This window comes from Spinacia oleracea, chromosome 6 (assembly GCF_020520425.1).
Source record: "Spinacia oleracea cultivar Varoflay chromosome 6, BTI_SOV_V1, whole genome shotgun sequence".
NCBI lineage: Eukaryota > Viridiplantae > Streptophyta > Magnoliopsida > Caryophyllales > Amaranthaceae > Spinacia > Spinacia oleracea.
The window spans coordinates 75,035,387-75,107,475 of record NC_079492.1 but is presented as its reverse complement, the minus strand read 5'-3'; the positions used below and the strand labels follow the sequence as shown (position 1 = coordinate 75,107,475).

At 36.7% G+C, this 72,089-nt stretch overlaps 2 protein-coding genes and 1 pseudogene across 2 annotated transcripts; 1 reads left to right on the top strand and 2 right to left on the bottom strand.

The window, feature by feature from the left end:
- Nucleotides 1-14,394: 14,394 nt before the first annotated feature.
- LOC110781099 (sugar transporter ERD6-like 7) lies at nucleotides 14,395-19,959 on the bottom strand (annotated as a pseudogene).
- Nucleotides 19,960-30,674: 10,715 nt separating this feature from the next.
- On the top strand, nucleotides 30,675-34,292 carry LOC110776670 (uncharacterized). The gene is made up of 8 exons (XM_021981214.2): nucleotides 30,675-30,830; nucleotides 31,078-31,190; nucleotides 31,279-31,353; nucleotides 31,633-31,668; nucleotides 32,217-32,262; nucleotides 33,039-33,129; nucleotides 33,567-33,624; nucleotides 33,988-34,292. The coding sequence occupies exons 1-8, from the start codon at nucleotides 30,758-30,760 to the stop codon at nucleotides 34,033-34,035; spliced, it is 540 nt and encodes a 179-aa protein (XP_021836906.1). The 5' UTR covers nucleotides 30,675-30,757; the 3' UTR covers nucleotides 34,036-34,292.
- A 4,177-nt stretch (nucleotides 34,293-38,469) lies between these two features.
- On the bottom strand, nucleotides 38,470-52,221 carry LOC110776669 (DEAD-box ATP-dependent RNA helicase 28). Its single transcript, XM_021981213.2, has 11 exons — nucleotides 51,871-52,221; nucleotides 51,548-51,730; nucleotides 51,373-51,441; nucleotides 50,683-50,789; nucleotides 47,676-47,754; nucleotides 45,522-46,427; nucleotides 44,735-44,836; nucleotides 41,595-41,693; nucleotides 41,415-41,501; nucleotides 40,835-41,097; nucleotides 38,470-38,992 (listed from the first exon to the last, which is right to left on the bottom strand). The coding sequence occupies exons 1-11, from the start codon at nucleotides 52,102-52,104 to the stop codon at nucleotides 38,977-38,979; spliced, it is 2,145 nt and encodes a 714-aa protein (XP_021836905.1). The 5' UTR covers nucleotides 52,105-52,221; the 3' UTR covers nucleotides 38,470-38,976.
- Nucleotides 52,222-72,089: the final 19,868 nt, after the last annotated feature.

Here is a 72,089-nt window from a genome sequence, read left to right as displayed (position 1 = left end):
CGTCATGTGCCACGCCCATAGCATACATCACACACGCCCAGGCTGCCTTGCCTCGTGCGCGCGCCATATGCTTGGTTGCTCGCTGCATTCGTACCGCACGGGCGACGAGCTCCCTTGCTCGTAGTCGCGTGCCCGCACTATACAACACCCCTTAAGGGTAACGCGTAGCGTCCTTTGCTTTGTGCGTGCAACGTTTATGAGCGAATTTTATAAAAAATTAAAATTTTTAATGTAAAATTAACGACAAATTAATAAATCATATTAATTTCATAATTTTAGGGCGAAAAATCGAAAATTTATTAATCAATTAATTTCCGATTAACATGGATTCAAATCTAGGTCATAAAAATTTAAAATTTAACATAAATTAACAATTTTTATGGTGGATTTTAATCATGGATACCTAATTAAATTATTAATTAATTATGAAAAACAAATCAATTCTAAATTATTCGAATTTTAACAAATTAATCATAATTACAAATTAGGTTGTATAATTAACAAGTCTAGGCATTCAAATTTGTTAAACATATACTGTAGGTCAATCAAAAACTCAAGATTTATCAACAAGAATCGTAAATATTCAATTTAACATCTTAAATTTACAAACTTTTGCGTTCGAAAAACAAAAACCTCCGAAAAGTCATAGTTAGGCTTCGAATTTTGGGAATTCTGGGTTCGGCCAAAAAATTGATTTTTGGTCAAAATTTGAGAATGCCTTTTACATGCGGAATTGACACAAAAATCACTCGATTTGGATGAGTAACGAAGAAACTGCCGAAAAACTGCGTACATATGATTAAATAAACGCAATTTGCAATTAATTAACAATTACGAAAATTAATCACCCCTTTTAATTCTTTGCAAATTTGTAAAATTTAACCATGTCATGCAATTTAGATTATGTAAATAATAAGAGGCTCGTGATACCCCTGTTAGGTTATGATACATATGACAAAACATAAATCATGCGGAAAACCTTAATGCCAGGAAACATATTATTTACACATAATCATTTAGCATAATTCAGATGCATACACTTTGTAGCGTGCCCTCCCTAGCTGCGCCCGAACCGAACAAGAACAAGTCTTTAGGACTCCAAGTGTCGTCCCTCCGTAGATAGTCCACAGCACGTCCGGATCCGCCTTAAGCTTGACCAACTAGAATCGCCCTTAAGGTTCTAAGAATTTCGGCTAAATAGGTTGCAAGTGTTTGGCTGATTTTTGCTTCAAAATCTTACCTTTGAATACTTCAATGTTGTTTATAAATTTGTGACCCTAGGCCCCTATTTATAAAGTTATGGAAAAAAACTTATAATCCTATTAGAATACTAATTTAGTTTAATTAGAATCCTGCTAGGACTCTATTAAATAAACTTTATCTATTAGGATTAGAATTTAATCATATGTCGAATCCCGATAGCTTTAGGATTCGTATAGCACGTACACGAGCGTTGTACACCCGCGCGCAGGCCTTGCGGCCCACGCTGAGCGCACAGCGGCTCGGCCCAGCTCGCTGCCTGTGATCCGCCCGCGCGCCCAAGGCCTTGGCTGGGCCTGGCCTTGCACTGGGCCTGGTCGAGGCTTGGCGTGTGGTTTGTTGTGTGTGGCTTGCTGGGCGACGGCCTGGCTTCGTGTTGGGCCTTCGTCTAGCGAGCCTCGTCCGATGCTAATTCGTACGATACGCTTCCGATTAAATTCCCGATTCCGGAATTCATTTCCGATACGAACAATATTTAATATTTCCGATTCCAGAATTAATTTCCGTTTCGAACAAATATTTAATATTTCCGTTTCCGGAATTATTTTCCGATTTCGATAATATTTCCGATTCTGACAATATTTCCGTTTCCGGCAATATTTCCATTTCCAATAATATTTTCCGATACGTACCATGTTTCCGTTTCCGGCAACATCTACGACTTGGATAATATTTATATTTCCGATACGATCCATATTTCCGTTTCCGGCAACATCATCGTTTCCGGAGTATTCATTTTTTGCTTTTGACGATCTCAGCTCCCACTGAAACCAAGATCCGTCGATTCCGAATATCCGTATATGGAGTATTTAATGCCATTAAATACTTGATCCGTTTACGTACTATTTGTGTGACCCTACGGGTTCAGTCAAGAGTAAGTTGTGGATTAATATCATTAATTCCACTTGAACTGAAGCGGCCTCTAGCTAGGCATTCAGCTCACTTGATCTCACTGAATTATTAACTTGTTTAATTAATACTGAACCGCATTTATTAGACTTACCATTAAATGCATACTTGGACCAAGGGCATTATTTCCTTCAATGATAATCCACATGAAAAAGCCATTCAAGTAAACAATTAATCATGGAGACAGACTCGAGACTTGATACGACTCTTAACTCACAGATTAATAAGAATTAGCTTCGAATGGGTAAAATAATAACAAAACCACTGAGGGAAACTAAGGGTGTTTGGAGCCCACCAAGCACCAAATAATTAAGTTCGGGCTTTCTACCGACAGTCGGACCATACCGACGGAATCCTTGCGCATTTATAAGCGATACCCAAAAGAATGAAACAACGTCTTGTAACATTCAAGGAGTTTGATTTTCTCCGACGCGACTCCCCCCATTGTTCATACTCAAGGTATATACGTTCCAAGAGTTTTGAAGCTCATTCGGGTTACACTTACGTTAATTAGTATGTTATGTTCAAGGCGACTCAAGACTCAACACAACACATAACATGCAAAAAATTAAACCATTAAACAATTAAACAATGACAATTCATTTTAATCCTTTAGGACTTGTGATCAAACATAGGACGCAAGTGAAATTACTCCCATTGTTCCTTCCCAAAAACACTGTTTGAGATAACCCGACATTGCCTGTTAACAAGCGGGGTGTGCCCTTAGCACGAATAGTCCTTAGTCCAATTCACATAAACTTCTTAAATGTATTCTACACAGCGATAGAATAAACGATGCACTGAGGCAATATCAAATAGGCTCAAAGTATGCTAGACATTCGGTACAATAGCATAATCATAATAACTTGCATGCGAAACACTCATACATGCATATCAATCCGAACAAAATGCTTGACATAATTCAACGATTATAAAAAGTCCATAACATGATTGTTCAATAGAATCCATAAAGCATTAACAATCCATAACATGCTCATTCACGTAGAATACATAGATTCAATAATAATTCCCAACATGCTTGTTCACACATCAAACATGAATTCTCAACACTTTAAGTTCACATGATTCACAATCAATACACGTCAAAAAGTTCTCACAGGATAGGTGGTCACCCTAGACATGTACGTACCTGGAATACCTAAGTACGGAGGCCATTGTGCGAATCACAACTCAAAGCTAGAAATCAACTCCTATAAACACAAAGGAAAAACTTAATTTTTACCCATGTTCACTAAATTCCCAGCAACTATTTAAGATTCTAAAACCTTTGGTTTAATTAGAAATTAATCGTTATTCGTTAAATTAATAGTCTCAAATAGTCAACTCAAGTCCTAGCATAAAAATATTGACTTTTTGGCTTTAAAATCATTAAAATCAGTACTTTAAAGCTTTATAATAAATCTAAAAATTTAAGTTGATTACCATAATTTAAATCGTCATTAAATCATGTGAATCAATTGCTTGAACAATTGGAATTAAAATCCTATCAATAGGTCATCAATAAAACTATGTTTTGACCATAAAAATTGACACTTTAATTAATCATTAAATCTGAAAATAGTAGTTCTCATAATTAAAATCAATATCACTAATATTAAACACGACAATATCAAAACACGGTGTTCATAACCATTCCCAACAATTTAAATAATCCAAACAATAATAATAATTAAATAATTTTAAAACGGAATTTGGAAAAGTTTAAAAGTCGAGTGCGGAAATTGATCAACGACAACACACACACACACACACAAAACGATTGTGTTGCGTGTGGGCAGCGGCACAAAACAACAGCATCAGCAGCACGAGCACTTGGTGTGCAAGGCACGCGGGTGCACTGCGAGCAGGGGCGAGTGGGGTGCGAGCTGCTTGGCACGACGCAGCAACGACGCACAGCAGTGTGCACGTGCTGGTAGCAAGGGTGAGCGAGAGAGATGCGAGGGAGTGTGAGGGAGTGTGAGGGTGTGCGTGAGGCACAGAGACACGGCAGGCAGCAGCACGGGCACGGGTTTGCGTTGGGCGCTGCGCGGAAATGCACGAAGCAGGGGTGCGGGATGCGCGGGCTGGGCAGCGAGCCAAGCTCGTTGCTTGCTTGCGGCCGAAGGCAAGGGACAAGAGGAGAGAGAGAGTGCCGAAAGAGAGAGGAGAGAGAGAGGTTCTGAAATTTAATGTGGGGATTTAATGAGGGAAAGTGTTGTATTTATAGATTTTCCTTCCCTCATGGGCTAGGTTTTAGGGTTTTGAGTTGGGCTTGCTTACGGGTTTAATTAAAATTATTTTCTTGCAAGCCTTGTTGGGTTTGTCAACGAAATTGGATCAGGCTTAGATTAAAATTAAATTCGTTTTCAAAATACGACCCCACAATTCCCGAATAAATAAATTCGTTTAATTTATTTAATAAAAATATGGTTTTCGTAAATAATTACTAATTAAATTATTAAAAAATAAATTACATTTACATCACATTAAATGCAATTAAATCCGTAAAAATCATTATAAATACAATAAAATATATTTATAAATTACAAAAAATACTAGGTATTACAATAGACCATGTATTTAAAAGAAAATAGAAAACCCTAGGTGACCAAACCCAATTAGGATTAGGAAGGTTTTGGGAGAATCCCAAAAACCTAGGGTTAGGAAACCAGCCAGGAAGCTTTACTTGTGGCCCAAGTTTCTTGTTGAGTAAACAACCTTGGTGCCCAAGGTAGATGTCGAGCCACAGTGATGTGCTTCCATTGTTGGCACTAGTCTGGGCGCTGGCCTTGTGGTGGCGCGGGCTGGCGATGTTGTTGGCCTTATCCCGGCGCGCGTTGCTCAACCCGTTGGCACTCCCATGATCTTGCCTTGCGGCGAGCTCGTGGGATTTCCTCGTTCATGGGCTGCGATGCATGCGGCTATTAGCCCGTTCTTCCAGCTCATGGATCGAGCTTCGTGTTTCCGATTTTTTTTCCCGATTCCGGTAATATATTCGATTCTGACAATATTTTCTATTCCTGTAATCTTTCCGTTTCCGACAATATTTCCGTTTCCGACAATATTTATATTTTCGATAATATTTCCGATATGAACCATATTTTCATTTCCGGAAATATCTTCATTTCCGGCAAATATTCTTTCTTTGCCTTAGGGTGGTTTGTTTAGGTGCCACTGAAACCAACATCCATCATTTCCGAATATCCATAATTAGAGTATTTACTGAATATAATATTCGCCTTAATACTTGATCCATTCACGTACTATTTGTGTGACCCCACGGGTTCACTCAAGAGTATTAATATTGAACCGCATTTATTAAGGTCTAAGTCATCTTAACAGCTTGAATGTCAATTACCAATTTAGTCTCGGGTGTAGGTGCAACAATTGGATTAGGTGAACTAACAGTAGAAGTCTTATAACTGTGTTTGCAGATGCTTGAGTCTTCTTTGACCACAAATGCTTCTTGCTCTTCTCACGATGATGACCTTTAACCAGATCTGCTACAACCTTCTTAGGCGCAGCTACCTCACGCTCAACATGCACCCTGCGGGACCTAGAATCAGTGTGTTGATGACCAATCTCACACTTACGGTCTGGCTGCCTCCTTTGAGGTTTAGAACTAGCATCTTAGAGCCTTGAAGCATCAACCTGGTCATATATGGAAGCTTTACCCCTTGCACGAATTAGTTCAGCAGGTTCAACATTACGAGCCTTAGTCCTCTCTGCAACATTATCAGAACTCATCCAGATCATGTAGTTCTCAGAAAGAGAATGATTTATTATGAATCGTGATGATGCTTGTGTGTACTAAAAAATGTTTGGTTCTGATTGTGTTATTGTCTGCTTATATGTAGATGATGTTGATTTTTGGTACACATATTGATGTTATTAATGAAACTGAAATGTTTCTATCCTCTCAATTTGAAATGAAATACATGGGTGAAACTGATGTGATTTTGGGTGTTAAAGTCACCAAAACTAGTAATTGTTTCTCTTTGTCTCAATCTCACTATGTAGAAAAAGTGTTAAAGAAATTTAACAGTGTTGATGTTGTGCCAGTTAAAACTCCTTATGATGCTAGCATACACCTGAAAAAGAACAAGCATTAGTGTGTCACACTCTGAATATGCTAAAATAATTGGGAGTTTAATGTTTCTTATGAATTACACTCGGCCTGACATAGCCTATGCAGTAAGTAGGCTTAGCCGGTATACCCATAACCCTAGTAGAGATCATTGGAATTCTCTTAGCCGTTTGTTAAAGTACCTTAGGGGTACTATGGACTAGGGTTTGCTTTATGTTGGATTTCCTGCTATTTTAGAAGGTTATTGTGATGCAAACAGGGTATGTAATGATGAGGTATGTTCCACTAGTGGATATGTATTTACTCTATGTGGAGCAACTATATCTTGGAAGTCTTCTAAGATTTTCCGGTCAACTATGGAGTAATAATTCATTGCATTGGACTTGGCCGGGAAGAGGCGCAGTGGTTGAGAAACTTATTGGCTGCTATTCCATTGTGGGGGCGTCCTGCTCCACCTGTATCTCTACATTGTGATTCTCAAGAAGCTATTTGTGTTGCTAAAAGAAGTCCTTATAATGGAAAAAAGAGACATATTCATGGGAGACATGAATTTGTGAAAACACTATTAGAGAATGGTGTAATCACTACGGAGTTTGTAAGATCTGAGCGGAATATAGCAGATCCTTTAACTAAGAGACTAAACAGAAGATTAGTCCTTGATACGTCGAGGGGATTGGGCTTAAGTCCGTTAGTTGAGGAACTCATGGTGGACACCCGACCTTGTTTAAACAAGGTTTCTTGTGGTCTAACGAAGCCATGGAAAGAGTCATTCTTGTACACTTCCCATTCCTATGTCTTGTACATTTTTTTATGAGGTTAATATTTTTAGCTTTTAATGAAATTCATATCGCAGGGTTTGGGTGATCCTAATGAGAATGACTTGATGAATTCACCGCATGTGTATTGAGTGGTTGAGAAAAAGCTCATAATGATTTCATATCCCAGGATATGGGTGGTCTATGAGATAGACTTGATAAAATCACCTACTTGAGTGTGAAGGTTTGGCCACCTAGCTTCTATGGAAAACTTGGGCAAGCTTTTCTAGAGCACTTATAAGCATCCAAGTATAACAGTCGTTGTTGATTGGCTATCGCGAAACTCATAATGATATAAGGTATGGTATGTGTTGTTGGGTGTTTGGTTGGGATAGTTTCAGATTTGTTCACTCTCTCAATAAAGAATTTTCCTAATCTTCACTATGTGTTGGTTCAATTGAAAGACACCAAAATTTAAGTATCAAACCTTCTACTCCCTCCGTCCCATATTTATAGTCTCGTTTGACAAAAAGCACGGGTTTTAAGAAAAATGGAATATAGTACATGAAAAAGTGGAATAAAGTATAAATAATGATTGAGTTGCATGGAAAAGTGGAATAAAGAACATGGAAAAGATTATACAGTACATAGGAAAGTGGACTATAGTACATGAGTGGGGTTTTCAATGCATTTTTAATTAATATAGTACATGAGAAAGTGGAGACCTCAATAGTCAAAATTAGAAACATGACTATAATTTTGGGAGGCCCGATTTGGAAAATATGACTATAATTTTGAGACGGAGGGGGTATAAAAATGCTCGGAATTCTTTTTCTTATTCAAATGGGTCTTTGCATTTGTGGGGGATTGTTGGATACAATTCAAAGAGTGAGTTTTAATTCTACCATTTTGTGAAAATGAGCTTTGTCCCACATTGATAGAAAAATAAAGTGGGGGGGTTTCAAGTGTGGTATTTAATGAATAGTGTTTTATCCCACATTGAAAGAACAAAGGATGTTTCCCTTGTTGAAATATAGGGAATTGATGTTTATACTTTGAAGTACTTCCCCAAGTGGTTTGGCTAGAAGGGGCATCCCCATGTGCGCGTCGCCGCCACTGTCCGTCCGGTTCGTGTCCGTGAAACTTGCATGGTGTGGCCTCCTTTTTAGGCCCAGGCGTAACGGACGATCCAATTATGTTATGAGAATGTTGATAATCGTGTTTTTTCGTCGTTGAATAGAAATACACCTCACCAAACAAAATTTATAAAACACCTAAACTACCGGCTATATTGACTATAGCGGCAAGCATAGGGATCGTCCCATAGGAATGGATATGCTTGACTTATCAATCTATGCGTTCACAAGCTATTTCGAATAGAATTTGAGTTTTTGAATTAATATAATGAAATCTAGAAATGCAAACAAATAAAGAAACTCTAGAGGATTCGGGAATCAGCTATGGAAATCGAATCAAAGGAAGCACAAGGTCCAAACAATCATGAATATGCAAAGACATAGCAAGTAGGGGAATGAAAACTAATGACGAACCCGCCACCTCTCGGATAGGGAACTCTAAGCGTCTAATCCATGGAAGAGCTTTCTCCTAATCCTAGATTAAACTAACTAGCATATAATAGGAACTATCATTCACTTGCACAATTAGGCTCACAATGTCTTGACAAACCTAATCATACATTCCAATCTAATCCAATCGAATAGCATTCGCGACTACTACTCAACTAGTCATGGAAATCCTATCACTAATCACATTTAATCACAACATCAATCATGAATTTCCCCAAAACTTCTCCAAATTCAATCCCAAAGCTTCATCCCTAACCTCTAGACTAAACTACTCAATTAGCATGATTAACATCAACATTAAACTAATATCAATCCTAATCATGAATCTAATTGCAACAATGAAGCTAATTGAAACAGTAAAATTCAGAGAATTCAAACCACAAAAATTGGGGAAAAATCAAGAACATTTAAAATATCAAACTAATTCTAGAATTCAAGCATGAAATCAAAGCATAACGAAATTAACAAAGAAATTAAAGAATTAAAGAACAAAACAAAAGAAGAATTAGAATTATACCTTGAAATGAAGAAATTGCATCAAACTTGAAGCACAAAAATGAAGAACAAAACTCAAAGCAGAAGGAAGGAAATCTGGAAATTAGATGATTGAATTGAATTTAGAATCAAGAATTTGAGGCTAAGAATCCTTAATCCTAATCTCTAATCTAAGCCCTAAACTAATTCTAGAGAGAGAATTCTAAGAATTACGTAATGAAAATCTAATTAAGTCTAACTAAGCCTCAATGAAACAATGCTACGAAATTCTATTTATACAATCCCCCAAAAAATGAGAAGTTTAAACTCGAAGTCGAATCCCGCACAGCTGTGCGAACGAGCTTACCCAGCTGCGATCGCATCGGTGCGATCAAGCTGTGCAATTGTGCGAACGGGCTCTGCGACGATTCACTTTCTTCGCACTGTGCGAACGGGCCCTGCACCCGTGCGATCGAACAGACTAAACTTAGCCAAATCTCCAATGAAGCTTGTGTGCTCGCACAGGAATTCCGTGCGAGCCCACCAGAATTCTGTGCGAGCGGGCTGCTTGTGGTGTGGTCGCACTAAATCCTTAAGAGTTCCTGCATCGATTTTCTATTTTTGTGCGAACGGGTTCCTCTGCTTGTGCGATCTCACAAGCCTGCTTGGCTTGAAGTCAATTTTCCTGACCTGTGCGAACACACAAAAATTCCGTGCGATCGCACTGGCCCTGGTTGAGCAAATCTCAGGTTGTTTCCATCTTTTTGCAACATTTATCCTGAAAAGTTCATAAATGGAATAAGGGGATAATATTGCAACAAAACTATACAAAACTATCGAAAATTATAATAAAATGAACTAAAATCCTAGGCTTAGAGCGACATAAATGCCGCTCATCAAACTCCCCCAAGCTAACCCTTTGCTTGTCCTCAAGCAAAGCTAGAATGAGAAACGGGGAGGAGAATGAGCTTATTTATTAAAAATCAAAATTACGAAAATAAGAACTACAAGAATGCACACTAACTCACTTTCGTAGGAATCACGGTTGCATTTAAGCGCATGCTACAAGCTCTTTAAACCCCACAATTGCTCATGAGGGCGAGTGGGATCTCGCAAGGGTTTCCAAAAAGAAACACCCATAACTCTTCCTAAAATTTGAATCAAGGCAAGGCCTAAAAATTGAAAAACAAACCAAGAAAAGGAGAGAAAAGAAAAAGAAAGAAAAGAAAATGAAAGAAAAAGAAAATGAAAAAAACGAAACTACAAAACTCAAGATAAGGGCCTTTATTACGGAACGAGCACAAAAGAATGCTAATATTACTAACAAAATAGACGAATGCACGCAAACCAATGTCCTAAGTCGAGTGAAAGATTCAAGTGCCAAGCAAAGTGAACTAAGGGTAAGCACTTATCAATTCCCCTACAACCGAGCATACCACGTCAAATCTCTAGATCCTATCCACCCTTGAGAATAGCGTCTCGAGACACCGCGAAGGCGCCGAAAAACAAGATTAGGCTACCCGACATCTTAGCATGACAATCCCATTCCATAAACTTGACCAAATCCTCCCTCCACCGACAATGACTCAACTCAAAAGGGTCAAGAGGACTTTTTAGGGTGAAACGTAGGCTAGGGGTAAGGTGTGGAACAAATTTGGGATGTGGTGCTCGTACCTAAAGTGAAGCGCAATGAATGAACTCAACTCAAGAATCGAACCATAACAAACTCATACCACTTATTTGGGGTACCCCCAAGCTTATTCAACAACTATTCTAAACTACAACTCTTTTTGCACTTTTCTTGATTTGATTTTCTCTTTTTTTGTGTTTCAATTGAAACTTTTCTCATGCCTTGTTTTTCTCTATTTTTGGCTTTTTCAAAACTTTTATTTCTCATTTTTGCTTTTGCATCATTTATTCACTATATACAACATACTTCCCAAACTTTGCCATTCATGCCAATAACAATCATTCCCCAACTTTGCATATTCATTCAAAACCTCAAGCATCATAACACAAAGCTTCACTATCACTTCTAAGGGTGAAAATAAAACAAAGGTTAATAGGCTTGTAATGTGCTCATAAGAAATGAAGGGACAAGGCTCAAATGGCTAGCAAGGGGGAAAATGCAAACAAAAACATATGAGAAAAATAGAAAATAAAGTCCTAAACTAAAAAGAAAAATAGTCACCGAAAGAAATGCCTCTATCGTCCCCTAAAGTAGTTCGGTCGCGGTCTCGGGAAGGAAATAGTCAAACTCGGGGAATAAGAAAGTCAATGCTAAGGATCCATGCCACTCAAAAATATATGAATATGTGTTTGGGCTAATTTGAACATGAACCTCACAAGGGAGCAAATACCACTCTCTCCGGTTTCAAATCACTAGAGAGATCAACACCATCTTACCACAAGCCAAGGGTTCAAGACGCATGCTACCCAAAGTTCAACCAACTTTCTTAACACCTAAATCCTAGATTCGACCCAAGACATTGAAGACCATGCAAACATCTACCAATTAGGAATAAATGCATTCTAGCCTACAAGTTCCAATTTTATTTGCCCAAATCAAGAATAAATCCTAAAAAGCTAGAAAAGCTTGCCTTGACAAAGATCGAAAAGATAAAAGAAAGAAAGAGAAAAGAGAAAGAAAATAAGGAAAAGAAAATGAAGTAAAAAGAAAAGGAAAATAAAGAAAATATTCACAAAATCAATGAAACTAATCAAGAAATATGCACAAAATCCAAATTATTCACAAAATCAAGCAATCCATCACACGGAGATCAAAGTAGCAAACAATAGAATCTCCCCCAAAGCTCGAATTAGGCCATGTCCTCAAGGCCTAAAACGAAACTAGAAGGGGCACAGCTACCCATCCAACCAATGCCTCGCAATAAAGATGCCCAACCCAAATAATGCATGTGAGTTAGAAGGATATTACCGGTGATGACGTGGGAGCAAGTCCCGCAAAGAACCGTAATAACGAACGAACTCACCAAGGAGAATAGTCGGACATGGCAAAGGTGGATGCAAATATTTCCACATCAAGAAAGCTTGAGCCACAAAAAAACTTCAAAAATCAAGAAAAATTATTATACATGGGCCAAATGGCCAACACCCAAGGGTTGCCTCCCGAGAAGCGCTCTTTTTACGTCATTAGCTTGACGCTTCTTACCTCTAGTAAATACCCCGACAACGATCGCAATAGTTTGTCATATGCAATGGCAAACATATCCAATAGTAACAAGTGGGCAAGAGTCAAATGAGATGCAAGCACAAAGTAAAGCGCAACTCTATGCCTACAAGGGGTAGGGAACCAAAAATAAGAAAAATCAAAATGAAAAACAAAAGAAATACTCCCTTCTTTTTGCTCCCTTGGTAAAGGAGAATCATTAGGATCAATAGAGGAAAAAGAATCCTCAAGCGGCGGGAGTTTGGACAAAAAGGGAAAAGAAATAGGAAATGAAGGATAAATGTTGAGTTTTCTCTTTCGGAATGGGGAATGAGGGAAGGGAGTGGGAACAAGAGATTCACAAACAACTTCACTCACATCACATAAAGCACAAGAAATCTCAACATAAGATCCTTCATTCACTTTAAAATCTTTTTGGTTGGCACATTCACTCTTTTCCTCAATTTGAATCGACTTAAGCACTTCAAGGAAAAATGGAGCAAATAGATTTATATCACCATCATCGATGCACTCACTCAAAGAGGAACGAGTAGGAACAAACTCTCCAATACTCAACTCCTCAATGTCATGCATCATAGGTGGCAATGTAGCCTCAAACTCTTCTCTTCTCCATGATACTTCCTTAATAGACTCTTGCAATAGGTTAGAAATTCCCATAAAGCCTTTTACAACTTGTTGGGACATGACTTCAAATGAATGCAAACGAGAATCTATTCTTTGCTCTTCTTGAATTTCAAGATACTTCATGGAGAGAAGCCTCTCAAACAATGATATTGAATATTCAAATTCCAAAGCGCTTAGGAAATTATCATGGAGAGCGAGAAGATCATAAAGCGGAATCGACTCATCATTTTGAGAAACAAGAGAATTTGCCATTTTTTTGGTTTTCAAAGAAAAAGAAAATGAAAAATGAACTAGACTAGTGAACTAGAATGAAAAATCAAACAATGATGCCATTCCCCGGCAACGGCGCCATTTTGATAAGCGTGTTTTTCCGTCGTTGAATAGAAATACACCTCACCAAATAAAATTTATAAAACACCTAAACTACCGGCTATATTGACTATAGCGGCAAGCATAGGGATCGTCCTGTTTGACTTATCAATCTATGCGTTCACAAGCTAGTTCGAATAGAATTTGAGTTTTTGAATTAATCTAATGAAAGCTAGAAATGCAAACAAATAAAGAAACTCTAGAGGATTCGGGAATCGGCTATGGAAATCGAATCAAAGGAAGCACAAGGTCCAAAAAATCATGAATATGCAAAGACATAGCAAGTAGGGGAATGAAAACTAATGACGAACCCGCCACCTCTCGGATAGGGAACGCTAAGCGTCTAATCCATGGAAGAGCTTTCGCCTAATCCTAGATTAAACTAACTAGCATATAATAGGAACTATCATTCACTTGCACAATTAGGCTCACAATGTCTTGCCAAACCTAATTATACATTCCAATCTAATCCAATCGAATAGCATTCGCGACTACTACTCAACTAGTCATGGAAATCCTATCACTAATCACATTTAATCACAACATCAATCATGAATTTCCCCAAAACTTCTCCAAATTCAATCCCAAAGCTTCATCCCTAACCTCTAGACTAAACTACTCAATTAGCATGATTAACATCAACATTAAACTAATATCAATCCTAATCATGAATCTAATTCACTAGTAGAAAAAACCCTTATTGCAGCGGGCTTTTAGACCCCTGTTGCAGCGTACATCGTATACTGCAACTGAGGGGCCTGCAACAAGTCTAAACTTGTTGCAGCGTACAATGTTCGCTGCGAAAAAGTGGTTTTTTGCAGCGTACATATGCTTGTACGCTGCAACAAGTGTCTAAATTTTGGCCAAAATCTTGACTTGTTGCAGCGTACAAATAGGTGTACGCTGCAAAAAACCCAACCTGTTGCAGCGAACATCTATTTGTACGCTGCAACAAGTCAAGATTTTGGCCAAAATTTACACCCTTGTCGCAGCGTACAGATATATGTACGCTACAACAAGGGTGTAAAATTTTAGTTTTAGGGATACCTAGAGTGCCCAAATATAGAAACCTGTCACAACAATAATAGAATATCGCAACCTGTATAACAAATATAAAAAAAATAAATGGAGTTTTGAAGATATCCCAAAACAAAAGTGCACGTACCATATACATTTAAATATATGTATGTTCCAATTTCAACGTACGCATACATTTTAACATAGAATATTGTTCTATAACATCTAAACTAACTCGATCAAGCGCCCTTAGGCCAATAATAAATACTTGCAACCCATTGCTCACGAACCACATCAATTTCCTCACTAGCATAAGACGTATTCCTTGGAGTATAGACCTTTACAAAAACAAAAATTTGATGGGAGCATTAGATTAAAGAGCAGATTAAATGCAAATTAAATATCACATTTTAACATTCAAGCAACTAATGGCAATGTCCTAATAGTCTAAAATACGAATCAAGAGTAAGGAAAATTAATTAATTACCTCATCTAGCCTTAGGTTATGCATATTAAACATGTAATAAGTTTAAAATGAGTATTAGGTTCTATAGTTCAAAGTTGGGAGCGAAAATGCCTCATTTTAGCCTAAATATGACCTACAACGACCAAACAAGCCTTAAATGTACATAAGTAGATTAGAATAATTCTTAGAAACTTAAAAATAAGCATATTAATCATATAATAAGTTTAAAATGAGTCCTTAGGTTATTTAGTTCAAAGTTGGGAGCGAAAATGTCTAAATATGACCTATAACGACCCAATGAGTCTTAAATGTGCATATATAGATTGGAATGAGTATTATAAAGTTAAAACTAAGCATATTAATCATGTAAAAGGTTTAAAATGAGTCTTTATGTTATTTAGTTCATAGTTGGGAACGAAAATGTCATTTTAGCCTAAATATGTCCTATAATGACCAAACACGCCTTAAATGTGCATAAATAGATTGGAATAAGTCTTAGAAAGTTAAAACTAAGCACATTAATCATGTAAAAGGTTTAAAATGACTCTTTAGGTTCTTTAGTTCAAAGTTGGGAACGAAAATGTTATTTTAGCCTAAATATGACCTATAACGACCCAATGAGCCTTAAACTTGCATAAATAGATTGGAACGAGTCTTAGAAAGTTAAAATTATGCATATTAAACATGTAATAAGTTTAAAATGAGTCCTTAGGTTCTTTATTTCAAAGTTGGGAGCGAAAATGCCTTATTTTAGCCTAAATATGACCTATAACGACCAAACAAGCCTTAAATGTACATAAGTAGATTAGAATAAGTCTTAGAAACTTAAAAATAAGCATATTAGTCATATAATAAGTTTAAAATGAGTCCTTAGGTTATTTAGTTCAAAGTTGGGAGCGAAAATGTCTTTATAGGCTAAATATGACCTATAACGACTCAATGAGGTTCAAATGTGCATAAATAGATTGGAATGAGTCTTAGAAAGTCAAAACTAAGCATATAAAACATTTAGTTAGTTTAAAATGAGTCCTTAGGTTCTTGATTTTAAATTTGGGAGCGAAAATGCTCATTTTAGCCTAAATATGATCTATAACGACCAAACAAGCCTTAAATGTGCATAAGTAGATTGGAATGAGTCTTGGAAACTTCAATCTAAACATATTAATCATGTAAAGGTTTAAAATAAGTCCTTAGGTTCTTTATTTAAAATTTGGGAGCGAAAATGCTCATTTTACCCTAAATATGACCTATAACGACCAAACAAGCCTTAAATGTGCATAAGTAGATTGGAATGAGTCTTGGAAACTTCAAGCTAAGCATATTAATCATGTAAAAGGTTTAAAATAAGTTCTTAGGTTCGTTAGTTCAAAGTTGGGAGCGAAAATGACATTTTAGCCTAACAATGACCTATAACGGCCAAAGAAGTCTCGAATGCGCATAAATAGATTGTATTAAGTCTTGGAAAGTTAAAAATTATCATATTAATCATGTAAAATGTTTAAAATGAGTCCTTAGGTTCTTTAGTTCAAAGTTGGGAGCGAAAATGCCTTATTTTAGCCTAAATATGACCTATAACGACCAAACAAGTCTCAAATGTGCATAAATAGATTGGATTGAGTCTTGGAAACTTAAAACTAATCATATGAATCATGTTATAAGTTTGAAATTACTTCTTAAGTTCGTTAGTTCAAAGTTGTGAGCGAAAATGTCATTTTAGCCTAAATATGACCTATAACGACCAAACAAGTCTCAAATGTGCATAAATAGATTGGATTGAGTCTTAGAAATAAAATCAGTTTTATACTTGTGTTTGTGAGGGGGTATTTCACAAGCAGAAGATGACTAGTTTGAATGATGTATAAGGCTAATTATAATTATGGTAAATAAACACCAAATTCCGCTATGGAGATATGTTCTTTAAAGTTGGAACACAGACACATGATAACTTATCCTACTAACAACAGGAAGTATGTTTTTCGAACCTGAAGCAAAGCATATATTATAGTACCAATGCTTGGAGAAAATCCTGTACATATAAATCAAATTTTAGAAGACAGTGGTTTTGCGCATTTAGTAAAAATGTACTAGTATTTTCCTTTTTTAAAACAGAGTTTTAAAAATAGAGTATTTACCAGCCGTCTCAAAGATATTGCTGACATAGAAGCAGATACCGTTAATTCCCCCAAACTGTTGGCAAACTATCAATCCAACTCCTATCTGACATCAGAAAATTTCAATTATTTTGTTTGAAAACTTATGGATTCACAAATTTGACACTGATAAAATATAACAAGGGTAGAAGTCTTACCGTTACAGAACGTAGATACCTCTTTTGAAACAAGTCAAACATATTAGCTTTGGGAAGCTTTTCGAGTTCTTCTATGTAATCCTGTCGATTGAAAGCCATAATGTGCAAATATGAGTAGGCCACTCCAGTGCTTCAGTATAATAATAGTCAAATTGAAAGAACCAACTTAGAACAACTAGTACTTGAATCTCAGCAGCCTCATGGGTTATATCTGCATCCTTGCCACGAAGTTTCTGAAATGCAGCTTCAAACTCCTTTTGAGATCCTATTTTCGCCTGTATTTACTTCGATTTGATATGATTGTTTCAATTGAATTGTATACCTAATTTTGAAATGATTATGTATGCTTACCAGCCATCATGGAGATTCTGGAATGAAGAATAAACCCAAAAGCAGAACATCACATTAGGAATAAGTCCTGCATTATATGGTTAGTAAGTCTCTTGCTGCAATGTCTAAGATTTTTATTTTAAGTAATCACACTCATCCATAAACTCCTTTTCTCTAATTCTTTACCAGTTAATGCTAAAGTTCTCCATGATAAAACTATCCCTATAATAAACGCCACTGAGACGCCAGTACAGATCATGACCTATAATAGGAGAAAATAGTGTATTAATATCATTCCTAAAATTTGATATGGTAACTGCAAGAATTTTAGTAAAACATGAAGTACAACTGTTTCACTTCCTAATGTACTAAAATACCTGGTTTAATGTTGTAAGTGCTCCTCGGAGATTTACGGGTGTTATTTCCGCAATGTAAACAGGTACCTGTTGATTTTACCATATCATGTTGGCTAGCATTTCAATGTAAAGCTGAAAAAATTTTGTCCTTGAACAAAGTTTTCTCTATAAAGATGGCATATAACTCCAAAGCATACATACCACATAGGAGAAGGCACCCATTCCGTATCCTCCTGCTAGTCTTCCTATATCCAATGCTAAAGAACCCTGAATAATTAACGAGAAATTCACATATGATTTATTTCTCTGAAATAGAAGTTCAGTAAGGATTAAAGAGGTTAATAATCTTTGAAGCTGAACCTTGGCAAAATATATGGAAAACCACCCGCCCACACAGAAAGCGGAATACACTCTCATCGCCTGCAGAACATTTAACCATTCCGAAGAATTCAAAAGACTAAGCTAGGTGAAAGTTATTAGTTCATAATGTCAAACTTTAGTTTGATTCCATACCCATTTCCTCCAAATAAAATCTGCAATAGGTCCACTAGTGATAGCTCCAATCATTGCACCAAAAGTAAGTATAGAACTGAAAAGTGAAAACTGCAAGAAAATGAACAGCGAAAATTGGACATGGAGAGTGAATGAAAACATGTAAATAGAATGTTTCAAGAACAATTAGGTGTCCACTATACGTCTACACATAGTTGGCCTTTGGTGTGGTTTCTTACTGATGTGAACAGTTGCAGACCAATAATGGTGACCAGTTATGATCCAAATTATTATTGATTCACTGGCTTTTGGAGTCACCTTTTACTCATTTACATGGTTGAAATGTGATTATGGTGTACACTAAGATGCAAAATATCATTCACCTTTGGCTGTGTGGTGTCTTACTCCTGTGCACGGTTTCAGTATTATTATGGTGAGTTGTTGATTCAAACTAAATATAACTTATTAACACTTATTTAGTTGCAAAATGAACTTGGTATCCCTTCTTTGAACTGCTTGGAACTTGTTTCCAAGAAATGGGTTTGTGGAACGTGAAAAGAACAAGAACATAATGTCTCAAATCAAAAAAATTTACAGTTTTTGTTCTCACTCAACTCAGAAACAATTGTCAGAATCCTGTTTTTCAACTCAACTCTTTGAATTCCACAACTACCATCATTTTAATTGAGGTGTCAAAAACTAACCTGACCCAAGTTTGCCCCAGAAAATTCGATTATAACTAATGAGCTGATTGATCAAAGACCACTCCAACTAGCATGACCTGACCCAATGTTTACCCCAGAAAAGATGATATAACTATCGAGCTAATTGATCAAACATGACTTAGAACTAGCATGACCTTACCTACCCTAATCCACAACTACGGCTGTAGATTCTTGTCAATCGTGTAAAAACCCACAATTCAACTCTTACCTGTAATGATTAATACTCACAAAATAGATGAAAATTCCCAAAATTGAAGTTCCAAATATAACATAGAACAAGCAGAAAGTGATAAACAAACCTGAGTAGTAGAGAGACCAAGTTCTGCAGTAATTGCAGACTGAGTAGGAGATGAATAGCCTGCCTGAAAACCAACTCATTATATCTGTCACTGTCAGTATAAATTTAAACAACATCAACAAAAAACAACAACAACAACAACAACAACAAGGTTGTCGTCAGTCACTCACGCCGCTGTTGTGGAGTGGTTATGAGTGGTGCTCTGCCACCGATACGAAAAGCCCTAACTCCCAAATCCCCAAATTCTAATTCACAAACCCTAATATTTGAGAAGCAGAGGAGAAAGAAAAACGCAGAGGGAAAAAGAAGGGGGCCAGCAAGGAAGATCGAAGAAGAAGAGGGGGCAAGGTCAGCGGTGTTTCCGGTAGAGCTGAGGGAAGATCGAAGAAGAAGGGCTAGGTACACGGTGCGCGCGGGCTGAAATAGACTCTTGCTGGGGGTTTTCGAACAGGGAACCACCGGTGAGAGGCGAGGAGGCGAGGAAATAAACTCTTGCTGGAGTACCACTGGCGACGGGCGAGACCCAGCGGCAACGGCCACTGGTGAGAACCACCGGCGAGACGCATGGAAAGCCGAGAGAAGAAGAAGGGAGTACTGGGAGTGGGACATGAATTTGGAATTGGTCATGAGGTTTGAGATAAGAAATGTTTGGTCTGAATTAAAGTTGCAGCGAAAAAAATTACAAGCATGTTATTGCAGGGGGCTTTTACCATGTACGCTGCAAAATAAAACGCCTATTGCAGGGGCTTTTATTACGTACGCTGCAAAAATATCTTTTGCATGGGGCAATTAATTTGTACGCTGCAACAACCCTTTAAAGGGTTTGACCCGCGTTGACCGACTGGTTGTTGAAGTGTATTAATGCTTGTACGCTGCAACAAGGGGGCTGCAACAAGGGTTTTTTCTACTAGTGATTGCAACAATGAAGCTAATTGAAACAGTAAAATTCAGAGAATTCAAACCACAAAAATTGGGGAAAAATCAAGAACATTCAAAATATCAAACTAATTCTAGAATTCAAGCATGAAATCAAAGCATAACGAAATTAACAAAGCAATTAAAGAATTAAAGAAAAAAACAAAAGAAGAATTAGAATTATACCTTGAAATGAAGAAATTGCATCAAACTTGAAGCACAAAAATGAAGAACAAAACTCAAAGCAAAAGGAAGGAAATCTGGAAATTAGATGATTGAATTGAATTTAGAATCAAGAATTTGAGGCTAAGAATCCTTAATCCTAATCTCTAATCTAAGCCCTAAACTAATTCTAGAGAGAGAATTCTAAGAATTACGTAATGAAAATCTAATTAAGTCTAACTAAGCCTCAATGAAACAATGCTACGAAATTCTATTTATACAATCCCAAAAAAAATGAGAAGTTTAAACTTGAAGTCGAATCCCGCGCAGCTGTGCGAACGAGCTTACCCAGCTGCGATCGCATCGGTGCGATTGAGTTGTGCAATTGTGCGAACGGGCTCTGCGACGATTCACTTTCTTCGCACTGTGCGAACGGGCCCTACACTCGTGCGATCGCACATGCTAAACTTAGCCAAATCTCCAATGAAGCTTGTGTGCTCGTACAGGAATTCCGTGCGAGCCCACCAGAATTCTGTGCGAGCGGGCTGCTTGTGGTGTGGTCGCACTAAATCCCTAAGAGTTCCTGCATCGATTTTCTATTTTTGTGCGAACGGGTTCCTCTGCTTGTGCGATCTCACAAGCTTGCTTGGCTTGAAGTCAATTTTCCTGACTTGTGCGAACGCACAAAAATTTCGTGCGATCGCACAGGCCCTGGTAAAGCAAATCTCAGGCTTTTTCCATCTTTTTGCAACATTTATCCTGAAAAGTTCATAAATGGAATAAGGGGATAATATTGCAACAAAACTATACAAAACTATCGAAAATCATAATAAAATGAACTAAAATCCTAGGCTTAGAGCGACATAAATGCCGCTCATCAAACGTTCAGTTACATAAGCTCATTCCACCCTCTTAATTAAAGTCGTAACTGTCGGAAATGCTTCCTTGATTTACCTCTCTGTTTTGATTGCAACATTGATTTCTGATTTTCAGTTACAAACGTTTTGATTATGGAATTAATTTCTGATTTCGGTTACAAGTGATGCTGCCTTTATAAGCAGGTTTTGGAAGCTCATTTGAACACAACGAAATTATTATAACTCTTCTTCTCCTCTCTGTTTTCTAAACCATATTATTTGAGCATTTTATGAGTTCCTAAGTTTGTCTTATTTGAGTGCACATTAAGACGAATTATTGTGTAAAATCTTGGGGGGTAACGCCTATCGGGCGAAGTTGCGCTCACACGTTTTCTTGCTATTCCGATTGTACCATAGTCGGGGCGAATTTTGCTTCTAAGACAGTGTTGTCTAACACGTCACAACATCACACATAAATCAAATATTCGGCCCACATTCCTTGTCATTTTTGGATTTTGCAGTATTATTTCCTACACCAACTACTTGGACCGTAATTCGAGTAGTATTCGCCTGGGTTAATTGTCGTCGTCCGAGGTTAGTGTAAGGCTCGTTTGCATCTAACCGTGTAGTGTAAGTCTGGCCCTTCTTAGACGCGGACAGTAGGGGTCGCTAACCGGAACCGGAACCGGATCTTGTTGCAACATGTTCCTTAAAATGGGAATCCCTGAAAATGGGAACCGGAACCGGAACCAGTTGCGACAGGTTTCGATTCATGGTACCCTGTCATTTTAAAAATTTAAATAAATTATTGATATTTTATTGAAAAAACTATCTACTTTATGGTTTGAACTTTGATTTTTTCTTTTTTTTATAGTTTGGGCTTAAGTTGTAATTCTATATTTACATTTTCCAAAACCTTACTTGGATTGTTTAATATTTTGGGCATATGAAGCATTTTTATATGGCTCGGTTCCTTATTTTAGGTACTCCATGTTAGAATTAGTGTGTACGTGGTACCCAACAGGATTATTTACACTAATATAAACCTGGTCCACGCTAACTTAGCGGACCAGGGAAACAGAGTAATTTGTATGGACAATATGTGTAAATGTATGTCACGTGACAGTTATTTTGTGATTTTAAATAGTAACTATATGCGTATTACAGTAACTATGTGTTTTAAAGAGTTACTATGTGTTTTGTAGAGTTTCAATGCGATTTTTGTCTAGCCCACTTTATATACGTTTTAAACTTTTTTATTTTTCAAATTTTCAAATCTGCATTCTGTTCATTTCTCTTTCATTTCTCTCTCTTCATCCTCTCTCTATGCTTTTCAAAATTTAGCCCAAATTTCTAGGTTTTGTTCGATTTTCTTCGTGATTATCTTATAATTCTTATAATTTGATCTATTAAATGTGGAAAAATAGGAGGAAGTAGTAGATCAAGAAGGAGGTTCGTCGTTGCCGAAACCGAATCGAAGAATTTGCGCTCGTCTACAAATCTTCGCAAGAATTTTTAGAGATCACATCTCGGTTTGTTGTTTTTTAAAGAATTTTAAGTCTATTTTTATTTAAAATTGAAAATATTTGTTGTTTTGGAGAAATTAATACTTTTGTTTTGCCGAAATAACGTTTTCACTTCGTGAATTCGATCAGTGACTTCACGATTTTAAATAGTAACTATATGAGTAATACAGTAATTATATGGTTTAAAGAGGTACTATGTAATTTTAATGGTTACTATATGTGTACAATAGTTACTATATTATTTTAATGGAACTATATGTGTACAATAGTTATTATTTTGTTGAGTGATTTGAAATGTTTGTTGTTTTGTTGAAATTAGGGATAGTGTTTCACATAGTTAGTATATAAATGATATAGTCACCTTTAATTTATGTTGCAAAATAGTGTTCTTAATAGTCACTGGAATGTTCGTTGTGTTTATGTTAGTAGTAGGTTTTAGAGTAACTATATTTTTTTAAAAGTTACTATAGCTTTAAAATAGTAACTATGTGTTTAAAATAGTTACTATATTTTTTAGAAAGTTATTATAAGTTTAAAACAGTAACAATGTTGCTTAAGATAGTTATTACGTTATGAACAGTTTATAGTGACTTTTTGATAAATAATAGTTATTATACGATTACATTATGTACTATGTTATTTAGAGTATGTTTTTGTTCGCTTCTTAGATAGTGGCTATATGATTATAATGGTTACTATATGTGTACAATAGTTAATATATTATAATAATAGTCCCTATATGTTTTATATAATTACTATATTTTTGAAATAGGTACTATGTTTATTTTATCATGATTTGTTACCATATGTTTATTTTCATCAATAGTTACTATATTGTTTATATAGTTACTATATGTTTGAAATAGGTATTATGTTTATTTTATCATGATTAGTTACCATATGTTTATTTTTTTCAACAGTATTTGTATGTTTTATATAGTTACTATATGTTTGAAATAGTTACTATTTTAATTTATTATGTTCTGTGCATGTTTTTGATGTTATTCTATATTTTTAGTGATAGAGTTACTATATTATTATCACACCAACTATGTCTGCAACTATGTGACTAAATGACCATCAATAATCTTTATAGGTATTATATCTTGTATAATAGTAACTATATGTTTGATATAGTTATTATGTATATTATAATGTTCTTTTTATGTTCTTTGCTGTCCTCTATGTTATTATTAGAGTTACTATGTTTTGGTCACATTAACTATATGATCATAACAATAACTATATATGCAACTCTGCTAATATATGACTATCATTAATATTAAAATATACTATATCATGTATAATAGCAACTATATGTTTTTAATAGTTACTATGTTATCATTTTGTTCTTTTATGTTTTTTTTTTGTCTCTATATTATTAGTAATAAGAGTGACTATATTATTATGACAGTAACTATATGACTATAACAATAACTATATTTGCATTTCTGCGAATATCTTACCCATCAAAATAGATGTTTGGTTCATAATTAATCATCTTAAGTCCTCTCTCTCATGGTACGTGGCGCACGATAAGGGTTATCTGCTATCCTACGCCACCTCCATTGATGGGGAGAAAGAAGAAGATGTCGGTTGTTCCTGCACCAGGAAATAATGGAGATTCTTCTCCTTTGGTTGGTAATCATGTTTCTGCGACTCAAGCGTCTAGCTTGGACACCACGCAACAGCTCACGTATGCTATGGTAGAAGAAATTCTTGTTGAACCATCTTCAATGGCGGACCCGAAATTGGTTCATCCAAGTGCTGGACCGGTTTCCATTAGACTTCAAGAGGTAATTAAAGAACATCATAACTCCCTTTTTTCTGCTCCTATTTCGAACCCTGTGGTTTCTCGATCTGGAATGTTAGATGCAATTTCTGCAAAAGCTAGCTCTGTTAATCCTGAATCTATGCGTATTGTGAGTAGAAAATTGAATATGGGTGGAGATTCTGGGATTCCTGTGGCTGATAAACCTCAAAGCTCTTGGGCTAGCAAGGTTAGGGATAGTTTACTTGCTACCAAAGGGAAGGCATTAAGCTATGTTGCTCCTGTTTGTATTGGTGATAAAGTCATTGCTCAACTACAGCAGCCAGAAATAGACAAATGTAATGCACAATGGGTCAATGCAGTAGTCATGTTTGTGTTGGGTGAAACACCAACAATTGCATCTGTACTCAGGTTTATTGCTAAGGAATGGAGTCAAGTGGCAACCCCCAAAGTTTTCCTTCATGATGAAGGTTACTTTGTGATTAGGTTCTGCTCTTTGGAAGATAGAAACTCTATTCTATATGCTGGCCCTCAGTACTTTTATGGTAAACCAGCCATCATCAAGCAATGGTCCTCACACTTTAGCTTTCAGGAGGAAGTTCTAAAGGTTACTCCCTTGTGGGTGAGGTTCCCAAACCTACCTCTGAACTGTTGGGGGGAGGATTCTTTGAGCAGGATTGGTAGTGTTATTGGAGTTCCCTTGTTTGCAGATGAATGTACCACATAGCAGTTGAGAATATCCTTTGCTAGGGTTTTGGTTGAAGTGGATGTGACTAACCCTCTCCCTAGTTCCATTACTATTGCTGACCCATCTGGCCAGGAATTTGAACAAGCTGTTACTTATGATTGGAAACCAGATTACTGCAAGAAGTGTTGCCTGGTGGGACACAATTGTGAGACTTCTGCTAAGAAAGTCAACAATGTTAGACCCCCTGAGAAGAAGATAGTGAAGAAGTGGGTTCCTAAAAAAGTCCAGCAAGCATCACACCAAGCTATGAATCAACAACAACAACAACTTCACCAGACCACTCCTCTTGGCACCTCTGTTGTTGTTCACTCTGATGATGATGTAGGGTGGAAAATTGATGCTAGAAGAACTATACACAGGGAAGCTCAACAAGTGAGGACAACAACCCCAATTCAAAATTCATTCAGAGTTCTCACCCCTGAACATGGTGGCATAGAAATTGTAGATGAAGAAGGAGAGGAACACAATGATCTCCCCCCTGATGATAATCTGTGCATGGAATGTGAGGGGTCTTAATGACCCAAATAAGACAAGAGCATTGAAAAGATTTTTGTCAATAAATAAGGTGGATGTGATGGCTATCTTAGAAACAAGAGTCAAAGAGAATAATAATAGTAAAGTTCAGCAGAAGCTAGGTGGTGGTTGGTCTTGGCACTGCAATTCTGCTTGTAATCCCAGAGGGAGAATTTGGGTGGGGTGGAAGAGTGTGAATGCTACTATGAATATGTTACTCACTCATGAGCAATTAGTTCATGGGGAACTAGTGGATAGCCAAGGTGTTTCAGTCTGTTTCATTACCTTTGTGTATGGTTTACATACTGTTGAAACCGGGAAGGTTTTGTGGTCAACCCTTTCTGGTATCTCTGCTATGGTTACTTCTTCTCCCTGGATAGTGCTTGGAGATTTTAATGTTGTTCTTTCCAGCAATGACAGGGTCAATGGAGCATGTGTTAGCACTTATGAAACTCAAGATTTTGACAATTTTCTTCTTAACTCTAGAGTGAATGAATTGAGAAGCACTGGTCACTTTTTTTCTTGGAGTAATAAGAGTTTGGGAGATGCTAGGGTGACTAGTAGAATAGACAGAGCTTTGGGAAATGGATGCTGGATGATGAAATTTGGGCACTTAGCTATGGACTATCTTAATCCTTCAATCTCAGACCATTCCCCTCTTTTGTTAAAATTTGGGGATGAGCATAAAGATGGGGGTAGACCCTTTAAGTTTTTTAACTTTCTGGCAAGTCACTCTCAGTTTGCAACAGTTGTTGCTCAAGATTGGGTTTCCTATTAAGGGTACACCTTTAGGCAAAGTCTGGTTTAAGCTGAAAAGGCTAAAACACAAACTGAAGTCCCTTCACAAAGAGGAGTTTGCAAATATCACTGTGAGAATTCAAAAAGCACAACAAGAGTTGGAAGAAGTTCAAAATCAGTTATGTTCTGATCCTGCAGATTTGTTAATGCAAGTTGAGGAGAAGAGGTGTACTGAAAATCTTAGAAAGTGGCTATCTGTGGAAGAATCTGCTTTGAAGCAGAAATCTAGAATCCAATGGCTAGCTGATGGGGATTCTAACTCTAAGTTCTTTTATGCTTCTGTCAAGCAAAGAAGAAACATGAATAGAATTTCTTTGCTGTACACTGCTCAAGGGCATAAAATTGTAGATCCTGGGGAAATTACTGTGGAAATTCAGAATTTCTATATGGCTCTTTTAGGTACAGCTGCTACTCACATTTCTAAGCCTGATCTCCCCACTCTTAGGTCAGGTCCAAGATTGTCTAGAATTGCAGCTCTATCTCTGTGTGTTCCAGTTACCACTGATGAGATTGACTTGGCTCTCAAGTCTATTGATGACAGTAAAGCTCCAGGTTTGGATGGATACAATGCTGTGTTTTTTAAGAAAGCATGGCCTTGGATGAAAGAAGATGTGTATGAAGCTGTCAAGTTCTTCTTCCAGAAAGGGGAAATGTATCCTGGTATGAACTGCACATCTGTTACTCTGGTACCTAAGGTGCCTAATGGATCCTGTGTTAAAGATTTTTGCCCTATTGCATGTTGTTCCACTCTTTACAAAATCATCTCTAAGATTATTACTGCAAGATTGCAAAAAAGTTATTACTGAAGTGGTTAGTGAATGCCAATCAGGGTTTATTCCTGGGAGGTTCATTGCTGACAACATTTTGATGGCAACTGAATTAATCAAGGGTATGGAAGATCTCATATATCCCCTAGATGTGTTCTAAAGGTTGACCTAAAAAAATCTTATGACTCAGTTGACTGGAGCTTTCTTCAGACTGTTCTGCAAGAGCTAGGGTTCCCTCCTAAATATAGCTTATGACTCAGTGGATCATGACTTGTCTTACAACTGTTTCCTACTCTATTCTCATCAATGGCTTTCCTAGAAAACCATTTCAAGCAAAAAAAGGGCTGAGACAGGGGGATCCCCTATCCCCTTTCCTGTTTGCTATTGGAATGGAATACTTGACAAGATGTATGAACCAGCTGAAGCTAAATCCTGATTTTAACTTCCACCCTAGGTGTGAGAAGCTCAATATTACTCATCTGATGTTTGCAGATGACTTATTATTGTTTGCAAGAGCTGACAAGATCTCTGTACAGTTACTTCTTGATGCTTTTTCCAAGTTCTCTTCTGCTTCAGGCCTTGAAGCTAATATGGATAAAAGTAATATTTACTTTGCTGGTGTTTCAAGGTGTGACAAAACAGATATTTTATCTGATCAGAAAATCTCAGAAGCTTGCCTTCCTTTCAGATATCTGGGGGTGCCACTTTCTTCCAAGAAATTATCCTATCCACAATGCAAGCCTCTAGTGGACAAGATTCTGGCTAAAGCTAAGTTTTTGTCTTATGCTGGCAGGTTGTTACTTATCAAAACCATCTTGTTTGGCATGCAGACCTTCTGGTGCCAAATCTTCATTTTACCTAAGAGAATCATTAAGGAGGTAGAAGCTTATTGCAGGTGTTTTCTCTGGACTGACACTGCAGCATCAAAGAAAGCTTTAGTAGCATGGGATAAACTATACCAACCTAGAAACTCTGGTGGTTGGAATGTGAAGAATATTGCTGCTTGGAACAAAGTAGCCATTGGGAAATTGCTGTGGGCTTTGGCTTTTAAGAAAGATAAACTGTGGGTGCAGTGGGTTGATAGTTTTTATATGAAAGGCCAAAATCCTCTTCAGATGTCCACTCCTAGTTCTTGTTCTTGGGCTCTTAAAAAGATCTTTAATAGTAGAGAGGTTATTCTGCAGATTGGTGGTTGGGACAAAGCTACTGCAAATGGAAAATACTGTATTAGCAAGGTATATAAGTGCTTGCAGGGTGTTGCTCCTAAGGTTACTTGGTGGAGAGTAATGTGCTATAACAAAGCTAGTCAAAGAGCATGTTTATCACTTGGTTGGCTATCCTTAATAGGCTTTATACTACTGATAGACTTCAAACTTGGGGGATTCAGTGTTCTGATCAGTGTGTGTTGTGCACAGATGGGAAAGAAACAGTTGAGCATTTGTTTTTTGAGTGTAAGTTCTCCTCTGCAGTTTGGACTAAACTGTTGTTGCAGATTGGTGTTCATAGAGGAGCTACTGGGTTTGCTTCTGAGTTGCAGCAAGTTATGAAGAGAAGTAGGAAAGTTGGTGTTGCTGATCAGCTGTATGTTATGTGCTTCACTGAAGCCATTTATAGTGTGTGGCTTGCTAGAAATGTTGTAATCTTTAAAAGGCCTACTAAGAGCATAGATAATATTGTTAGGGAAATTTTGTTTAAAGTTTGTTGTAGAGGTTCTGAGGAACTTAGGAGTAGATTACTACACATTTGATTTTGTGTAGAGTAGTTTTGGTGGCCTGGTTTTCCTGTTCCCTTGGGTGTTTTGCTCAAGGCTTTGGTTATTAATACAATTATTAATTGCCAAAAAAAAAAAAAAAAAAAATCTTACCCATCATTAATTCTAAGAGTTATTGTATGATGCATAATAGAAACTATATGTTTTACATAGTAACTATGTCATTTTTTCACACTTAAATGTTAAATTATTAACTTAGTTTATATATTATTAATTCAGAAATACAAAGATGATTCATCTAGAATTGAAGTCGTGTGAAGAATAACTTCTGCAAGGAAAACAAAAGCAGGAGAAGAAGAAAAAGAAGAAGAAAATTCTGACAACAATGAAAACCAAGGACGTGGTAGAGGAAGGAGAGGACCCGGACATGGAAGGAGAGGACGTGCTACTATATTTTTGAAAGAGTTAATAGTAACTGTGGAATAGAAGGAGTAACTATATGATACAGAAAAGTAACTATTTATATAGGATAGAAATATTTACTATATGATACAAAGCAGTCAATATCTTTGTGTATACATTATTAAGTAATTGAGTTCTTATCAAAATGACATCAAAAAGTTATTGTATAACTATTAGAGTAATTATATTACATACAAGTACAACTATATCAACTTAACAGTTACTATATGATCTTTGCAGTAACTATGTCGCATATATTAATAATTATATTGTTAAAATTTATTGTATTACTAGTAGAGTAACTATATTGCATATAAGTAAACTATATTAACGTAAGAGTTACTATATAGGCCGCAGATTTTTTGGATCACGTAAACATTGTGTGTCCATGTCATCTTTAAAAGCTGTAAAATACCTAAAATATCCTGGTCCACACTAAGTGGGATTGACAGGATACCCGTTCCAAAAAATTAAAAACCGAAACCTATTCTAATAGATTTCTAAATTTATTACGGGAAACCGAAACCTGCACAACAGATTCCGAATCCGATTCAAAGTACCCTGACTTTTTTCTCATCCCTGATAGTTATCGTTCAGAGCGTTGCGTTTGAGATAGCTATACCCGTTTCCCAACATAAAAGAACAAATACACAAGTGATTTGTCAATCAGTGAATATAGTGTTGATGCATGTAGCATAAAGAACAAAAACAACTAACATGGACCATATGGTAGTCTAACTTCGCTAATTGTCCACTGATTACGTCAGGAAGCCAATATAGACACAAAATCTTATTTATAATGGGTGTACAATAAATATTGTACATCGGAGTAAAAGTTGACTCAAAATGCTTAAAAGTTACCTTTATATAGGTAAAAGTTATCTATTTTTTAATGATAAATTTTTTCATTTGAATAAAAATTATTTCTTCAAAATCACTAATAAAGTATAAATTAATCATTTAACCCTTTAAAATGTTTATCTATCAACTTTTTAATTTTTATAATATAAAAGTTACAGAAAAATAAGTTAAAGTTACAAAAAAATGCATAAAAGTTATCTTGGTGTACAATAAATTTATTGTACACCTTGTGCGCGCAAGACTTTTTGCAATATAGAACTGCCATGTAGGAAAGCTAAAAACATGAACCAATAAGATAGCCGCGTATCCATCATTCAAAATTAGGCGGCTTCTACTATTTAGTATTTACTTATGATTCTGTATTTCCATTCCTCCATCACTTTTGGTTGAAGAAAAACTGAAAAATAGAGAAAAAGAAAGATGTTGAATAACGTAAGACAATCGCTTCGCTCAATTCGGCTGAGAGGTGCAGCAACACAATTCATCGGTTTAGGTAATGGTCAACTAATGAATAACTCGTTTCGAATTCGATTTCTTAATTTCTGATTATAGCACTAGATACAATTGAACAGAGAATATGATCTTTGTGGATGATGACCAAATGCCACATATTCCTGTTTTAGGCTGCCGACCCCTTCCTTTTGAGACTACTTTGTTTTTTTAGTACACCTAGCCTTAGGTGTACCAAATATTGTTTTTATACTCCGTAATTTATAATTTATAATTCAATCGCCCGACAGGTATAATAGTATCAATGGCGTTGATAATGTGGCAGTTGCTAGTTTTGGTAACCGGAAGTAAATATCCTGTTGTTGTTGTTGTTAGCGGAAGCATGGAGCCAGGAATTCAAAGGGTAAATACCCAGTTCTTTCCTTTGTGGATGATTTTGAATGTTCTTGAGGTTTTTCCCCAAAATTAATTTACACTTGAATTTTCTACAGGGTGATGTATTGTTCCTTATTACCGTGAGGAATCGTCCGATACGATCGGGAGATATTGTTGTATTCAAAATTGAGGTCTCTTCTTCTTCTTCTTCTTCTTCTTCTTCTTCTTCATTTAACTTTTTGAAGGGTTGTTTCTGTTGTTTTTATTTATGTGGACTTTAGGCAAACAATTTTTGAGCACATGAAATTGTGTGCTCTCACAGTTGATTTGCCAAAATCATTTCCTCGAAATTCTCCACAACCAAACTGTTTTGTTTCGTGATAATGCGCTTCTTATGGTTTGATTTCATTTAGTTTTCAGTTTGAGTTGATATCTCTGCTGAACTGTTTTGTTTGCTTTTCTTTTTTCAGGGAAAGGATATTCCTATCGTTCATCGTGTTATAAAGGTGAAATTCATCATCCTAGCTAATTGTTTAAGGAACTAACTCTCATCTCAACTAATTTTACATTCCCATTGTGGATTTTCTAGACCTTTTACTCTTCTCCAATTTATGTTAAAACTCTTACAGAAAAACTACATTTTCCCTTTAGCATCAATAAGGGGAGACTCTTATTTTGGTGACTCTTAGTCTCTCTCCTATGTCCACATAAGCTTCAACTCTAAATAAGAGTCCCTCTCAAAAATTATGGAAATGGGTCAACTCTTAATACTAGCTCTTATACTCTTTTACCCTTTCTTTTTTATTTTATTTTTATACAAAAGCAATGATGTGGCACTAGCTAGCTATCTCTTATTTCAGAAATTTCTCTTACAATCTCCAAATTAGAGACTCCCATTACACACCTAAGAGCTAGCTCTTATTTTTTCTCTCTCCTTAAGAGTCATCTAAGAGATTCCCCTTATTCATGCTCTTTCATTCTGAAATAATCATAACATGACTTTCTACAATTTTCATCGAATTAGATGTTAATATTGTGCTCCATATATATGCAGGTGCATAGGCAACATGATTCAAATACATTCAGCTTGTTGACAAAAGGTAATTGTTAACCAATACTACTGTTGCATACTTGCGTGTCATAATATGGGTTGCATAATCCAACCATTAAAGACATAAATTGATATACATAGAAAACAAACATACAGGTTGATTTCGAGCAAATACTGCTTTAATTGGTACTAGTTTTCGACTTTAGGATTGTGTGCTATTATCTGAACATTTAGATATATATTGTAGACTTAAAACAATAGTAAAGCAGTTAGGAAGAAAATGCAAAGCCGTTTCTCTAATGTATACAATTTATTTTGTTATTGAGGAGCAGGTCATCTTTAAACTCATATTGTACGTTCTTACACCATGTTTTCAAATTATGGGAGAAAGAAAGTAAAAAGTGTATACACACCTTAAGTCCATAGGGCTTCCAGCGTACGTGTGAGAGCAATCAAAGGGAACACCAACATAGCACGAGCTGAGATGGGGTCGAGTTCGTGGGACAGTGACAAGATCCTTCACTAGGTGCAATTGGCTATGCAGATAGGCTGGCATTCGCACTAGATAAATGCTGAAAGGGATTTGAGAATACCGATTCTAGCCTTTCAGTTTTAGCAGGGGAATTGAACAAGTTAAGGTTTTGGTAGCTGTACAGATTCGTCTACTGTTACATTTTCGTATTGCTATAGAAAATTTCATAGTGTTGTTGGCCAAATGGTCTCTGATATTCTTTATTCTATTTGTTATATATAGCTGAGACGACTTCCCTTTAAAAACCAAAATCAAAGGTTTACAACTCTTAATGCCTGAGCATTCTGTTTCAGGTGATGCTAATCTGTGGGACGACAGTGATGGGATATATGCAGATGGTCAACTATGGCTTGAAGATCACCATATAATCGGAAGAGTGATTGGGTAAGTGGACTTAATTGTATTGCATATATTATCAAGTGTGCTAGATTACAACTATTGTTGGTCTTCAACATAACTTTCTGCTTGCGGTAGCAAACGAGTATGAAATGGATGGTTCTGCTTTTATGACTGAACTGTTTAGTGTTGAATACCAAGTATATATCATGTTAAACGTACGATTGCTGATTGCTGGTACCGAATGACCTTTGTATATCGAATTGATCTTTTACCTAGTTGGAAGTTCTGCTTTTATCATTCAATTAGCAAGCATATCAGTATTGGTAGGGATATGAGAAGTGTAAAATCGGTGTACATCTTGGTCAATTGTATCATTGCATCGTAGGTTCCTATACAGAGATGTTATTGATGCATTTCCCGGTATTGTTACTACTTTCTCTTACGTTGTATTAAAATTTGTTCATGTTTTTGCAAAACAACAGGTATTTACCATATTTTGGTTGGGCAACCATCATCATGGGAGAGAAGCCTTTGATCAAGGTCAGTACTAATTTCTTTCATTTTTACAAATACTGAGTACTATTTGATGATACGGATACAAACCTGCTACTGCCGTAGCATGCACTGATTCACATACAATAAGCACACGCTGAACTGCTTGCGCGCACAAACACACACTCACTGAAAAGGCTACAAGCATCAGCTGAATAATTTTCACCATCTTAACTTATACCTGGTCTGTTAATTGTTTAAAATATACAAGTACTCGTACAATAAATATAGTAACGTGACAACTAAATTTAAACAAAGGTATACACGCACATACCTTTTCAATTCTTATGGAAATGGGAACAATAATAGGAGTAACTTTACGTGATTCATGAACTTGTCTATGTTTTACAGTATCTTCTACTTGGTGGACTAAGCTTGCTGGCCGTTGCCTCGCATTAGGGTTCTGTTATCAAGTCGTTGGAAGGACCAACCAGGCCAGTGATGACTGACTAAGCGATCGATGATGAGCTAGAACATTTATGTATGGTCCTTTGTATATGTATGGTTTTTATTTCCTCCTCCTTTTCAAGTGTAGAAATCTAATACAATACCTACAATAATTTTTTTGGCAACATTGTAATTGTGATGATTAGTGTTCTGAGATCAAATGTATAATTTTTTCCGTTTCAAAATGAACTTTTCACTATCCGTTTTAATCCGTTTCGTAATGTTCTTTACACTTTGCTTTATTCTATTTTTTACATGAAAATTTATTACCTTATCATTCTTAATATTTACAAATTTTCACTCACTTTCTTTTACTTTATTCATTTTTTTATTACACCCACCCACTTTTTTACACAATTATCTTACTTTATTCATATTTTATTATATTCAACCCCACTTTTTTACTTTTGTCTTAATATTTGTTCAAATAGTAAGCGTAAATATTGTTATGAAACGGAGGTAATAAGTAATAAATTAATACTATATTATAAAACTTCCAGAAGTGTTATAGTTTCAATTTCTGGTCCTTCATTGTAACTTCTACATATTTGTATACACGTACAAGGGAAATACACTAGGAGGTCCTTCATTCAACGAAGTGACAATGATATATTTCACATTCTTCAATCACGTCCACTTGTGTGCCTTATAGAATCTTGTTAGAGGGTATTTGATTCTTAGAGTTTAGATATGAGGTATGAGTTGGGAATGCTCAAACCTACACCTTGTGTTTGTTTAGAAAATTGCAAATTCCAAACTCGTACCTCAGCTCCAAAGATATGGGTTTAGAAACGGGATTTACTATTTATCGCCCCACATTATTCAAAATCGCCCTAATATTTTACCCATATACCCTCTTTATTTACCCCCTTATTTTAACTTTTACCTTTATTCCCCTTTTTACCGCCCACCCTTAATCAGCCCACCGTCGGTCACCACCGCCGGCCACCACCACCAGAAACCACCGCCAGCCCCCGCCGGAAACCACCGCCGGCACCAAAGTCGGCTACCACATCGCGACATAATGAAAAATAATTTTTACATGGCCGAGACTACCGGTGGAACATCAAATTTACTAGATGTATTTTTTTCCCGGAAAAAAAATTCATAAACTTATGCATTTCTAGCTTGTATCATGGCACAAGCTTAAGGTACAGACTTATGAAGTTTAAGCCTGTACCATGGTACAAACTTATGGGTTTTTAGCTCCGACATGGTATAGACTTATGTAGTTTAAGCTCGTACCATGGAAGGAGCTTAAACTTCATAAGTCTATGCCATCGTCGGAGCTAAAAACTCATAAGTCTATGTCGGGTTTTTTTAAAGTTGTTGGCTTATGCATTTTAGGCTCTGTCCATGGAAGGGACTTATGAATTTTAAGCTCGTTCCATGGCTCGAGCTTAATCTGCATAAGTCTAGACCATGGAAGAAGCTTAAATCGCATAAGTCCATATCTATTTAAGTTGATAAAAAAATAAAGACTTATGCATTTTAGGCTCCATCCATGGTCTAGAATTATGAATTTTAAGCTCGTTCCATGGTTCGAGCTTAATCTGCATAAGTCTAGACCATAAACGAAGCTTAAATCGCATGAGTCCATGTCTATTTAAGTTGTTAAAAAAAAAAAGACTTATGCATTTTAGGCTCCATCCATGGAAGGGACTTATGAATTTAAAGCTCCTACCATGGAGAGGGCTTAATTTGCATAAGTCTAGACCATAGACGGGGCTAAATTTACATAGTCTAGAATATAAATGGGGCTAAAATCGCATAAATCTATATTTTTTAAACCCAAATTCGAATTGAACTTCCACAACAACATTAACATATAACAACAAAACTTTAACATTTACCAACAAATTTAACAAAAAATTACCACACGATTCAACCCAATTTGATTTGCATCATAAATTAAAATTAAAAAACAAAAATAAATCATGAATCACCCTTCAATTAACTCCCAGGAAACTCCATTAACAAATTTCTGTCAATTAACTCCCCCTATACGACTTACTGTCAATTTTTTGGAACAAATTTCTGTCAATTTTTGGTGGATCAACCCAGATTAATAAGTCTCATTATCACAAATCTAACAAAATGCATCAAGAATAGTAACCCAATTTATGAATAACCCAACAAAAAAGTTGAAGAAGAAGGTGGGTGTGTGGTGGTGGTCGGCGGTTGAAGCAGAAGAAGAAGGTGGGTGTGTGGTGGTGGTCGGCGGTTGAAGCAGAAGACGAAGGTGGGTGTGTGGTGGCCGGGGTTAAAGATGAAGAAGAAGGTGGGTATGTGTGTGGTGGTGGTCGGCGGTTAAAGATGAAGAAGGTGGGTGTGTGGTGGTGGTCGATTAAAGATGAATAAGGTGGGTGTGTGGTGGTGGTCGGCGGTTGAAGCAGAAGACGAAGGTGAGTATGTGGTGGTCGGCGGTTGGAGTAGAAGACGAAGGTGGGGTGTGGTGGTGGTCGGTTTGTGGTGATTGTGTGGTGGTGGTTGGATGAAGAGACTTTCTCTCTCCAAAATAGATGTGGTAAAATTTGGGATGAAAATTTCATTAAGTAAGGATATTAAAGTAAATTAGTGCGGCGGTTTTGAGTAATGTAGGACGACTTTTAAAGCTCCACTTAGAAACTCAAGGAAAAAATGACTAATACCAAATCTTAGGTGTCAGATAAATGAAAGATATTCATTCTAAAAAATAACTACAAACATGGAATATAGAAAATAAGTCAACTCATACCATATTGGTTGGATTCTTGATACAAACCCTCGAGGGCTGCCCAGTGAATCCCCTTGATTGGCAAATTAAGCATATCAAGTGGCAATATTGTAAAGAGAAGCATAAGAAAATGAAACTAAAATAAAATAATAGGCAAAATAGAAAAAGTTAAGAAAACGACGGTGAAGATGTAGTTAGCTACAAAGTACAAAAGAAGGAGAACAATGGTGGGAGTATTGGAAGAGTTGCTAGGTTGTTTTACGATGTTGGTGAGTAGATCGTCATCTTCCTCCAACAAAAAAGTAGGTATGTGAGATGGTCGACGACTTTGGCCGATTCAAGTAATTGCTAGGATATTGCGGCGTTCTGAAACAACAATTGTGGGCAATTGTATACTAGTTGGGATAGATTGTACATTATAGAGAGAAACTGTATAAAACAAAGTTGTGACAATACTCAATATGTTGTTAGTTCGTAAATGAGAAGAAAAAAAAGTAAGAGATGTGAGAGAGAAACAAACGCGAGAGATGAGAGAGCCATGGATGAAATAGACGAGAGAGGGTCCAAAAAATTAGAAACCATTGATGATATAAACGAGAGAGGTGAGAGAAACTCAGAAAAGTAGAAGCCGTGGATGAAAAATAGATAAGAGAGATAGACAATTTGATAAAATCGCGTTAACTCCGTGAAATTTGATTTCCCTTTGCTTTGCAATTACCCTTCTACCCATATTTTCTTGTTTATTACAACTCTGCCACTTGATTGGCTTGTTTTGCCAATCAAGGAGATTATTTGGAAATTTCTCAAGGACCAGCAATGCCTTTTAAACAGAGAGAAGTTGAGGAGGAGAGAGAAATTAAAAAGAGGGGGTGGGGTTTTATACTTTTATGGGCCGGTTATCATATTCTGCGTTAATGCTTTGCTGTTTTACACGCGCAAAATGTGGAGCGTTTGATCTATTTATATGCACGGCTATGATCCCTTCTCATCCTTCTCATTATAGGGGTATATATATATATATATATATATATATATATATATATATATATATATATATATATATATATATATATATATATATATATATATATATATATATTATTAGAGCTCGTAGACTGATTAGCTTTCAAAGCAGATGATTCCGAGAAAATAGAAAAAACTTTCATAATCCGTCAAACTGACTCAAGCCCTTGAGAAAAGCAATAGATCATCAGCAAAGCAAACATGTGTTAGATCAAGTTTCTTACATCCCGTATGATATCTAAAAGCAGCATTTGTTCTCAAATCCAAAAACGATTCAGTCCATACTCAAACCAAATAAGTATGGAGAAACTGCCCTGTCTGATACCTTTCTTCCCCGTAATAGGAACAATGAGCTCACCATTCACATGCAAAGTATAAAACACTGAAGATAAACAAGCCATGACCCAGCTAACAAACCTCAAAGGAAAACCAAACTCCAAAAGCCATTGCCTCAGGAATATAATAGCTAAAGCTATGCTTTTATTTACATGCTAAAGCAAAGCTTATAAATAAAGCGAAGTTTTTGGTTGTTTACACGCATAGTGCAAAGCATTAAGAAATCGCTCAAGCGTTCGGAGAGGTGGGAGGAATAAGTCTTTAATTGCAAATATTAAAGAGTTGGAGTTACCATTGTTGGACAACTAAGAAATATTAAAGAGTTCTTTATGCAGGTGTCCAGTAAATTTATGCAGGTGGTGAGAAGTTGTCCAGCATGCAGGATAATCCAGACCTATGAAATACAAGTAGCAAATATTACAAATGCAACCTTGTGGAATCTTCAAAATATTACATCAATCATCGTTCACCAAAAAGGATATTATATCAAACAAATAAGAGAAAAGTTGCACACTAGAGCTATTATCAAGCTTTACATGACCACCGCATTGCATATATAATCCTCAGTGCCCAACATAGATAGTCGGATAAGCCATGTTAAGTTCAATCTCCAGCATGCCCACTGTTAGCCGTCCTGCTGAGATGCAGCACAATTCCAACTATATATTTCCACTGAAGATAGTCCAATAAAATTGCACTGAGTTTGCACTTTAAACAAGTGAAGTTCCAAGGTAAGTGAAAATCAATTGCCCATTGCGCAAATGCATTTCTTGCCTGCCCCCTAGACATTGTCAGCAGTCTTGAATTGGATAAAATGCCTACCTCCGCTTATACCTGCATGTAAAGATTAGAAAGTATAAGAAGACCTGAACTTGCAACAGAAGAACTTTAATCTCAATTAGGACACCAATTGGCTCCGAACCAATAAAACTTCCAAGATCACAGGACTTGTCTCAACAGTGAGGCAGATTGTTTCTTATCATTGGTATGGGCCTGCCTATGTTTTATATCCTGCTTGCATCACTAGATGAGACAGAGAGAGAGCACCTGGTGGAAGGAGGCTCTAGACTAAGATCAAATGGTTCAACAAGAAATTAAGAACTGAGAACCGCCAACATCATACTTTTAGCAAAGACAACAGTCACTTGCTGGTACTTGAATTAAGGGAAAGTGCAGAGAACTTGAGGAAACGAGAGAGCTTCAGATACTTCTACCCTTTGATGATGGAAACACTCAGGGTCAGGGCATATAGTGTGCTTGTCAAACATGTGAAAACAACTAGGCCTCCCAATGATAAGCCCCCACTGACGTGAGCATACAACAGATAAGGCTGGGTGATAAGATTTGGGATGGGATGGAGGAAGGGAGATAGAGAGAGAAAGAGAGAGCAGTGGTAGGGACATAACAAAGGAGTGTGGGGAGACAGAAGCAGCCACTTGGCAGGAAATCTCAATTACTCAGGCCTGACACAAGGTTCAGGAAAAGTAGGTTTAGACAGTGAGATCACACAAAGAGAGGTGATAAAAGTTTAACCAAGACTACATGGGTTAGTGGGAGACGTTTCGACTTGACAAGGTGACTCGTCATCAATTTTTAGTCAACCGTTTAAAAGGACCATCAGTTTTACGTTACCTACAGCAATAATAACCCCCTCCCTCAAACACACACACACAAACTCAGTTTTCCGGCTGCTGGTGGATCTAGAGAGATCTACATTAAACACATATTACCAGAAAATAAATTTTAAACAATGCGACATTAAATGCCACTTTAGGCTTAAATGAAAGGAACCACAGGCGAACTTGTAGATAAATTGTACATTTATTATTGTTTTAGAATCATTGGTCAAAACATTTTAAAAATAAAAAGTAGCGACATACAGTGGAGTCTTAAATTCTAATGAAGATAGCTCTCATAGGGTCAGGGTTTAATCCAGCTCCAGACCGGCTTAGATAGGTTCAGATTTTAAGGGGACTCTTGACAACCCTCTTTGATATACATCAAATATATATATATATATATATATATATATATATATATATATATATATATATATATGTCATTGACTAATCATACTACCTTGAACCCTAACCCCAATCTCCTGAGCATTCACTATTTCCACTCAACCAACTACTGAACTACATGGTTAGGTTTGAAAATTATGCGTCTTTGATATTTCCCATTTCCACCTCAAAGTAAAATCAACATGTTTGGAAACAGAATCAAATGTAAAATCTACAAAATGGCAAGATCCCAAGAGAAGGATGATTTTTAGTACTGGAATACAGAGTAAATAAGATAACAAGAAAAACTATAAATTCCACGGAGAACCGTGACACAGATCATTGGCCAAACTCGGCTCAGGATTGATTTGGCTTCTTTGCCAACCACAATGCATGGTGAGTTTAGTCTCATGGTTAGACTGGATCAGCCCACTCATTTGACCGCCTCTAGTCAGAAAACAGGAGAACCAACTGTATTAAACAACTGATGACCATTGGAGGAAATAAACTTCTTTGTCTACATCACTTTAGTTCCTACTTTCTTTTTTTCATTTTTTTCTTGGTTGGAGAAGAGGGAGTATTCATGTACATAATTACGCAATAGAACAGAAACATCACACAGATGATGCACAAATCTGCTAACAAGTATACATGTTTTATACGAAACATATACCTTGATTTGCTCTTAAATGAATTCTTCGACTTCTTTCCAAATTGCTGAAGGTTCTTTTTCCCCCGTTTTTCACTCATGTCGCTCTGGAACAGCTCCTGCATCTCTCCTGTTCTTGACTGAGGTTGTGCTGCTTTCTTCCCCGCCTTTTTGGGTCTTTTGCCAGCATCTTGGGCCTTTAAACCAGCCTTGACTGCTTTAGCTCTGCGATAGGCCACATCAACAAGTGGTATTCCACTTCTATCTTTCTTACCCTTTTTATTCTCCTGCAATTACACATTGATGAAACAAAGTTGTCTGATCAGATTGAATTCCGCGAAACAGGGCTATTCCCTTACTGTAGCATGTAAAAAGTGAGAGTATCGGGGTCCTGAGGGCTCAGAGAGTAAAAGAAAAGGAACATGCTGAAAACTTCAAACAAACAACAATAAAATAAGCCAAAAACAATTTCACTGTGATAATTATTAACTAAAGCTATTCATGAACATAAAATAGCTATCAATATAAAAGCATTGAACATTTATCTAATACTTGTACTAGTATACTACCCGTAGATCAGTGATGAAGTTACAAGAGTACTCACCCCTTCTGAATCATCAGACTCGTTTTCTTCTTCCAACATCTCTCTCTCTGCTTCCAGCTTTCTGCGTTTCTTTCTGGGCAAGTTTTTCTGCTCAAACAAAATTTAGAAAAGGGAGTTTATGGCCATAAATTATTACGTTAAAAAGGCAACTGACGTAAATATGGGAAGTAGGACAAATACCTCACGCTCTCGTTTCCTCTTTTCCTTCAATTTCAAATCTTCCGCTTGTTGGGCACTCACCACGACATTAGCAGAATTTTTCCCCATTTCAGTGGATTCCTATTGAAATTATGTATAATTAATGAAAGTCAAGATTCAAGAATCAACTGCATGCAAGAATCAACTAAAATTTAAACTTAACAGAAACCCTTTCTATTACTATTTTGATAGGAAAATTTATTTTATCAAGAAAAAGAGACAGAAGTACAGCAAGAGTACAAGTTGTCTTCATAAGGAGAAATAAAGAAACTACATTCAAATTAGCCCTGTTGTAACTCCCCAATCGAGTAAGCTTTTAATATCCCAGCTGCCTTGTCCAAAAGGATGCTACCAGATACTCCTTTCAAAAATTTGAGCAGTCCATTCCAACCAAATCAATTCCAATCACGCGAAAGTGTAACAGTTCATTGTATATTCTACATCAAACAAATCAATCCTTCCTCTAATGGCATATTCCCTCCGTTTTCATTTGTTAGTCTTGTTTGGAATCTTATACAACCCATTCCAAAGTCACTTGCCAAAGAATCTCATAGGAAACTTACCCATGTGGGTAGGAGAGAGAAAAGATTAAGGCCACAAGAGGTTTTTCTTGGGACGAAATTCGAATTACAATTTTGATATGAGGGTATAATGGGGATAAATGTTGGCCAAAAAAGGAAAGTTACCAAGTACGACTAACAATAAATATACAACCCAATAAGGAAACATGACCAACATTCAAGAACGAAGGGAGTTATAGTTGGATTTCAAAACCTCCATGACTGCCTTCTTTCAGGCCTACCTGTATTTCTCTAAATTTAACACTGAAAACCTAAAACTTGTAATTACTGAGATTTTGTTTAAAATACTTTGGAAGTTACCCCCACCACACACACACACTCTTCTGGAGGCTCTTGAATTTAAAAGAGGGTTAAAGCAAAATTTAATATCAAGAGCTGTGAAAGAGCTTTTCAATGTGGGGGAAAAGGCTTAATACAAAAGCGAGACTATCAAGATTTGGATGGTTTCTAATAATTTGTGCCAGATTTGTGACCAAATGGTGGGAGTCTCTCATGAGCATCTTTTTGAACAAATGCCGTTTTAGCACTCATTGTATGCAGGATATTAAGGATTGGCTGGGAGGAAGTGGAAAATTTGAGCCTATCTCTGGTACCATCAGATGGGTTCAGAGGCAAAATGGATGTCCATTGTGAAAAAAGGTGTTGCAGGCTGCAATGGTGTATATAGTATGGAAGGTAAGGAATGAAGTTATATGGAGTCAAAAGATTCTCTCAGTAAAGAGTGCTGTTAATCTAAATATCTGATACAGCATGCAATCAAGAGTAATATTGGCCATATTATACCACATATGACTTCTAATACAGGGAAATTTTGGTTTCACAGTTTATGCAAAGGCTTCGTAAAAGCCTAGTGGCTACCTAATGGGAGGGTGCTTGTATGGTCTTAAGCTTGCTAAATTAGGAAAAATGATACATATCTTTGAAATTCTAAAGAAACTGTTTTATATCTTTTACCCCCAAAGCTACATTTCAAATTTAGTTACAAAGATTATGTAATTTTTAACACAAGTTACCAATGTGTAATTATTTTTTTGAGTCGGGTAGCAACAACATTAATATTTAGTTTCCTTATTGTTGAACCTGGAATAGCAACCTCAGCTTGAATTCAGCGTGAACTCCAACCATTCTTATCAAGCAAATCTCGAACAAGGTCTTTTAGTTCGAGGCAAGCTTGAGTTTGAATTCGGTAAAAGTAAGGTAAACTGAGGTAGCGACACAACAACATTAAAGTTTGTCTCGGCTCATAGCCCGCACTGGAAACAACATATTCATGAAATGTAAAAATAAATAACTATTACCTCCGTCCCAAAGAGATTGCCCCTTATGTTACTTTCATAAGCGTGGTATTTAGTGGTGGGTAGTTTTATCCTTTAGTAGGTGAGGTATGAAATAATGTAGAAGGAAATAATGGGAACCATTTAAGAAAGGAAATGGGGCAATCTTTTAGGATAGAGGGAGTACATATTAACAAGTTTTCGTTTCGGCAGCACTACCGATTAATAAAAATGTAGGCAAATCTTTCCAAAGGGGCCCACTCTACACGACCACACCTTTCCCCCATTTTACTAAACTAACCTCCCTCCCCTTCTCAATTTCTCTTTTAAATACTTCCTTGAACAGTGAACACTGATAGATCTCCCACACAGATTGGAGTTTTAATCATCAAATATGACCACTCCCTTGTTCAAAAATGTCAGCAATGGGACTATTCAGGCCATGGTTGGAAGAGACTCCACATACTCCAAAAATCCAAGGCCCTTCTCTGAATGCAGCAGTCAACGTAAGGATTTTTTGGGGTTGGGAATCCTTTGGTGTGTAAATTTACAAGAGAGGCTACTAGAGGAGGCTATAAAGATTTTATGACTAAAAAGAGTCCTTAGCCTAAGTGTAAAGCTGGCTACATTGTTGCTTATGATTTGGACAGCAGATGGTTTTGACAGTGGTAGCCTCTCTTTTACTATTGATTTGTGGCATCCTAGTCTTCCTAGTACTATACTACTATTATGCATAAAAAACACATTGGATGTCAGATTTAGATCACATTTGACACTGTGATGTTTGTATAAAACTCCAACACTAGAGACCTTTATGCCAGACTTTTTGGCTAAGGGAGCTCTGACCTCTAGTTAATAAGTAGAAACATTGAGACATATTCTTCCTTAGTGGCCAGTGCAATTCATAAAATTGGGTCCCCTCTTGTGAAATTATTGAATAAGATAATCAAAATTGCAAATCTTTGTTTGTCTTCTAATATTCACCAGGTCACATGTTAAGCAAGAGGTTAACAGTTGGCTCATAGCTACACGACCAACAACGGAAAGCTTATTTGAGCTTTCTAATGGAGGAGTCCTTTCTTCTTTCGGACACTCTTTTCAGTGAGATAAATGGAAAAGTCAATAATAGAAAAAACAAAAGAACAGAGACATATCGGCCATTGAGTTGAAATATAAGATTAACAACCAATCCTTTAGAATAATAACATCATCATCATGTCTTCTAAGTTCCAACTAGTGATTTCACAAAAACCTCAAGAAACAGTACCTTCATCTCCTTTGCAATTAAGTTCTTTTCCTTCTCGGTTATAAACCACGTCCTTTTAGGTCGGGAAAATATTTCGTCCCTGTGCTCAATCATATTTTCTGCCTGAAAAGTTGTATGTACATGCACATGTCAGCAACGATAGGAAGGCCAACATATCTGGATTTCGATACTAAATATAGAATACTTATGACCCTTAAGTCGTAACATTATGTAAATCAGTTACTCCATACTTTTAAGACAAATATCCAAAACATTTTTGCTCCTAATCATAACAATCGTCTGGAATGTCATAGCCAAGAAAGTTCAGAAAGATGAGAAGGATAGCACACCTATAGGATGTTAAATCCAAAAAAGTCAATGATCATGCAAGTACCTTATGAAAAAATAAATTAATAAATAAAGCCTCCCAAGGATGCAACTTTTCCTAATCTAATCTTGCAGATTCACAAAAATACAGTTCATGAGAGGACATAATCATAAACAAGAAAATTTTGCAGATTCCACCCATCATTGTACAAACTGCTTTTATGGATTGGTCAAGCAAATAAAATCCGAAGAGATACCCCATTTTTATACAGATTTAGATGCAGTAGTTGAATATGGACCTTCTGCAACTTAAAGTATGATAAAGAGATCATTTCACTCACTGTAAGAATCATGCTTTTGGTTTTGCTAGTGATTATTATTAAGCCTAGAACTCCAATTGGACAACAATTTGACATCAAAAGGATGTGGGGGAGTAGGATGGGTGTTGCCATGCAGAAAGGAAAGAGAGCATATACAAAACCTTTGCTGCTTCCATCTCTGCTTTTCTCAAAGCCATTTCTTCTTTCTCTTCTCGAAGAACAGTAGCAACCTGATCTTCCATCTGCTCAATCGTTTGCGCCCACTTATTTATTGACTCTTCAGCAACAATTCTGCTTTTCAACTTAGAACCAGCCTTTTTTGCAATAGCTCTTAGCAGAGAGCGATCATTATCAGTGACAAATGTGACGGCATATCCTTCCCGACCAGCTCTTGCTGTACGACCTACTCGATGCACATAGGTTGTAAGATCACGGGGACACGCATAATTAATGACTGTCCTAATCCCAGCTATGTCAAGCCCACGAGCAGCAACATCAGTTGCAATCAAGAAGTCTACTTCCTGTTTTCTGAAAAGTTCAAGAGCATCAAGACGCTGCGCTTGTGTAAGATGACTATGAATCTCTGCTGCTTTTAGGCCTGCTAATCCAAATAATATCTTCAACCTATGAGCAGCCAGCTTGGTTCCACTAAAAATGATAACTCTGGATGTGAATGCTTTTGAGCATAATGCAAGAAGAACTGCCTCATAATGCGCTTCACGCATTCTTCTTATTCTCACAACCTCTTCAGTCAAAGATGCTGGTCGTTGAGCTGATGGATCAGCTGACAGACGCAGTGGTTTTTTTAAAGATAGTTTAACAAGCTCAGCAACTTCTTCAGTCATTGTGGCAGAAAACAACATTGTCTGCCTCCGTTTGGAACACATACGAACAAGTTCCTGGATCTCAGCATTAAATCCAAGCTCCAAAAGTCTATCAGCCTCATCAAGAATCAAAACAGCAAGATCGTCTAGATCTACAGACATTGAGTTACGTAAATGGTCAATCATACGCCCTGGGGTGGCCACAACAACATCTGGCATTGACCTTAGCGCAGCCTCTTGCACCTGAGTTCATTTATGATATTAGTAATTACTAATTAGTTTTGACAGATCTAGCAAAGATGGAAGAAAATGGAAACACAGTTAAAATATGAGGCATTTTAAGCAATCAAAAACTTTCAATATTCTGAAGAAGAATAAGTGGATTTTACAGAAGTTTTCATTTAAACCAAGAAGCTCATATAAAAAATTATAAATAAATAAAAAAGAGTACCCAAACACACAAGCACTAGGCTCGCAGGCTCACAGTAGCTCAGATGAGAAAGAACCCACTAGAAATGTCGAACCATGGTGTCAAACCAATCTAACTTTACACGGAACGCGGATCGGGGCGTAACATGGTACGGGAATGAGGAACGTGGGGTTCTTTTTTTTAATATAATTTTTTAATTACATATTGTATATAAGATATTTATTTACTTAATATTTTTTATTATAGTCATAATTATTCAATTACGTGTATATTACAGCAATTAGCACAATCAGTTTGAAAGAGTAGGTATTAATGCTACCTACCAATCTTACAAAAAAGAGAAGAGCAAAGTAAATAATAAACGTCCTCCGTTCTTTATTAGATGACACAATTTTTTTTGTCACGTTTGCCAAAACAATGTTTCAACCATTAATATCTTTAATTATCAATTGGTGTTGATATTATTAATATATACAATAAGACGATTATAAAGACCTCACATGACTATATTTTCTCTTAAGCATAAATCACAAATTATAGTCAAATTAGATTATGTAAATAGTGCCAAAAGTCAAATTGTGTCATCTAAAAAAGCACGGAGGAAGTAGGAAACTGTGTTGAAGACAAACCCTAAAATTGCCCAGTCGGATGAAAAAAAGAGGAGAGAGAAAAACAAGGTTTGCAAAAATAAAAGGTAAAAATATGGAGAAACGTGGAGCAGCCATAACAATCATTTGATTCATCCCCTTCCTTGTCAACCCAAGGTCATGATCATGACTGAAGCCATGATAACTCTCTCTCCCCCTCCTTCTCTCTCCTCCCTCTTGGATCTTCAATTGGGTTCGCTGAATCGGACCGCAAACCGGTTCATGAACTGGATTTTAAACCGCAGCGAACCGGAATGACCGAACCCGATTCACGGAAAGCGGGACCGGTCACTGATACCAATTTCAATCAGGGAGAAACACTTTAAGTGAAATGGAAACAACATGGAAATGTAACTAATGACATGACGAAACCAAGAAATGAAAAAGCCATAACCAGTAAGGAAACATCATAACCTTAGTTGATAGCCCACCAACAATCAGACAGCATCTTATATCTGTAAATTGAGCAAGTTTTTCTATCATACTGTGAACCCTGAAAATCCATCAGCGCACTGGAGTGAGAAATACAGCGCAATATATTACAAATCAAATGCCTTCATTTTATTAGATACAGCACAAGTTACACTATTCATATTAACTTAGATAATACTTTTTAACTAACGTACAAGTATAAAAAAAACCTATATTATGTTTTTCTTAACCGGTAGAACGAATGAGCCCCACCGGAGAGGGGAGATAAAAAAAATCCCTCAAATGAGGCCCATGAGATTTGGTCCCTAGACTTAAGGTGGTGAGTGGTACCACTAGACCACCTCAAATCTCAAACAATATTATGTAAAATGTTAGTTGAATTAGAGTGTAATGTATAATTTTGACATGTCAGCTTAATAATTTTGACCAGTAATTACTTTCTCACAGTTATGTGTTTTCAAGCATGAAAGTCAACGTGTTACGACTACAGAAAGGAAAATATTCTATTTCAATCTGCTAAAAAGTACTTCACGCGTATTTTATAACTAGTATGTGCCCGTACTAATGCACGGGATTTCTACAAAATTAGAAATCTAGTAAAAATAGTTGGTAAATGATAGATAACTTTTAAACAACGTTAGATAATTAAAACGTTGGTAGATGCTTAAGGAAAAATATCATTTAGATGTATCTAGGTGGTTTTTCTTTTCCAATTTTGCTTTATCATAGCTAGCTTGAAATACACAGCTTTACTCCCTTTCCCCTCTCTTACAATAATTGATTCACTTTTCCCTTTTTCCCTGTACTTCATGGCCACCTTGACCATCAGTGACCAACACCTTAACCGTCCACCACCGCTTGACTTAACCACATCGGGCACCAAAACCACTCAACTTTGGAACCTTCCATCCCATACCACATGTCGCGTGCACCTAACCAACAAGAAACTATACCCAATCACCATGAAATTCTTACTAGTTCCTACCACCGACAAAAATCTATCAATCAACCAACTATCCTCAATATCTCCTACCTCCCCACCACTAACAAAAGTTGCCCCGTCCACGACCCAAGAAACTACCCCCTTAAAACCACCTTATAAACCCACATCCACCACAAAATCACCCACCCACCGCCGTCCCTAAAAACCCATTCAGAATCGCGAATTTTGGTTGTAAATTGTTAATTTCAACCTTGAGAACTCCAAGCTTTCATGTTCGAACTTGATTTCCAAAAATAAAATTGGCGAGAGAGGTGTGAGATGGCGATTCTGAGAGAGGAAGAGGAAGTTGCCAAAGCTAAGAGAGAAGAAAAGGTCATCAGGGCTAAGAGATGAAAGGTTTCCAGTGTTGAGAGAGAAAGAGGGAGCAAGTTAAGGACGTGATGATGTCAAAATGTTATCCGAATAAAATAATTTAGCATGCAAAGAGTGCGTTTTGCTTTTCATTCTCCATGGTTTCTTATTGAAAAGGGTATTAAGAAAGTATAAACGAAGTTTATAAAGAAAGAAACATGATCAAGTGATATCTTATTTGATTTGTATCGATGCATTTTTTCAAAACACTAACTTCTTAAATATTTTTTTATAATACATCATATTAATAGAATCAAATTGTAATAATGTAACTACACGTATCTGCAAAAAGATCAGTATGAATTCTATAGCTATTTTTATGAGCAAAAATATCAATATTAATTCTATAGCAATGATGAACTGTTAAACCTATATTAACAAAATGTATTCGATTCAATATTTTTTAAAATTTCCCCAATTTATTTTAACAGTTTGAAAATTTATTTGGAAACAGTAAAAAATTATTGACTTAAATATTCCACCTTTTAATTATAGAGTGTTTCCATAAGTTGTGGGATTCCTTTTTCCAATTATATCTATATTGATTATTTAATATATTGGATTTCCTTTTTAAGACGATGCATAAGAATTGAGAATTGGGTGTTTAGAGGCCTCACATTCACCAACACTCTGCTTTAATAATATAGATTGCACCATTTGGATTATTATACTATGCACGCGATCTGCGATGGCCTTCTTTTGTGATTTACACGTAAGGAATATATAGTCATATGTGATCTTGTTAAATGTTATATCGTTTCAAATGTATATTTTCAAAATATCAACTTCTAGTAATCTTTACTTATTTTCAAAATATCAACTTCTAGACATTAGCGGTTGAAGTTATGCATTGGCAAACGTGAAAATAGATTAGGAGTGCATAAAACCTCAATCACTTAAAGGATGAAGGAACCTCTTTTGGGAATATTACATAATAGTAATGAGAATCTTTATTTCAGAAACAAAGGAGTATATCTTAATACTTTACAGTTCATTATTCCAAGAATGTATAACCGTGAGCGAGGACAGATCATGTACACATATTTCACTATTCATTATTCATTATTATGCATAGATCCATTAATAGTTTGGATTTGGACTAAGCTTTCCCCTAATAAGATTGTATTCCACAAACAGATAATACGTTATTTTAATTTTACCCATTTCTTAAAACCAAAGATGATGGGTGAAAAGAATACTTGCTAGGAAAGTTCAGCATCCTTTTTGTTTCTAACTCCTTGTAACATGCACCAAACCCTAAGCTAACACTTGACCAAACCAAAAGGTATTAAAGAGGCAATAGATTCGCTATAAAAAGACAGAATAACAAACAAACAAAACATACCAATGCCTCATCTATATTGGAAGGTCAGCGGCATATAATTTATGGTTCCTTTAGGAATAATAGCACTTTGATTCATAAATCTCTTGGGAATTACAACCCATTAAGCATATAATCACATGCATTTGCACGCATACACGCAAGGACGCAACACAGCAGGCAAGAAAAAGGAGAGTGTTGGTCTTATTGATTTGTATGATGCAAGCCATAAGGCCTACATCAATAAAATTGTCTTGCTGACAAAAAAATTTAAAAAAGAAAAAAAAAGAGACGGAGTCTGCCGTGAAACTTACTGGACAGCTAGCTCCCTGGTTGGAGTAAGTATAAGAACCCTAATAGCTGGTACACGCTTTGGACGGTATAGCAACCTCTCCAGAGTCGGCAAGGTGAAAGCTGCGGTCTACAGAAACCGAACAGAGACAATTTTAGTTCAAATTATATCCCAACCAATTCTTATGGTCCCGGAAAAGAACTAAAGTTATGCACACAAGAACAACCCTTTCACAATGCCTTAAACAAGGCGGACAATCAGCTAGCAACAATCAAAGTCTTTTTCTACGAGTCACTCTAAGATAAAGCTAACTACAAACCAAATCTAACTTTCTTGGAAAAAGTTACTCTAAATTAAATCCGAAGGAAAAGAAGAGAAAGGAAAAAAAAATATGGATTCCGATGTTTAGTTATAAAAAATAAATTGGATTTGATGGGAAAAAGAAGGGAAATGAAGAAAATATCATTAATAAATATTCCCTTTCTTTCTTCTAAAAGTGGGGAAATCAGGAAGGAAAGAGAAAATTAAAAGTTGTGAAATAATTTTCCTATCTTTTCCCCTCCTTCATTCCATCAAACCAAACAACAGAAATTAAATTACATTTTCTTTCTCTTCCCTTCCTTTACTAATGTTGTACCAAACCAACCCTAGACCACAAAGTCCAACTCTTTCAACAACAAACCTAAAATAATGAAATAAATGAATAATATACCTTCCCAGAACCAGTAATTGCACTCGCACATATATCACGCCCAGCCATCGCCAATGGTATACAAGCCGCCTAAAAACAATGCTTTCATTTTCAGTCCTCTGACATAAACAAATAAATTGAGTTTGTAATGAAAGTAAAATCACAAAAAAATACATATATGCTAAAAAAAATTAACCTGAATTGGTGTAGGCTTAGAGTATCCTAACGTTTCGCAAGCTCGAAGCAACGGCCTCGAAAGATTAAGCTCCAAGAACGATTTAGCCTGATAGGAAACACCTTCAGCAGCTGCAAAGAAAGGCTTATTACTTTCCACAACATCGGTTTCGTCATCATCTCCTTCTTCAGGCTTGTAATCCACCTAATAAATTAATCAACCAATTATCAAATGTATCCAAAGTTGAGAAATTTCCCCTAATTTGGACCAATTTCAATTCAATTCAAATAGAAGTTGAAGGGAATGGGGAGAGGGAGAGGGAGAGAGAGAGGGGGCCAAGATACTTGTTTATTGGATTCGGAATCGGAGTCGGATTCGGTAGGGTTAGGGAGGGAGACAGAGCGTTGTTGGCGAAGCTTCTGGATTTTGTGGTCGACGGAGGTAGTGCCGCGGAGGACGTGTTCTTCCGTTACGGCTTCAGAGTAGTCGGCGAAGTCCCAAGCAGATTCGGTTTCATTTTCGTTGACGTCGTTGGGTTCTTCGTCGCTTGGTACGTCAAAAACGAAGCCTGAACCCATCGGTAGCAAATTAGCAACTGGAGGTTGAAAGAGAGTGCGGGACTGAAATGATGGGAAACTCAGAAACAGGGTTTTGGTGATGCTTTCCCAGGGTTTTAGAGAGATATCAAGGGTCGAAATCTAATGTATCTACTCCCTCCGTATTTATTTGAGGGATACACTTATCGTTTTCGACTGTATTTATGTAAGAGATACACTTATCATTTTTAGTAACTTATCAACCTCATCCTTCAAAAAAAAAACGTATCAACCCCACCATCTAATTAAATAATCTATCTATGCTTCACCTCCACCTCCCACCACCTAAAAGAAAATGGTCCCCACTTGTTTTACTTATTAAAATATCTACCCAATTTCACTTGTTTTATTACTTTATTCCATTCAATTCTTTTTCTTAACACTCGTGTCCGACCAAGTGTATCTCTTAAATAAATACGGATGGATTATATAATACTTATAAAGCTCCATACTTTAATTACTATTCACACAATGGTGAATTACCTGAATTACCCCCAATTTTCTTCATGTTTAATTTTTTGCCTTTTCCTTAACAGCACCTTTTGTGTCAGGCGGCCTGACGGCCACGCGCCTGTCAGACCGCTGACTTCCCACGCGCGCGTGGGCTTCACCCCTAGCGAGTCAAAAATTGACTGTGTGCCTGATTCAATGTAGAAAAAATAGCGCGCTTACTTGACAACATGGTGCGCTGCTTCAAAGGATTTTTTTTTCTCTCTCCTTCCTTCTTCCTTCCTCGACAAACTAGATTCGTTCTCCGCCTTTGCTCCGCCAACACCTAAACCTAATTTCGCGATCCGCCTTTGCTCCGCCAACACCTAAACCTAATTTCGCGACATTCTTCCGCCTTTGCTCCGCCCCAATCGCCGCCGATAAATATCAAAGCCGGCATGGACGACGGCGGCTATGAGGACCTTAATCCTCCTCCACAGTTTCAAGCAACACAGATATTCTAACCTCCGCCACAATTTCAACCACCACCGATATTTCCGCCACAATTTCAACCACCACCGATATTTCAACCGCAATTTTAACCTCCTCAGCCATATGAAACACCTCGCCACCTTCAACCTCCTCCTTGATTTCTACCACTTCCGATATTTCAACCACGATTTGCAGCTCCTCGGCCATATGAAACTCCTCGCGAACTTCATCCTCCTCCTCGATTTCAACCTCATGCGCGATTTGATAACCCTAATCAATTGGCTTCAACTAATCGATTTAATGAATTTAATCGATTTCATACTCCTCCACATTGTGGTCCTAATTCTTTGCGATTTGTCACTCCTGCTCTAGAAACAACAATGCAGTTCCAGCAAGTAACTACTGAAACAAGCTCTAGAATGAAGGAAAATACATCTAAAACAAGCTCTGCAACAACAGGAGAAACAACCTCGGCTTAGTTTTCAGGTTTTAAAACTTATTTAATGAATATAGTTAACTAAATGCTTTCTTGTCGTAACTATTTGATGTATAAATATTCTGTTTAAGTGCAGAATGAATTAGTGAAGTATATAACTAAGAAAGAAAATGGTTAATTTTTTTTTTCTAATGCTACTTTTCAAATTTCATTTTTCAATAATTTTGGTAAATCCTTAACTAATTGGTTCCACTTCGTAACTAAATAGTAGATTTATTTAACTAAATGATTATAAAACAAAACTAACACTTCTTTTTAATCAGTAAACATTTTAGTTCATATTAACTAATTTGCTCAAATTTGTAACTAATTAGTTCCATTTATTAACTATTACTTTCTTCATTTTACATGTTCAAAAGGTATTTTGAACAATTTAACAGAGGATGAAATTAGAGGACCTTTAACTGGATATACTGGCACAATAGATGAACTACATGGACTTTATGACAAACATTCAATACTTCTTGGATTTTCAATAAGAAAAATACAACAAGGAGAAATAAAAAAAACGGGAGAGATAAAGGAAAGATACTTTTGTTGTTCAAAGGAAGGAAAGAGAAGGGAAAACACAAAGAAAGAAGAAGCAACTGTATCAAATGAGAGCAAAAATAAAGGGCAGTCAAAGAACCCAATGCAGCAAAACCTTACTAGAACAGGGTGCAATGCAGCAATACAGATTGAAGTTACAAAAGGATGGAAAGTTTATAGTCTTTCATCATGTTATAGAACACAATCATGACTTAACAAGAGAGTCACTACAGCGCTTTCACAGGTATAAAATAAATTTCAAGTAATTAGTTAACCATTCAATATAATTAGTTAAGCTTTGACATAAATTAGTTAAGCATTTAAAGAATTTTGTTTTATTAATCTATTAGATAAACCAGTTACTTACCTTTTTAAATAAGTTAGTTAACTTTTTACATCATTAGTTAAACTTTTCCATCAACTAGTTAACTTTTTACAACAATTAGTTAACTTTTTCAATCAATTAGTTAACTTTTTCAATCAATTAGTTAACTTTTTCAATCAATTAGGTGACCTTTTCCATCAATTAGTTAACTTTTTACAACAATTAGTTAACTTTTTCAATCAATTAGTTAATTTTTTCAATCAATTAGTTAACTTTTTCAATCAATTAGTTTACATTTTTACAACAATTAGTTAATTTTTTCAATCAATTAGTTAACCTTTAACAACAATTAGTTAACTTTTTCAATCAATTAGTTAACCTTTTCCATCAATAAGTTAGCTTTTTCAATCAATTAGTTTACATTTTTCAACAATTAGTATCTTTTCACTACTTAAATGATTTTATGTAGCATAACTAATAAATTCAAATACTTAACTAATTGATTTAACTGATTCACTAATTGTTTGAATTGCTTAACTAATTGATTTTCAGAGCACAATGAAAAATTGATGAAGAAAAGGGGAAAGTAATTGAAGGACTCACACTATCAGGAATCACACCAGCAGATTCATATAGATACATGTGTAATGAATCTGGCGACGCAAGGGTGGTTGGGCCGGGCACATATTAGTTGACCACATGAACTTTACAAGTAGATTGAAAATGAAAAGATTAGAAGGAAAACATACACAAGCAGTTGTGAATATGTTAATTAAGAGAGGAGAAGAAGATCCAACATTTTTTTTTCGAGTAAAGGTGAATGAAGGAAACCAAGTAATAAGCATGTATTGGAGGGACGAAATGATGCAAGAAGACTATGATGTATATGGTGATGTGTGTGTCTTTGACGCAACTTTCAGAACAAACAAATACAATTTAGTTTGCACCGTTTGTAGGTGTCAACAACCATTGGAGTAATGTAATGTTTGGTTGTGCTTTTATTGCTGATGAGAAGATACACACTTTTGTGTGGCTATTGGAAACATTTCTGGAGTCTATGGGAGGAAAAGCACCTATAACTATCTTTACAAATCAAGATCAAGCAATGGCAAATGCTATTGAACAAGTAAGAGTCTATTAACTAATTGCATTTTATAGTTAACTAATTGCTGAAAATTGTTAACTATTTGCTACTGCTCTTTAACTAATATGACTTGAAAGGTTTAACTAAATTGATAACCATTCTTCAGAATTGTCGTCTGACTTAACTAAATAGTTTAAAGTCTTAACTCATACGTTTGACTACTTAACTGATAATTATATTAAAAAAAAAAATGCAGGTGATTCCTAATACCAGGCACAAATTATGCTTATGGCACTTACAAAAGAATGTTGTGTCAAGATTTGGAGACTTAAAAGCTGACAATACCTTCAAATACACATTCGAGAAGTGCTTATATCGTTGTTACAATGAAGAAGAATTTGAAACCACTTGGTTTGACATGATTGCTAAGTATAACCTTCAAAATCATGATTGGTTTACAAATCTCTACACAATAAAAGAAAAATGGTGTACATCTTTGAACAAAGATTTTTTCTCAGCTGGAATATTGTCTTCACAAACGTAAATGCTTAACTAAAATAAGTTCACTAATTTGTTTATATGCTAAACTAATTGCTTTGAATACTTCACTAATTACTTTGAATACTTCACTAATTTCTTTGAATACTTCACAGAATGTTTAACTAATTGTTTCACCTACTTAACTAATTCCTTTGCATGCTTAACTAATTGATCATAAATATTAACTAATTAAACAAAATGATTAACTAATTCATTTGCCTGCCTAACTAATTGAACAAAATGTTTAACTAATTGTTTCACCTTCTTAACTAATTCCTTTGTTTCCTTAACTAATTCCTTTACATACTTAACTAATTCCTCTGCCTGCTTAACTAATTGAACAAAACGTTTAACTAATTGAATATTATTCTTGTTACACAGGAGTAACAGCACTAACAATGCAATTGGATTTAAAGCCAACAAATCAACTACACTAACAGAATTCTTTCACATTTTTGGAGCAACAGTGGATCGTTGGAGATATCAAAAAGATCAAAATGAATATGATTGTGGAAATGCGTTGCCTAAATCTGATTTTCCAATGTCTGAAATGATAAAACACGCGGCAAATGTTTACACACTCACATTGTTTAGAGATTTCGAAAAAGAAAATTCAAGTATGCAATGGGTTGCATCTCAAATGTTAACTACATCAACGGAAATTTCTTTGGTTACAAAGTGCAACATGAATCTTGGCCAGAGCATGAAGGAAATAATGCCCTTGGACCAAGTATGCATTCAATGTTAAATCTAATAAATGCGGTTCAGTATTAATTAACAAGTTAATAATTCAGTGAGATCAAGTGAGCTGAATGCCTAGCTAGAGGCCGCTTCAGTTCAAGTGGAATTAATGATATTAATCCACAGCTTACTCTTGACTGAACCCGTAGGGTCACACAAATAGTACGTAAACGGATCAAGTATTTAATGGCATTAAATACTCCATCTATGGATATTCGGAATCGACGGATCTTGGTTTCAGTGGGAGCTGAGATCGTCACAGGCAAGAAATGAATACTCCGGAAACGATGATATTGCCGGAAACGGAAATATGGATCGTATCGGAAATATAAATATTATCCAAGTCGTAGATGTTGCCGGAAACGGAAACATGGTACGTATCGGAAAATATTATCGGAAATGGAAATATTGCCGGAATCGGAAATATTGCCGGAAACGGAAATATTGTCAGAATTGGAAATATTATCGGAATCGGAAAATAATTCCGGAAACGGAAATATTAAATATTTGTTCGAAACGGAAATTGATTCCGGAATCGGAAATATTGAATATTGTTCGTATCGGAAATGAATTCCGGAATCGGGAAATTAATCGGAAGCGTATCGTACGAATTAGCATCGGACGAGGCCTGCCAGACGAAGGCCCAACACGAAGCCGGGCCATCGCCCAGCAAGCCAGCGCGCCACAAACGCACCAGCCAAGGCTGCGCCAGGCCCACCGCAAGGCAGGCCCAGCGCGCGCCAAGGCTACGGCAGCGTGTGGGCTTGCGGCAGTGGGCTGCGAGCACGCGGGCTGCGCGCGCGCGCATGGCGCCCCTCGTGGGCTGCTGTGCGTGCGTGTGTGTTTGTGTGCTACTCGAATCCTAAAGTTACCGGGATTTGTCATATGATTAAATCTAATCCTAAAAGATTTAGTTTATTTAATTAGAGTCCTAGTAGGATTATAATTAAATAAATTAGTATCCTAATAGGATTCCAAATCCTTTTCCATAACTCTATAAATAGGTGCCTAGGGTCACATATTTACATCGAGCATTCAAGTATTCAAAGTGAGTTTTGGAGAGCAAAATTCAGTCATACAATTGCCTATAAAGTGCCGAAAATTCTAAGTACCTTAAGTGCGATTCTAGTTGGTCAATCTTAAGGCGGATCCGGACGTGCTGTGGACTATCTACGGAGGGACGACACTTGGAGTCCTAAAGACTTGTTCTTGTTTGGTTCGGGCGCAGCTAGGGAGGGCACGCAACAAAGAGTATGCATCTAAACTATGCTAAATGATTATGTGTAAATAATATGTTTTTCTGGCTTTATGGTTTTTCCGCATGATTTATGAATTGTCATATGTATCATAACCTAACAGTGGCATCACGAGCCTCTTATTATTTTCATAATCTAAAATTGCATGAACATGGTTAAATATTACAAATTTGCAAGAATTAAAAGGGGTGATTAATTTTCGTAATTGTTAATTAATTGCAAATTGCGTTTATTTAATTATACGTACGCAATTTTTCGGCAGTTTCTTCGTTACTCATCCAAATCGAGTGATTTTTGCGTCAATTCCGCATGTAAAAGGCATTCTAAAATTTTGACAAATTCGAATGCCTAACTATGACTTTTCGGAGGTTTTAGTTTTTCGAATGCAAAATTTCGTAAATTTAAGATGTTAAATTAAATATTTGCGATTCTTGTTGATAAATCTTGAATTTTTGATTGACCTACTGTATATGTTTAACAAGTTTGAATGCCTAGCCTTGTTAATTATGCAATCTAATTTGTAATTATGATTAATTTGTTGAAAATTAGAATAATTTAGAATTAATTTGATTTTCATAATTAATTATAATTTAATTAGATACCTATGATTAAAAACCACCATAAAAATTGTAAATTTATGTTAAAATTTAAATTTTTATGACCTAGACTTGAATCCATGTTAATCGGAAATCAATTGAATAATAAATTTTCGATTTTTCGCCCTAAAATTATGAAATTAATATTATTTATTAATTTGTCATTAATTTTAAATATAAATTTTTTAAATTTTATGCGATTCGCTCATATAACTTGCACGCACAAAGCAATGGACGCTACGTGTTACCCTTAAGGGGTGTTGTATAGTGCGGGCATGTGACGACGAGCAAGGGAGCTCGTCGCCCATGCGGCACGAATGCAATGAGCAAGGCCATGGTGCACGAGCACAAGGCAGCAGCCCTGCCTTGTGCCGAGGGCTGTGAGCAATGGACGAATGGGCGAGGGCGAAAGCAAGGCACAACAGTCGCGTGTGGGCAGCAAGCGAGCTGCGCCACAGCGCGCACTGCCTCGCGCAAGCGTGCGGAGCCTCGCGCGCAGCGAGCGCAAGCTCGCGTGCCACGAGTGCTACGCCCAGCGTCAATGCCTCGCGCAACGAGCGAGGCTCGCAGGATCGAGCGCTGGCAAGCGCGCGCAGCGAGCAATGGCCCGCATAAAGCGAGCGCTGGCGAGCGCGCGCAGCGAGCGCTGGCGAGCATGAAGCGAGCGCTGGCGAGTGAGCGCAGCGAGCGATGGCTCGCGTGCATCGAGTGCTGGCGCGCGCAGCGAGCACCAGCTCGCGTGATGCCTTGCGAAGGAGAGCAGCAGCAGCGATGCGACGCAGCGCATGGGCTGCGCGCACATGGCCAGCGATGGCTGTGTGCGTGTGGCCCATGGGCGTGCGTTGCGTGGGGTTGTTGCATTGCGATTGGATCGTTTTGAAATTTTAATTTGAAATTTTCAGTTTACGTACTTTTAATTAATTTTTAAAATTAATAATTTAAATTATTTTCTTGGATTTTAATTTTGAATATTGTAATTATAATAAATTTTATTTATTCTAATTATTTTACTAAAATTAAAATCATGAATTAATTTAAATACGACTGAAATTAAATTAAACTTTTTGGATTCAATTATAAATTTATATGAGCTTTAAATTTTAATTAAATTTGTATGTTTCCGGTTAGACTAGAAATACATTTTTATGTTTAAAATTAGTAAAGCATATGAATTTATTGGTTTAAGTGGGAGCCCTTTTAGTCATAAACTCTTGATTAGGTCTACAAATCCTTAAGGTTAAAACAACTTGATTAGAATTAATAAGGACTGAATAATTGGTAGATTATTGGTGCCCTTGATTAATTGCTGCAAATGTTTACGTGATGCATAATATGTTTTACTAACCAGCTATGTGGGCCATTCATGATAATGAATGGGTGAATGGTATATATTGTATATGTACTGTTTTGCAGGTTATGAAGTGACTAGTATGGCCCAATTAGGATAGAAAATATGGTCTGCGTACCATTAATTTGAATGTAATTGGTCTAAAGTACCAAAGTTGTTTTTCAATTCAAATATGGTCTGCGTACCATCAAATAGTTGTAATTAGTTTTAATTATAGCTTATCCTATTTGAAGAAAATGGTGCCTCCCACGGAGATTTTCAAGACGGACTTTGAAGTTAAAGCTTCAAGATGAAGTCGGGCCATACTAGATCACATTTATCTTATGCATGTTTTAAGTTATTTATTGCTTTTAAATATGTCTTAAAATGCATGAGATCAAAAGCTTGATTATGTTGCATGATTAAGGATTTTAGTTCACTTAAAATCTAACCAACATAGTAAGAGCCTTAAGTTCCAAACTTAAAAATTGAGTTAAAAGGTGCCATGCCAAAATATACACTTGCTTGGATATCCTTTACATCAATCTAGTAATAGTTTTCGCTCAGCGAGGTGTTACTTATTGGTCCTAAAGGGGCAAGGTACACAAATAATTGTGAGTACATGTTAGTTTTGGTGAAACTCAACGATATAAGTAAGGAGTCCTTTTATGTCGTGGCAAAATCGATAGGTTTACCTAATAAGTTCTTAGACGTACCTATCAACCAAGAATAGTTTCTAGACTATTAGCAAAAGGCTTTTGCTTACCTAAGATGTTTTAGGATTAAGTCGACAAACTGTGCTTAGTTCTTCAATGATTTTAGGATCTTGGAATCATTTTATTCACACCTGCCGGAACACATAACTTGAATAAAATGCTTAATAAACATTGAATTATGCATGTATGCTAGAATTTAAGTTTATTAAGAGAAACTGTGAATGGTTATTTATTTGTTTATTCTTTACAATTGTAGTTTTAAATATGGCAAACAACAATTCATTCAACATTCGATCAATTCTCGAAAAGGAGAAGTTGAACGGGAAGAACTTCCTTGACTGGCAAAGGAACTTGCAAATAGTTCTTATGCATGAAGAAAAGGAGTATGTCCTAGAAGAGGCGATGCCCGAAGCCGCAGGCGACGGGGTCACTCAAGCAGCCCTCAATCGTTGGATTGATGCCAACAAGGATGTGAAATGTCTAATGCTCGCCACCATGAGTGCGGATCTGCAGAAAACGTTCATCAACTCAGATGCTTTCACAATCATCAGTGAGTTGAAGAACATGTTCCAAGATCTGGCTCGAGTCGAAAGATTCGAGACTCATAGGCAAATTCTTGAGACCAAGCTTAAGAAAGGCGAGCTCGTAAGTCCACATGTTCTCAAAATGATTGGACTCATTGAGAATATGAGTCGGCTGGATCAGCAATTTTCTCAGGAAATGGCTATAGACACCATCCTCCATTCTCTTCATAGCGGGTATGATCAGTTCAAACTGAACTACAGTATGAATAGTCTGGACAAAACGCTCACTGAGCTTCACGGTATGCTGAAGACCGCTGAAAAGACGCTCAAAAGTGATAAGCAGGATGTGCTTAAGGTGCGTGGGGGCAAGTTCAAGAAATCTGGAAAGAAGAGGAATGCTAAGAAAGGTGGCAACAAGGCCAGCCCAACTAAGCAAACTGGCGCCAAATCTGTAAAGAGGAAGGTCAGTCAACCCACTTCTGAATCCGAATGCTTCTACTGCAAGAAGAAGGGGTATTGGAAGAGAGATTGCTTGAAGCTAAAGGAAGATCAGAAGATCGGAACAGTCGTTCCATCTTCAGGTATTTTCGTTATAGACTGTATACTTGCTAATTCAACTTCTTGGGTATTAGATACAGGTTGTGGCTCACACTTATGTTCCAATCCACAGGGACTAAGAAGAAGTAGAAAGTTAAGCAAGGGTAAAGTCGACCTACGAGTGGGAAATGGAGCACGGATTGCTGCATTAGCTGTAGGAACTTACTATTTGTCGTTGCCCTCCGGGCTAGTTTTGGAACTGGAAGAATGTTTCCATGTTCCAAGTCTTACTAAAAACATCATTTCAGTTTCTTGCTTAGATGCTAAGGGATTTTCCTTTTTAATAAAAGACAATAGTTGTTCGTTTTATTTTAAAGAGATGTTTTATGGATCTGCTAGATTAGTCAGCAATGGACTTTATTTATTAGATCACGACAAACAAGTATATAATATAAATACCAAAAGGGCCAAAAAGGATGATTCAGATTGTTAGGTTATGATACATATGACATTTACATAGATCATGCGGAAACAACCATTAACCCAGGAAACATATTATTTACACATAATCATATAGCATAATTAGATGCATACTCTTTGTTGCGTGCCTTCCCTAGCTGCGCCCGAACCGAACAAGAACAAGTCTTTTAGGACTCCAAGTGTCGTCCCTCCGTAGAAAGTCCACAGCACGTCCGGATCCGCCTTAAGATTGACCAACTAGAATCGCCCTCAAGGTACTCAGAAAATTCGGCACTTTTGGGGCAAGATGGGTGTTTGAATTTTCTCTCAAAAAACCTCACTTTTGAATACTTTGAAACTTATGTATAAATTATGACCCCTAGGCCTTTATTTATAGAGTTATGGAAAAGGAATCGTAATCCTAGTAGGATGCGAATTAATTGGAATTAGAATTCTACATGAATTATACTTGATCAATTTATCCAATAGGAATAGACATTTAATCATACACTGACTCTTGCAGATTCAGGAATCTCGCATGAGCTCAAACTCACACACACACGGCAGCCACAAGGGCTGCCCACGCATGCGAGCAGCAGCCCACGCAGCGCGGCCCACGCATGCGCGGCCTTGTGCGCGCTGGGCTGTGGCGTGCGTGCTTGCTGGGCGATGGCCTGGCTTCGTGCTGGGCCTTCGTCCGGCAGGCCTCGTCCGATGCTAATTCGTACGATACGCTTCCGATTAAATTTCCATTTCCGGAATCTATTTCCGATACGAACCATATTTCCGTTTCCGGCAATATCATCGTTTCCGGAGTATTCATTTCTTGCCTGTGACGATCTTAGCTCCCACTGAAACCAAGATCCGTCGGTTCCGAATATTCATAGATGGAGTATTTAATGCCATTAAATACTTGATCCGTTTACGTACTATTTGTGTGACCCTACGGGTTCAGTCAAGAGTAAGCTGTGGATTAATATCATTAATTCCACTTGAACTGAAGCGGCCTCTAGCTAGGCATTCAGCTCACTTGATCTCACTGAATTATTAACTTGTTAATTAATACTGAACCGCATTTATTAGACTTAACATAGAATGCATACTTGGACCAAGGGCATTATTTCCTTCACAGATCTCACCTATCTGTGGCATTGTCGATTAGGCCATATAAACTTGAAACGCTTAGAAAGACTTCAAAAGGAAGGAATTCTAGAACCATTTGACTTAGAGGATTATGGTAAATGCGAATCATGTTTACTTGGCAAAATGACAAAGCAACCTTTCTCTAAAGTTGGAGAAAGAGCAAATGAACTATTGGGTTTAATCCATACAGATGTATGTGGACCTATGAGTACAAATGCTAGAGGTGGTTTCAGCTACTTTATCACTTTCACTGATGACTTCAGTAGATATGGTTATGTCTACCTAATGAAGCATAAGTCTAAATCCTTTGACAAATTCAAGGAATTTCAGAGTGAAGTAGAGAATCAATTAGGCAAGAAGATTAAGGCACTGCGGTCTGATAGAGGCGGTGAATATCTGAGCTATGAATTTGATGACCATCTGAAAGAATGTGGAATTCTATCAGAATTGACTCCTCCTGGAACACCACAATGGAACGGTGTGTCGGAACGGAGGAACAGAACCTTGCTAGACATGGTCAGGTCAATGATGGGTCAGGCCAAACTTCCATTAGAATTTTGGGGACATGCACTAAATACAGCTGCACTCACTATAAATAGAGCTCCGTCTAAAGCTGTCGAAAAGACTCCATATGAATTATGGTTTGGAAAGCCTCCAAATGTGTCTTTTCTGAAGATTTGGGGATGTGAAGTATACGTCAAACGATTGATTTCAGACAAACTTCATCCAAAATCTGACAAATGTATCCTTGTGGGCTATCCAAAGGAAACAAAGGGGTATTACTTCTACAATACATCTGAGAACAAGGTGTTTGTTGCTCGAGATGGTGTCTTTTTGGAGAAAGATCACATTTCCAAAATGACAAGTGGGAGAAAAGTAGACCTCGAAGAAATTCGAGTCGAACAACAAACTCTAGAGAATGCTCAAAATGACATTCAGGATGAAACTCAGAGATCTTTAGAAGAATCTGGTGAGAATCATGGTCAAACTAGAAATGTTACCCCGCGTAGATCGCAAAGATATAGATCTCAACCGGAAAGGTACTTAGGTATTTTGACGAACGAGAGCTATGACGTTCTATTACTTGAAAGTGATAAACCTGCGACTTACAAACAAGCTATGACGAGCCCTAGCTCCAAGCAATGGCAAGAAGCCATGCAATCCGAATTAGACTCCATGTCTGAAAACCAAGTATGGGATTTGGTCGATTTGCCAGATGGCTACCAAGCCATTGGAAGCAAATGGGTTTTCAAACTGAAAAAGGACAAAGATGGGAAACTTGAAGTTTTCAAAGCTAGATTGGTTGCAAAAGGTTACAGGCAAGTCCACGGTGTGGATTACGATGAAACCTTTTCACCAGTTGCAATGCTAAAGTCTATTCGGATAATGTTAGCAATCGCTGCATATTACGATTACAAAATATGGCAGATGGATGTCAAAACTGCTTTCTTAAACGGCGTTTTAACAGAAACTGTGTTTATGACACAGCCTGAAGGTTTTGAGGATCCAAAGAATGCTAAAAAGGTATGCAAGCTAAAGAAGTCAATCTACGGATTGAAGCAGGCATCTAGGAGCTGGAATATACGTTTTGATGAAGCAGTCAGTGACTTTGGTTTCATCAAGAACGCAGACGAATCTTGTGTATACAAGAAGGTCAGTGGGAGCAAAATTGCTTTCCTAGTATTATATGTCGACGACATATTACTTATCGGAAATGACATTCCTATGTTGAACTCTGTCAAGATTTGGATTGGGAAATGTTTTTCGATGAAAGATCTAGGAGAAGCACAGTACATATTGGGCATCAAGATTTACAGAGATAGATCTAAAAGGATGATTGGACTTAGTCAAAGCACTTATATCAATAAGCTGCTTGATAGGTTCAAGATGGCGGACTCCAAGCGAGGCTACCTACCCATGTCTCATGGAATGACTCTAAGCAAGAATTAGTGCCCAAAAACACTTGATGAGAGTAGACGAATGAATGGGATTCCATATGCATCATTGATTGGTTCAATAATGTATGCTATGATATGTACACGCCCGGATGTTGCGTACGCACTCAGTGCTACGAGCAGATACCAGTCAGACCCAGGAGAGGCGCATTGGACTGCTGCCAAGAATATTCTGAAGTACCTGAAAAGGCACAAAGATGACTTCCTGGTCTATGGTGGAGATGATGAATTGATTGTTAAAGGCTATACGGACGCAAGTTTCCAAACCGACAAAGATGATTTCAGATCACAGTCTGGGTTTGTCTTCTGCCTCAACGGAGGAGCAGTAAGCTGGAAAAGTGCTAAGCAAAGCACCATTGCGGATTCTACAACTGAAGCGGAGTACATTGCTGCACATGAAGCAGCAAAGGAAGCTATATGGCTAAGGAAGTTCATAGGTGAACTTGGTGTAGTCCCCTCCATTAAAGGACCAATAGCCCTGTATTGTGATAATAACGTAGCTATTGCACAGGCAAAGGAGCCTAGACACCACCAGAGAGTAAAGCATGTACTTCGTAGATTTCACCTTCTACGAGAGTTCGTTGAAAGAAAAGAAATCGAGATAAACAAGATTGGAACTGATGACAACATATCAGATCCATTGACTAAACCTCTGCCGCAGGCGAAGCACAACTCGCACACTGCAGCTATGGGAATCAAGCATATTGGAGAATGGCTTTGATGACCCTGTTTAATGTTTTAAAGTTTTAGAGTTTAAATCTTTGTAAAACATTATTGGTTAATCATTCACAATAAATGAAAAGAATTCATTTTTCCATTTAATTTGTGGTTTATTAAATGATGAGTCCCTTCAATTTGACGATATATTCAAGATAGACTGTCAGGACCAGTCCTGTGACTAAGAAATGTCTATCAAGTGAACTTGAATGTCAAAGGTTGAAAATGGTCCCTAGTCGGAGTTTTCTATAAAATTGGACGCATAGAAAACGTTAGACGACTAGAATGCAAGATGACTAGTAGTTCTGTTTCTTGAACTATGTGGACATGGCAATGTCATAATCATTTGCATAGATACTTACTTTGGGAAGACTAGTATCGGACAAGACCTATGAAACTTTACTGTAAGAGATGAAAATCTGTCATAAGTAAATTTCATTAAAACTATTAGACACTAAATCCTCAATACCTTAGTGATTTGAGATTACTTGTTTGAGAACTGGTTGCTTTGACGTTGACCAACCGTCGCACCGTAAAAGGAGGCTATAAAGGCAACGCTCAGGTAATCACCTATCAAACGAAGTCTAATCTCAAGATCGCAAGATTGGGATTGTCCTCCCATAAATCGGGATGAGATGCTTAAAAGTTGTACAAGGCCACTCGGAGAGCTAGAAACTATGAAATGCATGGCCGTGCTCGGATGAATCATAGGCTATGATTATCTGTTTATTTGATCAGTTGAACTCTGAAACCGAGAAACACCTCTGGACATAATAAGGATGACAACTCTTACCTTATGTTCAAGAGCAAGCATCGAGCGACAAAGGAATTAGGAAATGCACACTTGTCCCTAAGGACAAGTGGGAGACTGAAGGAAATAATTCCCTTGGTCCAAGTATGCATTCAATGTTAAGTCTAATAAATGCGGTTCAGTATTAATTAACAAGTTAATAATTCAGTGAGATCAAGTGAGCTGAATGCCTAGCTAGAGGCCGCTTCAGTTCAAGTGGAATTAATGATATTAATCCACAGCTTACTCTTGACTGAACCCGTAGGGTCACACAAATAGTACGTAAACGGATCAAGTATTTAATGGCATTAAATACTCCATCTATGGATGTTCGGAATCGACGGATCTTGGTTTCAGTGGGAGCTGAGATCGTCACAGGCAAGAAATGAATACTCCGGAAACGATGATATTGCCGGAAACGGAAATATGGATCGTATCGGAAATATAAATATTATCCAAGTCGTAGATGTTGCCGGAAACGGAAACATGGTACGTATCGGAAAATATTATCGGAAATGGAAATATTGCCGGAATCGGAAATATTGCCGGAAACGGAAATATTGTCAGAATCGGAAATATTATCGGAATCGGAAAATAATTCCGGAAACGGAAATATTAAATATTTGTTCGAAACGGAAATTGATTGCGGAATCGGAAATATTGAATATTGTTCGTATCGGAAATGAATTCCGGAATCGGGAAATTAATCGGAAGCGTATTGTACGAATTAGCATCGGACGAGGCCTGCCAGACGAAGGCCCAGCACGAAGCCGGGCCATCGCCCAGCAAGCCAGCGCGCCACAAACGCACCAGCCAAGGCTGCGCCAGGCCCACCGCAAGGCAGGCCCAGCGCGCGCCAAGGCTACGGCAGCGTGTGGGCTTGCGGCAGTGGGCTGCGAGCTCGCGGGCTGCGCGCGCGCGCATGGCGCCCCTCGTGGGCTGCTGTGCGTGCGTGTGTGTTTGTGTGCTACTCGAATCCTAAAGCTACCGGGATTTGTCATATGATTAAATCTAATCCTAAAAGATTTAGTTTATTTAATTAGAGTCCTAGTAGGATTATAATTAAATAAATTAGTATCCTAATAGGATTCCAAATCCTTTTCCATAACTCTATAAATAGGTGCCTAGGGTCACATATTTACATCGAGCATTCAAGTATTCAAAGTGAGTTTTGGAGAGCAAAATTCAGTCATACAATTGCCTATAAAGTGCCGAAAATTCTAAGTACCTTAAGTGCGATTCTAGTTGGTCAATCTTAAGGCGGATCCGGACGTGCTGTGGACTATCTACGGAGGGACGACACTTGGAGTTCTAAAGACTTGTTCTTGTTCGGTTCGGGTGCAGCTAGGGAGGGCACGCAACAAAGAGTATGCATCTAAACTATGCTAAATGATTATGTGTAAATAATATGTTTTCCTGGCTTTATGGTTTTTCCGCATGATTTATGAATTGTCATATGTATCATAACCTAACAGAGCATACTGCCCAATATGTAGCATTTGATCCAACAATATATTCCATTAAATGCAGTTGTAGGAACTTCGAAGAATCAGGTTAGTTAATGCTCTTAACTAATTCCTATAAAAAGGTAACTAATGAATTTCATTTGTTAAGTAAACTAATATATGGAACACAAGAAAATTTACTAAACTGATAGTTTAACTAATTCCATTTTTACATACACTATTTGGTATAAAAACGTAACTAATTGTTTCTAAAACGTAACTAATTGAATTGAGATTTTAAATGAACAGATAATATGTTTAAGATGTTCAGTTACTAAAAGTGTGTAACCTAATAGCACAAATAAGTTAACTAAATTAGTTAACTTTTTATATCAATTAGTTAACCTTTTCCATCAATTAGTTAACTTTTTACAACAATTAGTTAACTTTTCCCCTCAATTAGTTAACTAATTGATTTCATTTTCAAAAGTTCCTGTAATTTAATGAAATATTGTTGATGTCACAATATGCAGGATGGCTATGTTTCCATGCAATACGAGTTATACACACTACTACAAAAAGGGGAATATGAAACGAGCAATAGAGAACGGTCAAGTTAGAAAAGCATATTTTACCTTTATAGAGAACGCCTTTGTAACCAAACTGCTATTTAAGGGAAATTGTCAACTTACCTAACCGTTTTCTATAACTTTATCCCAAAACTAATTTATTTTAATTAATATTTTTAGCAAAATATAAGATGGGTTCTAATGACAATCTCACAAACTAAAAGAAAAACCTAACTTTATATATACCTCCAGGCTCCAGCCATCTCTTTCCATCTTGCCGCCTCCTTAGTCCTTACCTCGTCATCCACAAACCACAATGTAGATGAATTGTTCCTCACCTCCTGAAACTCTCCTACTTTGATTGTTCTCCATCTTCCCAAAACTAGAAAAATATGTTAAGCCTTTTACACTTCCTCCTCACACGAGTCACACCTCTTTCTACCGACATGTTTTCTCTTCTTCAAGTGGGTACAACCCTATTGATCAACACTACACCAATCTTCACCGCAGTCTATGTATAACCCTATTGATTTATATCCTTATTTATAGATTTTTTGCGCCAAGGGTTAGAAGAAAGATAGATTGTTCTAGGGTTCGTCGCCGCCGGTAAAGCTCATACAAATACTTAATTATATTAGTTATTGTTTGAATTTGTTGTTCTCTATGCCTTTTTATATCTTTGATTTATTTTATTGATATTAGTTTTTAGGATCCAATATGAATTCGTCGTTCAATAATGTGTGAATATGAATTTTCTATTCGTCTTTTCGTAAATAGCGTAGTGAATTGTGTTATCTTCGAAAAATTATAGTTGTGAAGTGGTATTATTGCGAAGGAAGCCATTGATTTTGTTTTTGGTTCTTCTAAATGGTGTCCGGTTTAGTTGGGAAACTCATGATTGATTTTTGGGAATTTAATTTATTTCGGTAAACGTTTGATGGTGACTTTTAGTTTCTTTTTGTTTATTTATAAAATGTTAACTCTTCTAATTTGGATCCCTTGTTTGCTCATAGTTTTTTATAAAATGTTAACACTGTACTAAAATTTATAAAATGTTAACACTCTAATTTGAATCCCTTTTATAAAATGTCTGTCAAAGAAATGAGGAAGATATGGTCCAATTTATGGAGTAGTTTTATAACTTCCACTTGGAGTTCTTATTAAATTTTGCAAATACTTTATGTTGTAATGTGAATAAATAAATGTACATATTTATGTATTTGAATTCCTTATAAAGTTAATACTCTGTATTTAGCCTGAAAGTTTTTTTTATACAAGTATATGTATTTGGAATTGTGTATCTCGAAATGACTACGTATGTATTTGAATTTTGTACAGTATTCGAATTATATTGTAATATTAATAAAAAATTTACAAATGAAAATCGTATATTAAGAATTAAGCAATTGTATTTTTTTTTTGAAAAAAACAAGAAGCAAAGAGAACAGTTGTCATTGATGAATGTTCTACATAGTAAAGGAATATAGAACTGTTAGGTAAGGCAAAAGTGTTGTTTACCTTTTCATTTTCTGATTTTAGCAAAGCAATAGAGAACGGTTATGTTATACCATAGTTCTTTATGACTAGGAATATAGGACGCCTCATTCGCCCGTTTTATAAACTTTATAGTGCGCTGAGTTGAAGAACGCCTCTAAGGCGTTCTATAAAGATTGTTTTAACAGTACTCTTTTCTCTTTTTTGTAGTAGTGACATATATATTTTATAGTCAATATTCCAGAGCAATATATTTCCAAAAGGTGGACAAAGTTTGCAAAAAGTGAAGTATGGAAGAGAGTGGAACATAGAAAAGATAATGGAATAGAAAAGAGAAAAAGTACTCAATGGCGTTATGAGATGGAAAGAAATTTGTACAACTTGGTTATTAAATGTCAAGGGAGTGATGCAGCTAAAAAGGTTTTTACTACTATTATTTAACTAATACTCCCTCCATTCCTAAATGATCTTCCTATTTGGTGTTTGGGGTGGAAAATAAGAAAATGGAATCTTGTAATGATTGGGTGTAAGAGTAATGATTGGGTGTAAGAGAAAATAATAAATAAATGAAGAAAAGTAATAAAGAAATGAAGGAGAGAGAGAAGATATTTTTATTAAAGTAATAAAAAATCATAAAAGTGGGGTTGGGTGGGTGAATGGGAAAATGTGAATGAATTAAATAATGGATGGTGGGGAAATTTATGGTAAAAAGTCATGTCCAAAAATAGAAACAGGAAGATCAAATAGGAACGACATTTATAGAAACAGGAAGATAAAAAAGGAATGGAGGGAGTACATAACAATAAGTACTAATTACTTCAAGAGTTTAACTAGTTTGTTTTAAATCTTAACTAATAGGTTCTTAAAGAGGCTTATGCTAATGCTAACAAAAGCATAAATAAGGTTCTAGAAGTAGAAAAGCAGCACAAAAGGAGGCAGCACAAAAGGCACAAGAGGACGTTGAAGCACAACAACTACAATGAACATGGCACCGTCTACATCCTCTGAAGGAAATAATGCCCTTGGTCCAAGTATGCATTCAATGTTAAGTCTAATAAATGCGGTTCAGTATTAATTAACAAGTTAATAATTCAGTGAGATCAAGTGAGCTGAATGCCTAGCTAGAGGCCGCTTCAGTTCAAGTGGAATTAATGATATTAATCCACAGCTTACTCTTGACTGAACCCGTAGGGTCACACAAATAGTACGTAAACGGATCAAGTATTTAATGACATTAAATACTCCATCTATGGATATTCGGAATCGACGGATCTTGGTTTCAGTGGGAGCTGAGATCGTCACAGGCAAAAAATGAATACTCCGGAAACGATGATATTGCCGGAAACGGAAATATGGATCGTATCGGAAATATAAATATTATCCAAGTCGTAGATGTTGCCGGAAACGGAAACATGGTACGTATCGGAAAATATTATAGGAAATGGAAATATTGCCGGAAACGGAAATATTGCCGGAAACGGAAATATTGTCAGAATCGGAAATATTATCGGAATCGGAAAATAATTCCGGAAACGGAAATATTAAATATTTGTTCGAAACGGAAATTGATTCCGGAATCGGAAATATTGAATATTGTTCGTATCGGAAATGAATTCCGGAATTGGGAAATTAATCGGAAGCGTATCGTACGAATTAGCATCGAACGAGGCCTGCCAGACGAAGGCCCAACACGAAGCCGGGCCATCGCCCAGCAAGCCAGCGCGCCACAAACGCACCAGCCAAGGCTGGACCAGGCCCACCGCAAGGCAGGCCCAGCGCGCGCCAAGGCTACGACAGCGTGTGG

Coding starts and splice junctions, on each gene's coding strand:
- LOC110776669 (XM_021981213.2), bottom strand. CDS start 52,104: ATGGGTTCAGGCTTCGTTTTTGACGTACCAAGCGACGAAGAACCCAAC. Junction 51,731..51,870: donor ATTCCGAATCCAATAAACAA/GTATCTTGGCCC, acceptor TTAATTTATTAG/GTGGATTACAAGCCTGAAGA. Junction 41,502..41,594: donor AGAGGAAACGAGAGCGTGAG/GTATTTGTCCTA, acceptor TTGTTTGAGCAG/AAAAACTTGCCCAGAAAGAA.
- LOC110776670 (XM_021981214.2), top strand. CDS start 30,758: ATGTTGAATAACGTAAGACAATCGCTTCGCTCAATTCGGCTGAGAGGT. Junction 31,191..31,278: donor TGGAGCCAGGAATTCAAAGG/GTAAATACCCAG, acceptor AATTTTCTACAG/GGTGATGTATTGTTCCTTAT. Junction 32,263..33,038: donor ATTCAGCTTGTTGACAAAAG/GTAATTGTTAAC, acceptor ATTCTGTTTCAG/GTGATGCTAATCTGTGGGAC.